Source organism: Lytechinus pictus, unplaced genomic scaffold (genome assembly GCF_037042905.1).
Source record: "Lytechinus pictus isolate F3 Inbred unplaced genomic scaffold, Lp3.0 scaffold_19, whole genome shotgun sequence".
In the NCBI taxonomy this organism is placed as follows: domain Eukaryota; kingdom Metazoa; phylum Echinodermata; class Echinoidea; order Temnopleuroida; family Toxopneustidae; genus Lytechinus; species Lytechinus pictus.
In genome coordinates, this window is record NW_026974140.1 from 14,842,418 (window position 1) to 14,907,140 (window position 64,723).

General features: G+C 35.0%; 3 protein-coding genes across 4 annotated transcripts; 1 reads left to right on the forward strand and 2 right to left on the reverse strand.

Moving 5' to 3' along the window:
* Window positions 1–2,847: 2,847 nt before the first annotated feature.
* Window positions 2,848–16,100, forward strand: LOC129260839 (vascular endothelial growth factor D-like). The gene is made up of 9 exons (XM_054898829.2): window positions 2,848–3,254; window positions 8,636–8,720; window positions 9,188–9,322; window positions 9,645–9,704; window positions 11,157–11,353; window positions 11,691–11,825; window positions 12,920–13,029; window positions 13,902–14,015; window positions 14,629–16,100. Exons 1-9 carry the CDS (start codon window positions 3,177–3,179, stop codon window positions 14,687–14,689), a joined length of 975 nt encoding a protein of 324 aa, XP_054754804.2. The 5' UTR covers window positions 2,848–3,176; the 3' UTR covers window positions 14,690–16,100.
* Window positions 16,101–19,619: 3,519 nt separating this feature from the next.
* Window positions 19,620–29,085, reverse strand: LOC129259944 (uncharacterized). 2 transcript variants are annotated; one of them, XM_054898060.2, is made up of 6 exons: window positions 28,779–29,085; window positions 25,737–25,844; window positions 25,189–25,262; window positions 24,001–24,144; window positions 22,768–22,852; window positions 19,620–21,525 (listed from the first exon to the last, which is right to left on the reverse strand). In XM_054898060.2, exons 1-6 carry the CDS (start codon window positions 28,884–28,886, stop codon window positions 21,412–21,414), a joined length of 633 nt encoding a protein of 210 aa, XP_054754035.2. In that variant the 5' UTR covers window positions 28,887–29,085; the 3' UTR covers window positions 19,620–21,411. The 2 variants fall into 2 exon arrangements, with proteins under 2 accessions (XP_054754035.2, XP_063970483.1); XM_064114413.1 differs by having other exon boundaries at window positions 28,466–28,784.
* Window positions 29,086–45,526: 16,441 nt separating this feature from the next.
* Window positions 45,527–60,304, reverse strand: LOC129260838 (membrane-associated progesterone receptor component 1-like). Its single transcript, XM_054898828.2, has 3 exons — window positions 59,668–60,304; window positions 52,874–53,029; window positions 45,527–51,325 (listed from the first exon to the last, which is right to left on the reverse strand). Exons 1-3 carry the CDS (start codon window positions 59,939–59,941, stop codon window positions 51,234–51,236), a joined length of 522 nt encoding a protein of 173 aa, XP_054754803.1. The 5' UTR covers window positions 59,942–60,304; the 3' UTR covers window positions 45,527–51,233.
* Window positions 60,305–64,723: the final 4,419 nt, after the last annotated feature.

A 64,723-nucleotide genomic window follows, 5' to 3' on the forward strand; every position in this document is an offset into this window, starting at 1 on the left:
GTATACACGACATTCTCCACTATCTTTCTATAGCTCTTAAAGGGGAAGGGGGGTCACGGGTCGGATATTCCCCTACATGGATCGGCCATTGTCTGACAACATGAATAAATGGAATTCAATTCGATTTGATTAAATGTAATTGACTTGAATTGAATTGAATTAACTAAAGTTGAATTAAATTGAATTGAATTTGATTTAATTGAATTGAACTGAATTAAATTGAATTGAACTGAACTAAAATGAACTGAATTGAATTGAATTGAATTGAACTGAACTGAATTGAACTAAGTTGAATTGAATTAAATTTAATTTGATTGAATTGAATTGAATTGAACTGAACTGAATTGAATTGAATTGAATTGAACTGAACTGAATTAAGTTGAATTGAATTTAATTGAATTTGATTGAATTGATTTGAATTGAATTGAACTGAACTGAATTGAATTGAATTGAACTGAATTAAGTTGAATTGAATCGAATTGAATTGAATTGAAATGAATTGAATTAAATGTATTAGCATTCGCAATGCGAAAATTGTTTTCCATAGTATATTAAACATTTACAGACAAAACATATACACAAAGTGACATTTGAGTACACAAACAATAACAGATACAACTCATGGCCTCTGCATTTTTTATGGAACTAATTTAGGCCTATACAAATGGATAATAGTAATAATAATGATACATAACATTTGCTAGGCGCTTACTTTTGGTGTTTCTAAGCGGATGTTTGGAACAAAAGAGATCTGAACCCTCAAAGACGTGTGTTACTGTAAAATAAAATTCAACTCATTTATTAGTCTAAATGATTAGAGCAAAATCAATAAGAAATAATTGTTGCTATTATTTTGTATGTGGTTAAAGACAAGAGTAATATCATTTTTAAGGTTTGTTGTGTCCCTTTTTGTCTAAGGGAACACCGGGATTTTTTTTGGCTTTGGTGGTCGCGTAAGTGGTTTATCCCCAGCATGCTCAGGTTCAAGTGATGTGTATGACCCAAATGGAAATCCGTTATTAATTTCAAACAGGTATTAAATAATCTACGGAATTAACAGGGTGTATAAAGTCCCCAAACTTTGAGAAGGCCAGACATGGCGTATGGGGCAAGATTTTTAAAAAGCTGCGAGAAAGCGAAGCAAACGATCGAGCAAAATATTTTGACCATTTTTTTGTGATAGATTTTGACCTATTAAATACACAGAAAAGACTACTGTATCATGTGGGGAGTCCAAATGCCCATAAGCCCCGATTTGTACGTCAGTGTGATAAGAATGATTTTTTTTCTTTTATTAATTGAAACATAAGTAATACCCTCTCTATCAAACCTTATTTTGATATTCAACTAGCCTGTCATAAATTATAGTTTATACGAAGTAATATATATCAAACTCCATCATGTCTACTAGAACAGAGTAAAAAACATGTAAAACAATAAAGATAAAAACAAACAAAATAGAACATAAACAAAAATGAAAAGATAGGCATATACGATTTGAAAAAAAAGAAAAAAGTAGATTTATCCCCTATAGGGGATGAATCAAGACATGATCAATAATTAATTTTAATCAATTTTTCTAGCAAATATTTGAAAATTCCTTCCATTCCCGCACCCCAGGATCGCAACCCATGATAGACGACGAGACAAACGCCTTAAAATAATGTTTTCAATGAATTGCGGTAAATTGATATATTCCCTTAGACCAACACAAATCAATTAATACTTTCCTCTCGGGGGTTCACTCCACAGAGCAGAATTATGCTGTGATTATTCGTCACATCACTTTGAATAACCAATTATATTAGAATGATAAAAAATACATGTATAATGCAACAAGAGTTCAACAATGGTACCAATGTTCAATAATGTGTGTCTAATTAGAGGAGGGAGTCGGGTACACTCAGAATTGGTTTGTCTGGGTTATGCTACTAAAACGTTCATGATATACCCGGACCCATTTTTGAAAGAAAATAAATACACAATTCTAAAGGATTCCATAAAAAGGGATGACCCTCTGATGTTCATCATTTTGACAGTATCGGAGATAATAGATCATTCCTAATATCTATATAGCTGAATTGAGCGAAGCCATTTATCTTTTCCAGAAGTTTCCTGTATACAGATCCATATACCCTTACACCAAGGGGTCCCTATAGGGAAATGGCGACCTATTGCCAAATAATTTCTATATGAAGGGAATATCCCAATACCGTCGGGGAAGTATCTTTTAATGAATAAATGATGCTGATACCCATATAATTGTTATACTTTCTTATGCGTTTCCCTTTCCTCGTTTTCCTTGAGACGAATCTATACCACAAAATACATATTGATTGCTTGGTTTAGCAAAGAGACGTGACGTCAAAATGCCCTGGGAGAGCTCGAGAGATGTTAAACTTTACAAAGTTGAGCCAATCGCATCTATGAACTCTATTACTTAGTAAACAAAACATTTGTATAATTAACTTTTTAGTCGCATGGCCCCGGGAAGCGGGGCTGCTCGGAGAGCTGAAGCATCCCTAAGATTTTTATGGGGGTGCTGGGTATGTTATACACCACTGCTGAAATCGTCCTGTGATTTCTATTCCATTTTCTGATTTTAGGGATGAAAGAGATGACTGGTAGGCTTAATGGGTGAGTTACAAAAAAAACACAAGAGTAACTGCCCTGTTCAGAACGAGAGAATGGGTTAATTTCGTTTGGACGGGTTTGTGAACACTATAGCTTCTGTTTAAAAAGAACTGGCGCGCGGTGCAGATCGTCACCACTTGTTGAAATGACGTTCAGGACATTCCCTCTCAAAACTAGGAAGTGATGAGGAAATATAGAACAAACACAATTCGATACAACTACTAAATTGTTAGTCAAGGCACACATTCATTGGTCGTAATGCAATCATCACACTGAAGTTGTTAAAAGTTGAAAGTGATACCGCGGAATATTCGACCCCGAAGTGCATGCGTGGGCGCGAACTCTAAGTGGGATAAATTAATATCAACCTCTTGATAACTCAAATCCGATCGAATTGTTTTTGATATTGTCTGCACTGTCTCTGGCAGAGGGTAGAAAGTGTTCTTTCGGGTTCCTGTGAGAACCTTTGCTTTTGTGGGTCCTTCAGAGAGAAATATCTCAGTTCAAAAGAACATCGAGCAGTTTACAGATAGACAGAAGTCATGAATTGGAACTTTTTTAGTTTGTTGGGCTGGATCTTCTTGCAGCTAATTACTGAGAATTCATGTGTTAAAAATGAGGTAAGATAAAGAGTCAATACATTTTCTTTCATTTTGTCGAAATATGATTATGCATCAATATGTCATTTTCCTTTATCATTTCACCATGTATTACTATCAAAGTTAAACTCTTATTATTACTTATTATGTACTTATAAGTATTTTAAGCAAAAATAATAAGTTTAGTAATGTTTCTCAACACAGCACCCTTATTTTTCATTTTCAGACGAATATTTACAGGCAGCGTTATTGCAAGTCCTAATTATCTTTATTGAAGATCAACAAGTTTGTTTTGAATTTTTCAGGTACATCTACTTTCCTCTAGAGTTTCATTTAAAATGTCATTATTTCTTATTATGATTGACCTTGTGTTATTTACAATTTCATGATATCCTAAACATAATTTTGAAGACTCGATAAAATGTTTTTTGATGTTCATATTCGTCTAATTCTTTCGTGTTTTTTTTAGTGTAAATATATCCCTTTACTTTGAGCATCCCCCCCCCCCCCCAAATAGTCAGATTTAAGTAAATGAGTGCATATTATTCACGGACCCGTACTATTATTTTTTATGTAGTGTGTTATAAAAAATTACTTTACTTTTCTTTTTGAAAATCGAAAAAAAACACGAAACATACACGAAGTTGCGGGTTGGTTTTAATCAGTTAAGGTTTCGAGTCTAAGGAATTTTTATAGAACAATATAAAGAAACATTAAATGAACTTTTGGGATTTCGACAGGTTAAAACTGACAACATTCCAAGAATTTGTAATTAAATAAATTGCAAACTAAAACCATTGTGGTATATATTCCCTATATAGATTATGCCCTACTGCGTGCCATGTTTCGCTTTCCTTTCAACAAAAATATGATATTCGTATTATTGTGACGAATTTCAATGGGGTAGCTTATCATATTTTGATTCAATTAAAAAAAACAATTGTGTTGAAAGATAATTGTTGATGAAAGGTTCATTTCATGCGCATTGCTAGGCCTATTCATACTCAAGAATTTTTCGTGAGTGCTTATTATACTTATCAAACTGCCCAACGAAACTGCAATAACTATTACAAAAACAACAACCAATACACAAACAAACCAACATTGCTTCATTTAGCAAACTTCACTTGTTCGATCCAAACTCAGATATCATACGGCATCAAGATAAGTCTAAACAAAACATTTAACTTGATAAATGAACAAAAGCTTTTTCCAATTCCATAGCCTTGGAAAGCATGATCTGCTGAGAGCCGAGTTCAAATTTACGAACTAATCAGTTGGACTCGTTTTTATCTGCCTTATATCTATTCGGATCACGGTTCCCATAGCAACTTGAATCATCGACTAACCTTCAAGAAACGATGTCAACTTGACAGCCAAAAGCAATGTATATTTTGCAGATATTTCTATAAAGAAAAAAAAATGATGACCCGATATCATGTAGACATATACCTTTACCTATAAGAGAAAGATGGAAGAAATTATCAAAAGAAAGAAAGAAAGAAAGGAAGGGCAAAGAAAGAAAGAAAAAAGAAAGAAAGAAAGAAAGAAAGAAATAAAGAAAGAAAGAAAGATAAGATAAGAAGGAAAGAAGGAAAGAAAGATAAGAAGAAAAGAAGGAAAGAAAGATAAGATAAGATAAGATAAGAAGGAAAGAAAGAAAGAAAGAAAGAAAGATAGAAAGATAGATAGATAAGATATAAGAAGGAAAGAAAGAATGAAAGAAAGAAAGATAAGATAAGAAGGAAAGAAAGAAAGAAAGAATGAACAAGAGGATGCACGAAAAAGTGTGCATGAGAGAAACACAAAATGAAGATAACAGGAAAGAAATTTCTTATATTTTCTAACTTCAACTGCAATAACTTAATTAATCCTTACACAAAATTTGATTGCAAAGAAATTATTTGCTTGTATACAGTAGAAAAAAATATGGACTTGCACTTTATGCGAAGGGGATAAAACAAACTTAAACCTTCAAAGTTCTTTATCCCTCCAAATCTATTCGAGTAATCTTATCTTAAGAATGTCACTCATCTCTTTTGGACAGATGGTTCAATTATGTACGTGTCTCCACGCTATTTGACAACCACTTGGGGAACATGAAAGTTTACGTTAAGAAAAGGAAGGGGAAACCCTTGAATTTTACGATTTTTTATTTAGCATGTTTTGATTTGCTTGATGGTATTGTTTATAGATTAAGTTTTTCTTGCTCTTTCACCTGTTGTTTCTTTCTTTAATATATATTTAATCATACCATGTGTATTATGAAATATGCTTTACCAAAATAAAATAAAAGTATAGTGCTTTTTTTTTAATACTAGTCCGATTGTTTGGTTTACTTTATACAGTATTTGAGATGCTTTTTTTTTAGAAAACCCTTTCTACGAAATAAAGATATTTTACGAACATTATTTGTGACAACCTTCTTGTTTTAAAAATGTTATATCATTGAGCGAATATGTAGCCTATATGTTTTTTGGGCATGTAATGATAATCTAGACTGAACTTTTAAGGCGTGCAGGTTCCCACAATTAAATGTATACATGTTATCACTGCATAACTATACATTCCTATTTAAAAATCTCTTGATTGTGGCTGACTAGCAATATTAATTTGACGATGCATAAATAATCATATTTATCACACTGAAAGTTTAATTGGCCTCACTGAAAGTTTTGTAATACTGGTAGCAAATTGTAATTGTACAACAATAATAGTTGGGATTTTATTTTTCAATTCAAATTATCCTTAATTGTTCCTGTATTATTTCAGGTTGATTTCAGTTTGAATATTTCTTTTTGAAAATATCAGGACTTTGAATTAAGTTTCGAATGCACACAAATGATGCCAAATTATTTAGGAAGAATATTCTATCAAAGTCGTGGATACATCTTTCTCGCGCCTGTAACACATTGAAATAAGTACTCGGGCATGAAATAATTTGATTACCGTGATCATTATGGGGGAAAAGAGATCACTTTTAAAGCAGCTAAACAATGGAAATGTCATCTAAATGTATTGAGAATTGTTAATCATAAATTTAGTTACAATTTTCAATTGTTTTTGTTACGTTGAATGCAGGCATCTTTGATGGCATTGCATGAGATATTGTGATGTCATATCCCCATCTCCCGTTTTGTATATCTTGATATTATATTTTCATAAATGTGTACAAACATATGCCCCTTATTTTGTAACACAATCACTTAATAGGCATTTAACGAAGCAAAAATTGTATTCTATATAACATTGATTACATTTAGATACAAATTAAAAGACATATTCTTCGCATGATGATATACACTGTTGTTTAACCTAAATTTGAAATTACCTATACATCAACTTGTTGTTTTTTACATCAGATTTCGATGGAATTTCACTGTTTCGTTTGTTATGATTATCTTAACTCTATTTTAGCGTGTTTAGTTCATATAATTTCAGGCCGGGGCACCTCTTTAATAATGCACAGTCATGGACCGACATTTGAACAAATATATAAAGTGAATAACTTAAAAGGGACAATTATACATATTTAATGAAAAATGAAACAATTAATGAATAGAGTAGTAATAATAATAATAATGATAACGTCATATTTACCCCGGGTAGCCACTTCAATTCCGAAAATTGTTCCCCCAGCGGGCCCTACCTGATACTGATCTAGATCTTTTGTATTTAATGATGACATTCGCTGAAATTCTTAAACCCGTTCTGGTTGGCAACTAAACGTTTACGTACACGTTTAAAATTGTTTTAAAATACCATCAATAATAATCTTTAGAATATTATATGAAAGATGATTGAAAAGGAAACAAAAAGGGAAAGAAAGAACATTAAGTCAATACGAAATAATTCCTGAAATTGGATTGAAGCAAAGAACCACCAGCTACTATAATTTTTAGTTGGCATATATTATTAATATGTTCATGACCTAAATTTCCCTCAGTCAATTTTCTGTCAGATGAAAGATGTTTTGGAGAAACGAAAAATGATTGTGTTTAAATCATTGTTATTCAGTTACCTAAGAAGAAAAGTGGGCCAAATGTTGGGTTTTATGCCGAAGTTTGAGTTCTATAAGAACTAAAAAAGTAAACTTTCTCGAATTATTAACAATGAAAATTATTCTTCTTTTCAATTCCATCGACCATGAATTTGTTCATTCGTAATCGTTTTTTTTTTTCATTAAATTTCACATTTTTATTATAAAAATACAAATACTGATTCTTATCAAATCAGTAACGAATGTATCGTAGAAAACGCTCCTTATTTGTGTATTTGGTCTTATTATACCTACATAATCTTGCTGTCGATTCCTTTTCCCCCCTTTTAGTATTTTCGGTATGACTTTTATATTTGCCCCATCAGTCAGTGGAAAATCAATTTAGTCTTAAACTTCGAGCTATTTTGTAAAAAAAAAAGATATGATTGTGTAAAAGAATTCATTTTTCATTCTACAATACAAATAAGTTTTTAGAATCTGATTAAGAAATATTTATTCATCTGCAATTCAACTGGCACATTTGCTGGATCCTCAACCCTTTCATTTGAAAAAAAACATAAAGAAATAGTCCCCCCCCCAAAAAAAAAAAAAATCATGGATCAGCCCCAATGCACAAGCTGTTCCGATCACACGTGACCTTGAATTTCTTCACGTTATTCCTCGAAATTGATTCAAAAGAAATGTAATTCCTGTAATTACTCGTGAGTGTAAAGTGCAAACTTGATTCCATATGCTAGTAATAACATATTGCTGCTGTCAAGTTCGAATGTCAATTCTATATCCGGCAGGTTTTCCAGTTAAGAAGATCAGGAAGTACGCTTATTATTTCTTACTTTCTGCAAATAATTTAAGAGTTGGACGTTGTTGTTTTCTCAGTACCACAAACGAGAAACGAAATAGACTGTTTCTCAAATTTGCTGAAACGTTCATTCTGGAATTATTTTAGCATAAACTTCCGGATTTATCGACAAACTAAATTGCTCGGATATTAAGTAAATCCAGGTGAACCGTAGTCATAGACCAATCGAATTATGGATTTAGTTTTCATCCTGAAGATTCATTTTAAGATCTCAAATTGTCATTTTCAAATTCCTTGAGATTTGATTTTTTTTTAAGGATTCAAACTGAATACAGGAATCAATTTGGTTCCTAACGAGAGTCCACCAGGATTTAATTTTAAATATATGCAATTCTTTTGTAGAGTATTTAAATATTGATAATTTATCTTGTTGTTTTTATTACAAATAAATATACTTTACTACTTTTTTTTTATATGACAGAAGGTAATTTCGTAAAAATTTCACCTCCCATGCATACAGGGACACGTGACCCTAATCTTAGCGAAATGTTTTCTTCATACTTAACTTTTTTAAACCTCATTTCTGTTTTTTTCCTGTAACAGATCCCAGCCTCATTGCTGTATGAACTAAAGGATGTACACACAATTGATGATCTCATGAAGGTTATATACATACAACCAAACCAAGGTATTACCCCCATCCATCCATTCAGCACCCTGTCCTTCTGTAATCCCTTCCTCTACCCCGACACCCCCCCCCCCTCTATCTCATACACACATAAGAGTATACCTTTGTATACCTTTCGAGTTTTCCATAGCCTTGAAAGTGACCATGAATAGTTGATTCAAAGTATCTCAGTTGTTTTGCTTTGGGTTTTTTTTTTCAACTAAACAATGAATTTACGGGTTTACTCGTTCAACGGCAGTTAGTCAAACTTAGGAAAATACAATTCTCATAAAAACACATCAGGTTCAAATCAATCATAATATATTTTGCCTTCTTGGTCATGTTGGTGTGAATATTGAATAAAAATAGCAAAATCATTGGGAAATTAAAAAAAATAACAGTTAAGTGACAAATGTAATTATTTATGCCATTAGTTTGACACTGGCTCCATCTTCACTAATGCGAATCAGATATTTCCTTTATATCAGCCAAGGAATTTATGGGGAGCTCACCGATTGATAGACGAATACCACCGAAGATGTTACCTATCATCCCTCGACAATCTTCGGAAGAGTCCGAAGAGGACACTGCCCCAGCATCCGTCACTTCATACAAAGCACCGTGTAAGTAAATAGAAAAGTTGAAGAAAAGGTTTAACAGAATAAAGCCTGTTTTAAATTATCGAATGAATCATTGAATAAAATTAAACGGCTAAAATCTATAATGACATTACGTGACGTGCAAGGGGTCCAATTTTCGGCACGATCGGGGGATTGGAGGCAGAGAGCCAGACCCTCAAAATAATTATCTTGGGTTAATTTATGAACAAATATAGAGTAACCTATTCAAATTTTGTTTGTAAAAAATTTTAAAGACTGTCATGGCAGGAATATTTGTATATGTGATGATTAAATATGAAATAATATATTTTTTCATACGAAACAGCTGTGATGGAATTAAATTTCCAGAGCATGGATGGTCCAGCGAGTCTGCAAATGACATCTAGTAAGTTACCTTACAAAATAAAAGAAGTTTATTGTATAAAGATTAATCCTAATGACATTATACTATATACTATATTAAATCGGCCCAACAAAATTTAACACAACATTGCATATCAAAGTTAAATTGTTTTGAATTACAAAATGTAATGTTTTGGTCATAAGCCATGGTGACACATTTTCATACATCTTATGAAAGTTTTAGCAGAGGTTAATTTCTTTCCATTTTTTTTCCTTTCATCAATTCCAAATTTCCTTAAGATAACATATAGCAAAAAATTTTGAACCCCTCCCTCCCCCTCATTTAAAAAAGGAAGAGAAATATAAAGGGAAAATGTAGAAATGTAAAATGAAAAAGAAATCCTTAAGCAATGAATTATTCCCCTGCTTGAATGAAACGCAAAAACGAAATGCATTCATGCAGTTTGAAAAAAAAATTCATGACGTCAAAACAACATTGGTCATGGTAGGATGAAGGAGGTGATACATTATCTTGACGTAGGCCTATTCTAAATGTTATTGTGACAAAGGTGTTAAAATGAGTGGGATAGTGGTGAGAGGAAGCAAAAAAAAAATAGATGGTGGATAGGGGGTGCCCAGGGCAGAGATGAATTTAAAGGATTACTCATAGACAGAGTCAGATCATGAACAAATGAAATATGACTTGACGATGGAGTCTCTTCAATCTAGAAGTCATTCATTTGGTCTAAATTCCATTTAATTATTCAATAGCCAAGGGATGATATCATATTTATTCTGTACAGATGAATGTGATCTATTTTTACCCCTCCCACAAATTCCCCATTCGGGTCTAGCTCATGAACTATTCATGTAAGTCTCGCAGTATGACTGTCTCGTCATTCATTATTAATATGTGGCAAAACAAAACGAACAAAAAGCAATAAAATAGTGATATTTGGTCAGATATGATTCCATATAAGAGTATGTCTCTTTAATGGTCCCCGATTCAAAAGGACTGAAAATCCTTTTTGTAATATGTTTAATTGCTCTTATTATTATTATTAATATTGTTTTTTCCCAAGCTCCGATATGTTTGTTTATTTGTTGGTTGGGTTTTTTTTTTTGGGGGGGTGGGGTCATTGAAATTTGATTCACAGTTGCGCTTTTACTAAAAAATGCTGATAGGGGATGAAGGTTCGGAAATTATGCACCATTCCTGAATTTAAAAAAATGCAAGAGAGAGAAGCTATATCGAGTAAGCCATCCTTTTTTTCTAAGCTATGATTATGATTTCTATTGAGATAGTTACTAGATCATGTAGATTGTAGGCCTAATATTCTATCACATTATATATAAATAGAAATGGGTCATTAAAGTCAATGGAATTCGATGACGATTATGATCATTGTATTGTAGCATTCAACTGACATTTATCGAACTTTCAAATGATTTTCTTTCATCGTTCATTAATTCCTCACCCTTTCCTACTTTACAGTTGCTGAAATGCCGAGGTGTGAACCTCGACCAACAATCCTCACCACATCCGATGTCATAGATGAAGGGATAGTTGGAAACGAGGTTGAGTATGCTATCTACTGGCCTCCATGTATTACAATTAACCGGTGTGGAGGTTGCTGCTCTACAGAAATCTTGCAGTGTGTTGCTAATAATACGAGAACTAGAGAAATGCAGGTGCGATTCTCGTTTGAACGGTGTTACATTGCAGGTGAAGAGGGGGGGGGGGGGATGTCGATGATCGAATCGGCATTCCCCACTAGAAAATTAGGCGTCTCTACAATTTTCAAGTTTATACATGCAATATATCTAAGTAAAAAGAATTACAAATATATTTGCGTATTGTCTTTCTCCGCTCTTTATAGCCACATCCCCATCCTTTATGCAAAAGCCCCTTGTTATGTATTCATTCAGTTTCATTTTTGTAGGAGTAGGAAAACATGTTTCGTTACGTCCCTTTTGTATACTTCTTCTCTCAAAGCATTTCTTGGATTATATTCTTTCCTTTCTATAGGTTCTACGACTGACAGCCCATCAACGATCACCTCAAATTCAATTGAGCGGTCTTGTATCAGTCTCTGTGCAAGAAGATGAATCGTGTTCCTGTGAATGTAAGGTTAAACCTCGGGACTGTCATCCAACTAGAGAGGTAATGTATTAAGTAGGTTATAAACGGTTATAAACGGTTTAGTTAAAGTAGGATACTTATTAAAGGACAAGTCCACCCCAACAAAATGTTGATTTGAATAAAAAGAGAAAAATCCAATAAGCATAACACTGAAAATTTGATCAAAATCGGATGTAAAATAAGAAAGTTATGACATTTTAAAGTTTCGCTTAATTTCACAAAACAGTCATATGCACATCCTTGTGGGTATGCAAATGAGGAGACTATGACGTCATCCACTCACTATTTTCTTTTGTATTTTATTATATGAAATATTCTAATTTTCTCCTCATTGTCAAGTGATACAACGATTAATTCCTCCCTGAACATGTGGAATTAGCATTGTTTAATACTATATGGTTCAGTCAAGTTGGTCCTTATTGTCAAATCTATAAAAAAATTAAATATTGTATAATTCAAACAATAAAATACAAAAGAAATAGTGAGTGATGGACATCATCGACTGACTCACCTAGTTGTGCATATCACTGTTTTGTGAAAAATAAGCGAAACTGCGATTTTGATGAAATTTTCGGCACTATGCTAGTTTGATTTTTTTTTATTTTTTCAATAAAGTCTTATTGCTATTTTATTGACAATATTGATAGTTAATTAGTTACCATAATTTTTGTAATACATAACTTTTTACTTTCCTGGATTCATTCATTCATCCTAATTGAATAAATGAATATGTTCTCTAAAATAGTCACCTACGTCATTATACTTAAGAAGAGCATTTAAATACAGTCATTAGAGTGCATATATTTAATCATTACTGTATTCACTAAGAGAGCAAGACACGAACACAACCCCAAAAAACATGAATTCATGCTCTGTAACTTCCCCTTTGAAAGTGGAGTGAAGAGGGGGGGGGGGGCTGTGTTGAATGTGAAGGCGGGTTGAGCAGCCAATAATCACGTTTACTGAAAATGGGGGCAGCTGAAGCCCCCGGTACCCAGCACCTTAGAAGCCCTTTTTTTAATTACATAAGGTGAAAATAAATCATCATATCTCTTATTCCTGTATCATTTAAATCCCGTAGAAAACATATTTTTTATATACTTTATTTTTAACAGATCTATAGGAACTGCCAATGTGAATGTAATGTGGAATACGAGTGCCCGGACGGTATGATATGGGATGCTACACGATGTGATTGTATCTGTAATACTCCTATTCACGAAAGGTATTTTTTTCACTTCGTAAATATCACATTTTAATTTGAACACCTGCCCCCCTTGCCACCACCGACCAACGCTAAAAATAAACCATGTACGCGGAACCTCTGCCTCTCTCTCTCTTTCATCCCCTCTCGATCACCCCTCCCTTTTTCTCTCTGTCATTGTCTCTGTACCTCACACACACACACCCACCCACACCCACGCAATCATAAATAAATTCAGGTGGACTTTAATTAGGGACCAATCAAACTCTGGATTTCCATCAATTTTTATTTTTTATTTTGAGGGATTTAAATTTAATCCTTTGAAATTTAAAAATGAATCTTTACGATTAAATTTAAATCCAGAATTCGATTTGTCCCAAACTATATACATTTTATCTTGATTCATTTTAAATCCCTGCAATTTAGAGTGCACACATGCACACTATGGCCCGTATTTTGAAGTCGGGTTTAACTTAAACTCAGTTTTAAAGTTGTGGTTTAAGTATGGATAGCCAATGGTTACATAAATCACTAACAGTAGAGATATCATATTTCAGCTCATTTGGCTCTTAAATCATTAATAATTGTTTAGTAAGTATAAATAGATGATTGTCTCCACCATTGAAGAATCAGGAAAGAGCACAGTAAATATAAGAAACAGACAACTTAATAACAATTTTGACACTTTTGGCTTCCCATAATTTTAGCACAGAGTTAAACCTGACTTCAGAATACGGGCCACTAACTCTCTCCTCTCTATAATTTTCTTCTCCCTCCTCCACTCCCCTCTCCTATCCTATCACCAGTATTCACTTTTATTTAATATGTATAACTGATAAAATTCATGATTTCAACAATTATATATCTTTTTTATTTGATTTCTCATTTACCAGGACTTGTAGAAGAAGAAAGCATTATTTTAACGAGGATAGTTGTGGTTGCCAATGTTTAGAACGACTGCAAAGGGGCTGCCAATCTCCTTATGTGTTTAACCCACAGACATGCAAGTATGTATCATGATTATTATTATTTATTATAGACCTATACCATTTTCCATTTTTAGAAAGTTTGAAGAATGGAAATTGTATTTTTATCATCTAATAATTTGATATATACTATCATCGATTCTATTCTATCGATATGAAAATGAGTGCCTTTTAAAGTATTCCTTTTTTTACCGTTTCTCCCTAGACTTATTCAGTCATGGATGTCAATACGTTTTAAAGTTTTGTATGTACAGAAACAGTATTCGGCCATTACACTACCCAAATGTTAATGATAATCGGCACAGAGAGTAGCCGAAACCATCTAAAATTTTGATCTTACGAGCACTTAAAGCGAGTGACCAAAATGTAAATTTTACGAAAAATCAGTTATTGTAATCAGTTTTGCAAAGTGAAGTCTTTTCTACGGACGGCAAAACTTCCGATTTTTTTTTTATTGAACATTCTTCTCTTTTTTTTGGGGGGGGGGCACGTCCTCAATCTTTCAAGGAAAAAATGTGTTTAGTGAACGTGCCCCTCTGTCCTCCGATGAATGACGCACATGAGATTTTTTTTTCTTTTAATTAGGATTCTTCATTTGTTCTAAAATATAATCCTGCTAATTGTTTTTTTTCAGATGCCAGTTCACATCGAGATCAAAAAGGCGACCATTTTCACCCTCATCGAACTTACCATGATCTACACAATCATCTAAGAACACTTCGTTTGGAAATAATTATGGATTTAGATGAAATAACATAATTATCGTCACTTCTCGTGGAGGAATTTAGAAGAAGTATGGGTGTTCATGAAATAAAATCGAAGGAAGATTGAATGCCCAACCCTGCAAGCTATCCAGACCAGAAATCACACATCATAAAATCAAATTTTCACTTTAAAAAGGCTCGCGGCTTTTTTAGAAATGTTTACCGATCCGATGTGTTGTGTCCCTCAATTTTTTTTGGTTTGCACGCTATACAGTGCGTATAAAAAAAAACGGGACAGATTTGAAAAGTCTAAAAAAAATTTGTTTCAAATAATGTTGTCTATATTTTGGTGTTAATAGATGCTCTAAGGTCTTATCTTTGAAATGCAATTTAAAAAAATAAATTTCATTCATGCTTGAGCGAACACGGGACGTTTTTGTTGGGGGTTCAAAAAGAGGCTTGCGCCAGAATTGCAGAATATGTGTAATACAATGATCAGACTTCTTGCTAATCAGGAGACTTCCTCTTGACCTTTTCATTATCTGTGCCACAATTTTCGAATTATGCTGTCAAATTTCATTTACTAAGTTATTTATTTAATTGAATTATTTTGTTTTTTCATTTAAACTTCTCTTACCTTTTAATTTTCCTTCATAAGTAGCTGAGAAAAGAAGATTTTTTTTTGTCAACCCAAGCAAGAAGATTTGAATTATTAATTGGGAAAACTTGTGATTATTCAAATCGTTTTTTTATGTGAAACAAATTATGTTATGTACCTTTAAAAGACATGAATCTATTTTTCAATGGGTCATTAATTCCTTGACCAAGTTTAATTGCTTGACAGGAAACACAGGAAGGGATTCATGTCTTTCAATGACAATGGTGTATTGAGTCAATTTTGAAGGAGCTAGATATGGCAGATCGGGTAAAATGTATTTAAAAAGTTGTGAGCGAGCGAAGTGAGCACGCAAATATTCCCACTTTTTTTAATTACAATATCAAATTTTGTGATAGATTTTGACATAACATTTAGAAAATAATATCATATTTTACTTTCTATCTTTCCTTTTATTTCCTGTCCACTTTTTTTCTTGGTCATGATTTTTTTTTTAATTGAGGGGGGGGGGGAGCAACCTGAGCGCCCGCCCATCTGTGTGGCTTTGTTCAAAAGGCACCATAACCTTTGTAGCACATAATGAAAGGATTTGAATTAAAAATCCATGCTCTCCCATAATTAGGTTGAAAAAAAATAATTTTAGCTTGAAGAAGGAATATTCAAAGCTAACAGAGAGCATATTAAAAAGAAATAACAGAATAATTCAAGCAAATAAATAGATCTGATAATGAATTTTGACCGAATGATTTGAAAATTATGGCAAAGATAATGAAAAGGTTAAGAGGAAGTCTGCAAATTAGCAAGAAGTCTGATCATCATACTACTCATATTCTGCAATTCTGGCGCAAGCCTCTTTTTGAACCCCCAACAAAAACGTCCCGTGTTCGCTCAAGCATGGACAAAACTAAATTTTTTTAATAACATTTGAAAGAAAAGACCTTAGAGCACCTATTAACACCAAAATATAGACATAATAATTTGAAACTAAAATTTTATAGACTTTTCAAATCTGTCCCGTTTTTTTTTTTTTGATACGCACTGTATACTGTGAACAACCGTCGTTAACCATATGAGCATGGACAGACATTCACAGAGTTTTTATCTATATCAAATTGTTGTTTGTACAAAACTTAAAACAAGTTGTAAATTATCTATACCAAATCGTCATTATCATAGCGAGTGCGGTACTAGTAAGAAATTATATGTTGTACTATATTGGGTAAATTTCATCATTATTTCAATATAATTGTAAACATAAAATATATACCTCTGTTTGGACATTACTTGAATAAGTTTGGCTCATCATTTGGATTTCAGAATAATGGGCCTAAATATGCCCAGAATTTATTTTAAAGTTTATTTTTTGTCTCGCCTGCATAGCAGAGCGAGACTATAGGCGCCGCTTTTCCGACGGCGACGGCGGCGGCGGCGTCAACATCAAATCTTAACCTAAGGTTAAGTTTTTGAAATTACATCATAACTTAGAAAGTATATGGACCTAGTTCATGAAACTTAGACATAAGCTTAATCAAGTATTACTGAATATCTTGCCTGAGTTTCAGGTCACATGACTAAGGTCAAAGGTCATTTAGGGTCAATGAACTTAGACCATGTTGGGAGAATTATTTTCAAAATCTTAACCGAAGGTTAAGTTTTTGAAATGACATCATAACTTAGAAAGTATGTGGACCTAGTTCATGAAACTTGGGCATAAGATTAATCAAGTATTAGTGAACATCCTGCCTGATTTTCAGGTCACGTGACCAAGGTCAAAGGTCATTTAGGGTCAATGAACTTTGGCTAAGTTGGGGGTATTTGTTGAATTACCATCATAACTTTGAAAATTTATGGATCTAGTTCATGAAACTTAGACATTAGGTTAATCAATACCACTGAATATCCTGTGCGAGTTTCAGGTCACATGACCATGGTCAATGGTCATTTAAGGTCAATGAACTTTGGCCGTGTTGAGGATATTTGTTAAATTACCATCCTAACTCTGAAAGTTTATGGATCTAGTTCATAAAACTTGGACATAAGAGTAATCAAGTATCACTGAGCATCCTGTACGAGTTTCAGGTCACATGACCATGGTCAAAGGTCATTAAAGGTCAATGAACTTTGGCCGTGTTAGGGGTATTTGTTGAATTACCATCCTAACTCTGAAAGTTTATGGATCTAGTTCATACAACTTGGGATATAAGAGTAATCAAGTATCACTGAACATCCCCTGTGAGTTTCAGGTCACAAAACCAAAGGTCAAAGGTCAGTTAAGGTCAATAAACTTAGGCCATGTTGGGGTAATTGTTGAATTGCCATCATAACTTTGAAAGTTTATGGATAGAGTGAATGAAATGTGGACATGGGTGTAGTTGACAAGTCTTAAGTCAACGTTCAAATGTCATTTATGGTCAATGAACGTGGTATTATGTCATTATATGAATGGTGTTTTTGTGAATGATTATTTAATAGTAGTTTTCAAAGTTAGCACTGCTGCTATATTAAATCGCGTAATGCAGGCGAGACTGCCAGAGGCGTTCCACTTGTTTATATTTATGTGCGCTCTGTTTTTTTTATTTCACTTATCCGATATTACCTGATATGTTTTAACTTTTGATTGCTTTCACGAGAGAGAGAGAGAGGGGGGGGGGGGGGGACAGCGGCTCACAACAGCCAGTGAGGCCGAGGGAGGGGGCAGCAGACTACCGGCAGTGGAGTTTTTCAGTGATAAATCTATAACAAATCACAATGAAAGTGAAAGGAAATATAGGAAGAGAGAAAGAATGACTGAATGAGAAGAAAAGGAGAATGAAAACAAACTAAGAGAAATTGAAGAAAAAATAGATAATTAGGAAAGACGAAGAAAAGGGAAATATGATAGAGGTAAGGAAAAGAAAAGAGGGAGAGGAAAAGGGAGATAAAAGGAGAGAGCAAAATAAAATATGAGGAAAAGAGAAGGAAAGAGAAAAATCACAAGGCAAAGACGAGGAAAAAGAAAAGAAGAAATTTGGAACCACACGGAAGCAAAGGGGAAAATAGGGAACGAACAAAGAGAAGGAAGAGAAATTGGAGAAGAAAACTACAGATAGGAGAATGATTACACCTATTTCGTTCAAACCAAAGGTGTTAATCACAACTGCGTACAGTTGGAGGAGGGGCTTGGTGGTGCTTTGCCCCCACCCCAAAAAAGTTTCACGGCCAAGAAAGAAAAAAAAGACAAAGAGAAAGAAAAAGGAGAAGAGGTAAATTATGATATCATTTTAAAAATATTATGTCAAAATTAGACTTTCATTTCCAAAAGGAATTTTGGGGCCTCATTTTACGCCACTGCAAGTCCGCATCAGAAAAATGTTGATTTGGATTCATAGAGAAAAATCAGACAAGCATAATGCTGAAAATTTCATCAAAATCGAATGTAAAATAGGAAAGTTATATGACATTTTAAAGTTTCGCTTATTTTTCACAAAATAGTTATATGGACAATTTAGTCATATGCAAATGAGAGAATCGATAATGTCCTCCACTCACTATATCTTTTGTTTTCTATTGTTTGAATTATACAATATTTCTATTTTTACAGATTTGACAATAAGGACCAACTTGACTGAACCATAAATTGTTAAACAATGGTCATTCCACAAGTTCAGGGAGAAATAAAACTTTGTTTCGCAGGACAATGAGGAGAAAATTAGAATATTTCATATTTCATATAATGAAATACAAAAGAAATAGTGAGTGAATGATGTCATTAGTTCCCTCATTTGCATACGGACCGGGATGTGCATAAATTATGACTGTTTTGTGAAATTAAGCAAAAATTAAAAATGTCATAACTTTCTTATTTTACATCCGATTTTGATCAAATTTTTAGTGTTATGTTTGTTGGATTTTTCTTCCTTTATTCAAATCAACTTATTGTGGGGTGGAATTGTCCTTTAATAATCGATAGCTGTAAAAAGGCCGTGACATCAGGCTTAAGTCAAACTGTATCGTTTATGACAACATGAAGAGTGGATGTAATAATATGGACATAAATGCACCGGTATCCATCAATGAAAAAATGATATAAATGGAAGTTTTTGAAAAATAAAAAATATTAAAAAAACAGTGGATATTTTCAAATTAAAAAAATCCGGTGACAAATAAAATCTTTCTAGATATGGACCTGTGACACTTCTGTTGTGAGCAAAACAATGGAATCTTTAGTTTAAAAATCGACATAGATCTCGTCGTCGACATGATCGTCACCATAAGGCGATCAGCTTTTACATTTCATATAGATAAAAAAAAAAAAACACGTAGATATATCATGCATTACTGCTTTATTTCTTTTAATTCAAATAATAACACATTATATCATAATAAATCAAAATACACAAATAATTCTGGAAATGTAACGTAGTACGAGAACGATGACCGTCTAGAAAACTTAAAACCTAATCCAGCATTAGCTGGACTATTCTTTAACATGTCTAGCACGTTAGTCAAGGCTGCTGTACTAGCAGGTAAATCTAGTCCATCCGGATGGACTAGATTTCGGCCTACTGGACTTCTTAATAGGCAGTTTTTGCTTCCAGGACGCAAGACAGATTTAAGAACATAGAAAATGTATTGTAAAATGACCTTCATGACAATGCACAACCAAGAAGTCTTTGTCGAAAATTGGTGAATCAAACCAGCGGTTTCGTCCTTGAATCAGGACAAACGACATATTTGCAATTTTTCATCAGCTCCAAAACTTAGGACGATATATGCTGTTCCGGTTCACCAATATGATTTCGACAAAGACCTCCCAGCTGCACTTTGTCATCTTACGGGTATTTTCAATTTACTGAGTTCTTGAATCAGTCTCCGTTGCAGTTGCGAAAACTCTCTAATGATTGATTGGTTAACAAGAGTGAGTTTAGGCGCTAGACTTGTCAAGAGATAGTCTAGCTGGGACTGATTCACGTTAATCACAGTCTATACAGTCACACCAACGGAACCGACTCCAACCGAACAATGGTATGGCATTGGAATTATCGCAGTGGTTTTGTCGGTTGGGAGTTGATGTTAGAGAGTCCACGTACCAACATTCGACAAAAGTCTCTTAGCTCTCCTTATTTTTGTGCATTTTCAAAGGATTGGTGCTTTGTAGAGAGCAGCTCCATAGTAAATGCGAAAACTCTCTTCTGACGGTGTGACCGTGCATGGTATAAAATATGAAGAGATTGCGTAAGATGAAATATATACAACCATATTATTCGCAATCAGTTTATCGCTATCTTTAGATGATTCATAACAAAATATATTACTCGATTCAAAGTGAATTCCAATAACTGGAGTATTTATATTGCGAATAAAAACACAGGTCCTGGGGATTCTTGATCGAAAGAGATGTTCTATTCTTTCCCCAGCCTATAACGACATACTAATTAGCATTTTAGTATGAATACACATAAACACAAACTAAACAAGAAAAATGCTAGCAGAATATCATCTCAATCAATTATATTTGATTCAATAATGCCTTTTCAATATTGATTAAAAACAAATCCAAAGGCTGAATCGAGCATTAATAATACTGTTGATTATAATGTAGAACTAAGCAATACATTTTAAGATGAGACAAAAAAATATTACTTTACTTAAACTTGTATAGCTAAGAAATTGAAATTTTAGCTCTTTAATATTTTTTATGCTTTTCTCTATTGGGATGATAATCTAATCGGCCTTCACTCTTCCCAGTCAACTGCAACCCCTTCATAGATAAGTATATCAAGTAAAAGTAACATGCGTATGTTCAGGCGTGGCACCACAGGAGATAGGGGCGGGAGTCTCCTATGATATTTCAAGTAGGATATCGATACCCTAATTGGTCAACTAAAAATGACGTCACATTCATAATCTTGGCTTTATCAAAATACCCTGACTCCGCCCCTGCCTGTGGTCGTGGCCGTAACAAATTACCACCTCTACCCGACCTCCACTGCCACGACCCCTGCATAAGCTAGAATTTGACTTGTGATTTCCAATGATTCGGTTTCAACACCCTCTCTCAAATTCTAAGGTGTTTTATAAGACATTAACACCAATTTTCTGTCAGATATCGTGTAATTTATAGGATGAGCGTTTCGTCATCCTCAGCAGAGCGACTGGTATAACAGACCAGTGCGATGAATGATATAATCAACATGGCGACCCAGATGCCAGCACTGATACCTGTTGCGATCTGTTGAAAGAAAAGGCAACATGGTGAGAGACGTTAATGAGTAAATGATGAATAATTGATTCAATCAATAATTTGTTTTATTGCATTGTTTTATTTCAATTTGATCAGAATATGCTCAACATAAAGAATGTGACGTCATATACTGGCTGGACATTTTATCTGAAAATACACAATCGATGACTATCAAAGTGACAACACCATTAATCAACAATAACAAATATAAAAACAAAACAATGTATAGGATAACATTGATATAAAACATATTAATGCTCTGATTAGCAATGGTCTATAACTTTATGAATCAACATATTTATTTTGTTGGAGTATAACCATGATAACAAAAAAATGAAGAAAAAACAACATTTGTCTATGATAATGAAGGCGCTTATATTGAAATCATGTACCATTCAAAATAACACTAAAAATACACAAAAAACAACAACAACAACTAAGGGGTGGTACCGTGGTGACGATTATGCATGCTAAAAATATAACAAGAACTAGGAAGGGAACATGTGCGGTGATCCGGGGTATCATGACGTGAAATCTCAAGACTTTGCTGCCATTGAAAAAGTTACGGCTACGGTATACTGCCCTCTCGCGTCGGGTACACAAATACTGACGGTGCCATGAGCCTAATTACATCAGGAGGGCTAAAGATATTCGTTCGACCCAACCCATTCGAAATTTTTCAATTTGATATTGCTGATTGACAAAAATGTATGAATATGATTCAAAATCTAACACTGATTCTAGAAATGGTAACTACTGAACTTCCTTTGCCCAAATTGGGAAGATATATCAATGATTTGGCACTATTTTTTGACTGGCGGAAGAATTGGGGCTATTTTACTGTTTCAGTTGATGAATTTGATCCCATCATAGTTATCTTCATAAATGGCGATTTATTTTTAAAATGAGCTGGCTACGATACCCTTCTCTGGTCAGATATGGAATGTCAGATATATATCCTATCCAAAGGTAGTAAACATTCGACCCTCTAATTTCACATTTATTTTTTATGAATTTTTGTTAAGTGCCATTTTAACACACAAGTCTATGGGGAATGTTTTACGCGCGTGAGACCTGACGAAAAATCGCGCCAGGGGAGGGAGAGATACGAGGGTGATTACTACAAAATTATTGAAAACATATTTATTTTCATTTTATTATCACTCTAAATTTACACTTTCAAGATAAAAAAATCGGTTTGTATCGATAATTATCAAAATTAAACTATACCTGGGCGGAGAATAGATAGAAGTAAAAATGTGATCCGTCATAGTCATAGATATCCCAGTAATCATCATCCTGCCACTCTTTACAACTTAAGGAAATATAAACAAACAAAGATAGAAATTATTCAAGAGAATTGATCATTCTCTAATTTATTTAGATATGCAATGATAAACCAATCCAATCTTCATCTAATTGATTTAGAAATAAATCTTTTTCACATCCTAATTTTGATTTTTCTCCGACCACACTTTCAAAGATTTCTTTCCAATCTAAGGAATTCAGAGACATCCATTCATTATCTATTTTGTGTTGCATTTATTTTGTTTACACATTTTTTTAATTATTATTCTACCTTCAATGCACGCCATCAATAATCTTTTGGATTTTAAAAACTTGGATGTGTTTTTTTTAAAAGAGACTCATCGAGGGTGGGGTCACTCCGCACATGAGGACATTACCTTCAAGCGCAAGTGTGCCAACGAAAGTCTCTGTTTTCAGCAGTTATCATTAACCCCCCCCCCTCCCCCTTTCAGGTTCGATGAGGGAAATTAATCTTCGAAATTCGGCATAAAGTCTTATTAATTCAGAATATATTTGTGTTGTGACCCAAATAATGGGTGATGTGATGTGGTCATCTATTATGGTATCTTATCATGGCCCTGGGGTGCAGGTGGTGCTGAAGCATGCAACCCAGTAAGATTTTCCTGAGGGTGTTGCATGTCTCCATAGGCAGCACCCCCTGGAATTCTGGTAGGTGTGAAAGAAATCATTGCTTGTCCAATTTCTCGGGACCAAAATGACATCCATCTGTAGTAAAACCCCTTCCCCCCCCCTAGCTTGTCCGATTCCTCGTGACCAAAATAACTTTCATTTTGTAGTCAAAACTTTCGTTCATAGGGCCCTAAATCTTATGGTTTTTCAAGTGTGACGTCAATGTAAGAGGAAAATTGACTTTGTGTTTTACGTTATTTCTGATAAATTGTGACTGAAGGTGTTGCGTAATTATTATACACAAAAGAAATGAAATAAGTATAATATAAGGTTAGGGGATGTAGTTGGACGCCCTTGTGACTATTGTTTGGACGTCTGGAAGAGGCTGTGACCCCACCCCCTAACCCAGTGGAGGGGAATTCATTATCTTGCTGTAAATTATTTTTCTAAATTTATCGCAAAGCAAAGACATGGGAGAGGAAATATTAAAGCATTAATGTACCTGAATCTGAAACTGATACTCACGTATTATAGTCGTGCCATAAATCAACCAACAATTCTAGTCCGCTGCAAAGTTTGTTGAATCCCACCGTTATAACGCCTGCCGCTGTGCCGACTATAATCATCAAAATAGCAGAGATTATCGTCTGCAGGATTGGAACGAAGGAACTAAAGAAGAAGAATAAAACAAAGATACAGATAAAGAATAAAGGTTAGAAATTAAGAAAGAAAGAAAGAAAATACAGACACACGAGGGAAGGAAGGAGTAATGGAATGAAACAAAATGTAAATAAAGATTGAATATGCAGGAATGATATTCAAGGGAAGAATCATTATTTCTTTCTAGAAATGTCACAATATAATTATTTAGGGCGATTCCATGCTGTGTCTTACGGGACATTTTGACAATATTTTTCATCTTTTTGACATGAAAATAAAAGGATATTTTCTGTATTAATGGTGATCCTAAAGTAGTACCAGAAGAGGAACAAGCACTAATGGGGTGTTGCAAGAAACTTGCGATCAATTGCAAGTCTATTTTTGGTCCCTAAATCAATCATATGTCTTGCAGTTAATTGCAAATTGGTGAGTAATTGCCAATCTGCTCCTTGAAACAAGAAGTTTAATCTTATTTGCTAACGTTGATCTATCAGTTGTAAAATTGCAACAGAATATTTGCAATTGATCGCAAATATTTTCTTGCAACACCCCCTAAGACTTTTCAGTTGGCTCTTTTACACGTATTCTTTACAATTATTGAAAAGGGAAAAAATACCAAACCGTGCACAAAATGGCAAAGAAAGAAAAAACAACAAAAGCACGGAATCACCCTTTACTTAAAATTCAAATTTTACATAACGACTTATATACGATAACACTGCTTCGTATTATACCTAGCTTATATGAGATGATTAAATCTATATATGTTTTTTAATAAAATCTTGGTTTTGAAGTGTTTAAGTCGGTCGGAATAAGACACATTTATTTAAAGATTTTTTTTTATGAAGAAGTATGATTTGAATTGATAACGAAAGAAAAGTACATAAGAGCAAGATTTCAAATCTATTTCCACATCTAAACCAAATTTTAAAAAAGGGAAACGTCTGCATGAAAGTGAAAGAAAAAATAATATAAAGCAAAAACAAAATAAGATTTCATGACCTGATATCGCACTCCTGATTAATTAAAGAGAAGAATTGTTACTCTACTCACAGTAGTCTTTTCTTCATTGTCAGTTCGATGCCTACGTAGATCATCATTATTACAGAAATCCCGGCAGATACAGCCTTTTTTTATAAAGAAATAAAAAGAAATTTGTTGGTAATATTATAAGAAACATAAATATCTCTAAACTTTTAGTGGCAACTGAAGAAGTATTGTTATAAAAGTATATACAACCACTCCTAAATCTCTAAATCTATTTAAAAGAATCAAAGTACAGTATGTTTGGTTTGCCAAATTTTTAGAGTTTCTCACCCACTTGTGAGCGAAATCTATGCATGAAAGAAAGAAAGATCATGTAGATATGAATGATAGAAATGATAGAAAACACTTCATAGCGCCATCTATGTTGCTTATGGGAAGTACGATTGTCTGATACTTCGACTTTGCCTTGGCTAATAAAAAGATGATCTCCACTAAAATTGCATCCGAGTTCTTATTGACTTTCACAAGATAACCTCGAAGATAAAGAAATGTTCAGTATATTTCAATCCAAACGAAATCTGAATTAAATATTCTTACTATTTTAAGATACTTACATTAGCACCTATGATGTAATTGCAGTTGATGACGTCATTTGTTTCAATGTTGAAGTATCCGACATCTTCAATGGTTGGGTACAAAGGACAATCGCCATTGAAGTCATTCTGAAAATATTCGATTTTGTTCACATTTACAGAAATAATACAATTTTTCATCTTATCAGACTTAAAACCCATCTCCTCAATCCAATGTGGGTTGAACACTTATATTTTGTGGAAGCAGCGAGCGAGGAACATTAGTAGTTTCTTTCGGAAGTGTTTTATTGAAATATGATCGAAATGCACAAATCATGCATACTTTTAACACTCTTGAATAGCATCTCAAGCAATATTACCGTACACTAATAGAATGAGCGCGCGACTCCCGGGGGCAGCGCTTTAGCATGTCTACTGAGATCTATTCATATTTAAGGTTCAAATAATGTGAATCCCATTAAAAAAAAATATCAGAGACGTGTTGCCCCCCCCCCCCCCTACTGCCGCCCCGCACCCCTGTCTGTAATTTCCCTTACATGACTAAAATGTAGTTTGGATGTATGAATTGTCTACTGTCATTTGTCATCAATAGTTGTCTGTGTTTGGTGGCATTGCCTTTGTTTTTTGATGTGGCAGGAGGCCAATTAGGCCTATACAATTTGAGAAATACATCTATGTATAACCTTTACTGTTTGAACTCTTGATGTACAAGTAAAATCGGGCTCAGTTCTACGAGAAGGGTGGCTTTAGAAGCTCACCCCCCTTCCCACAATAACATATAATGATCATGTATTATGTGCACTATAATCTGACTTAAAAAAATTGTGAAAATGTGAAATTTGTCTCAACTGTATATAGCGAATCAACATGTTTCCAAAGTGTTAAGGGATCATAATCATGGTGATCCAAGATACAGACACAAAAAATATATAATGAAATCTATACAGTGGCGTACCGTGGGTCACGACATTGGGGGGGGGGCACACCAGCAAAAAATTTGAGTCACTTAGTGGGCGCGCGAAGCACGCTAAATTACCAGGACTGTGCCATTAAACGGATAAGTATCTCACTGAATAAATAATGCGAGCGCTAAGCGCGAGCTAAAAAATTTTGATATTCACACCAATCACACCAAAAAAGGGACATTATAAGCAATTTTTTGTAATTATGATACGTACCTGTCTCGCTAAACAAACAATGCGAGCGTGAAGCATGAACTGAAATTTTTGTATATATTGACCCCAAACAGAGACATTTCTCATCATATCTCACCATAGTCATCTAATGCGAGTGCCAAGCGCTTGCATATTTTGTTAGAATTACATCTTAACACAATCAAATATTGCGAGCGCGAAGCGCGAGCTGAAAATTGAGGAAATTCAGACCTGAAAAGGGGCATTTTAAGGCTTGTTTGTAGGAATTCACGAAGATCATATGTATTTCACAAACCAACAAATGCGAGCGCGAAGCGCAGGCTGAAAAATTTTCATATTCAGCTCAGAAAAAGGGACATTTTAAGAACTGATATAGGAATTCGTGAAGAGCAGACATATCTCACCAATCCACTGACAATTTAGGAAATTCATGCAGACCTGAAGACATTCTAAGGCTTGTTTGTAGGAATTCACTAAGACCATACTTATTTCACCAACCAAATGATGCCAGCGCAAAGCGCGAGCTGAAATATTTTCATAATCAGAAAAAGGGACATTTTAAGGACTGATTTTAGGAATTCATGAAGAGCAGACAAATCTCACCAATCCACTAATGCGAACGTAAACACGTACTGGAAATTCGTTATATTCAGACCTTAAAAGGGCCTTTTCACACGTGAATCTTGAATCATCATTGTAATGATGATTGCTGTTGTAATCGTGACTGTGATTAGCGTTCATGATTCTAATCATGTTCTAGTTTGGTTTCATACGTGCTAAATATTCGTCATTAGCCTTATTTTTAACTGGAATCATGATTCAAATTACGATTTTTTTTAACAGTGTGAAAGGGCGGAGAAACGAGTTCATGACAATAAAATCATTGAAGCATTAAAGCATTACTCCCCTTTGGCAAAAAGCCTGTATGTGTGTGAGAGGTCTTTGAAACAAATATTGATACCATTTTACCAACTGTCACGTCGCTCGTTTTGATAATGTGGAATCACAATTGACATTAACATTTTGCTTTCGCGAAGTCAACGTGACTGTTTTATAAGTGTTAGTGTTAGCCAATATTTCAGGTTCAACTACTAGTACTGCGATACATGCACTACTGCCATCATCTGCTTTTCTTTCCTTTCATGACTGTCAGTGAAATTTACATGCATTATCTCAAATCAAAGTTATGACGAGATAACGTACTATTATGCATACTATTGAGAAGAAATGGGATCAAGTTTGCACCCTATACACAGGTAGCATTCTTCTGGTGAAATCGTCCACTTTAGTTTAAAAGAAAAAGTGTAAAATGATGCACCTTCTTGTTCCTGTTTGCATGCACAAAAAGCACCATTACATTATATGTAAAAAACAAAGACATAAGGTGCACAGCTGCACCCTCAAATGAGTTCCCAGCTAGTACGTGTTAGTGCTCATGGCATGAAAGTAACATAATTCTTGCTCCTTATTCATAAATAATTATCCTTGTTTATACAGGCCTATAATACCGTTGATTTTATAGTTAATATTGATTCTTACTACTGATAAACAAAGAGAGAAGGAAGCCAAGATTAAAATAGTAATGTCTGGATGTACCTTGTCAATTATATTCATATTCGGCACCGGGCATGATCGATTTCGGGTATCCCGTGTGTTATGGCCTGGGCATCTTGTCCATTGAAAATCTCTATTTTGATTAATAAAGTACTCGACGATTCGTCTTTCCAGAAAAATGAAAATACAACAAAATCACGAATAAAACTGGTTACACACACAGTTTGAGTTTTTTAATGGGTCTACTCCTCGATCAGCAACGAGCTGCAAGAGTACAGCTACTTCATAAAACTTGATCGCATTACCACACGTTATACAGCTATACAAAAAGAAATATCGTACAAGTTTCATTTACCTTTATGAGTACTATAGTGGCCACTGCAGTTAAAGACAAGCAAAGAACCGCAAATAACAGAAGTAACTCCACGAGAGCAACCAAACATCGGCAGTGACCGAACGCCATGTCGATAGGCCACTCACAGCATAATGGTTTTCAATTTCCACAAGGATCAAGAGATCTCGACTATATAGTTTCCTCCTGTTCAGGGTCAAATGAAAATGAATCAAGCAGAGGGCGGAGTAGAAAATTGAGTGATCATGAGTTTAAGGGGGGGGGGGGGAGGTATACTGCTGTGCAGCCCGCTCTGCAGTCATCGATCATTGTTTGTATTAGGCTCATTAATAGACAGAGCAGTACTCAACCCGAGTGTTCAGATGTGCCAGATTAATGGCGCTAACGATATAAAAATAAATCAATAATTACAAAAAATATATCATTTGATGAATCAATATGATCAATGTGAGGTGTGTTTGGGCCGGATGTTAAAATACCACTTCACCTGCGACCCTCATTTTCCCGAACTTTTGCAAATTAAGCCCTCTTCAAATCCACTTTTAATTTATCAGCATTAATAAAGGGGAATCCAACCCAAATAAAAACTTGTTTTTATAAGGAAAAGAAAAATCAGACAAGTTGATAGGTGAAAGTTTGAACAATATTGGACAAAAAACAAGAAAGTTATGAATTTTTTAATGTTGTAAATATTGGTAATCACTATACCCATAGAGACTTCAAATTGGCCGCATATGGGATGTCATAGTGATGTAAGGCAAGGACTACTCTTCCATGTACTCCAATACATATTATGGCTAAAATGTCATTTTCCCCAAAAGTTTTATTTCAAATTATATTTTTCTTTCATGAGGACATAAAACAATATACTACCTGGGTTATATTTAGATTACTGCCCCAGGGGAATGGGTACTTAAGAGAAAACCACAAATCCCTGATAATAAAGTACATGGCCTATGGGAAAGTTGTCCTTGCCCCTTGTCATAATTTACTTACTCAGTTGCCAATTTGAAATCTACAAAGTATTAGTGATCTCAATTTTAAAGCAGCTATAACTTTCTTATTGCTTGTCCGATTTCTTTCAAACTTTCACCATTCTGTTTAATTTATTTTTCTCCTTCCCAACGCAACATTTTATGGCCAAGGTTGGATTCCCCTTTAAAGATCAATGTGAACTTTGGTCTATACGGTATACGTTGGCTGAGGAAACTGGGGATTATTATTGTGCTTGTCTTCTGCACATTATCAATATTGACTGAGAAAATGTAATGCATTCATGTTCTTTTAAAAAATCACGTAGTCTGTATCTCGCCAAACTGAAGGATGCACCCACGCCCCAACACCCCACAGTCCCCCTAACCCCCCTAACCCCCCCCCCTCCCGGGGGGGGGGGGCAGTCAAATGTATTGCTGTACACATGGGTGACCCCCTAAACAAGTTTTTCGCGGGCTTTATTTACACATTTTGGCTCCTAAACAAGTTGTCGCCAGAATATGACCCCGGGGAAAAAGCTTACGGGGAAAAACTTACTCTAAACACGTTTGGCCAGTCTTTGAAATAAAGCTTTGGAAAAAACATACCCTAAATACGTTTGACCCCGCGATTATTGACCATTGACCAGTCTTTCAAAACCACCCCTTTTCTTTCGGTGTTTTTGATACGCGCGGCCCTCGTCCAAAACTGAATAAACACCCCTTTAAACGCGTTTGTACTGCAATATATTTGACTGCCCCCCTCCCCCCCCCCCCCCCCGGGCCGCGAAATTATTTTTCCCACCGAGTTCTGGACCGACATATGAATATTCATGACTTGCGTCTTCGGATTGAGAGTACGCATGCGCGTGGACTTGGCCTCGACCAGTGCCGATCGTAAGCATTCACGTTGCTCAGAATGAATTAGCATCGTCAAATTACCGGTAGGGGGCCTACCCTTACATAGTTACATAGGCCTTATAGGCTTAGATCTATATATACATCCAATTCTTAAACACTTATCAAACTAGCTGCCATTAATGGCAAGACATGTGCTAGGGTAGGGCTAGCTTAGGCTAGCGCATTAACTTAAACTCAAATCTGGACCTGTCTAATGCCTAATACTAATAGGAATAGCCGACTAATGCCATGGTTAACTTCGAACTTGTTAATTCCGAACTTTACGTTTGATTAGGTTTGGACCAATATTAGCTTATTTACCATGGTTTAATATGTCTAGTCCGTATACAGAACCAGTCCTAGATCTAAAATAAATATCTTAGTTCTAGTCTAGTCTCTAGATCTAGACTCTGATCTACGCGCTATCAGCATGGAACCACTACTAGTGTACCAAGGGGAGGGGGGGGGCAGACTGCCCCCTGACGAGTCACAACTGATCCAGGGGACGTGCCCCCCCCCCCTTGAGAAGCCAAATCAATAATTTGTAATGTCAAAATGCAACGAAAAAAGACGTTTGTCCCCTCTTTTGAACTTGAAGATCTTTTTTTTTTTCTTGTCAAATTTTTTTCAGCAACGAAATCCTTAATTTTGGGTGAAGACGGGGATCAAGATCACTGACGTTAATTTGTGCCTGACGTTAGAATACGTTCCATGCACGCACTGGTGTACCTAGAATTTTCCAAAAGGGGGGCAAATTTTTTAGAGGATATTTCGTCCGCGAAAAAATGTGACAAGCCCCCCCCCCCAAAAAAAAAAAGGGTCTTCACCCCAAATTATGGATTTCTTAGCTGAAAAAAATTGACAAGCAAAAAAAAAAAAAGGATCTTCACGTTCAAAAAAGGGGACATACGTCTTTTTCATTGCATTTTTACATTACAAATTATTAATTTGGCTTCTCAAAGGGGGCACGTTCCCTGAATCAGTAGTGACTCGTCAGAGGGACAGTCTTCCCCCCCCCCCCTTGGTACACTAGTGGTTCCATGCTGATACAGCGTAGATCAGAGTCTAGATAGAGAGACTAGACTAGAACTAAGATAATTTTTTTTTAGATCTAGGACTGGTTTTGTATACGGACTAGACATATTAAACCATGGCAAATAAGCTAATATTTGTCTAAACCTAATTAAACGTGAAGTTCGGAATTAACCAGTTCGAAGTTAACCATGGCATTAGTCGGCTATTCAGTGTTGTAGTCAATGTTCAAACCTCCAAGGCCAAGGCTTTAATACCCAAGGCAAAGGCTTCAATACCAAAGGCCAAGGCATGGAAACCCAAGGCCAAGGCCTGAAAACCTCAAGGCCAAGGCATTTCAAACTTACGATATACAGAACAATGAACTAACAATACTCAGGCGGCAGACATCACACATGGTAAAATTTATGTGAGCGAGGGGACTAAGCGAGAAAAAAAAATAACCTTTGTACATTTAAAACAAAAATAATTTCATGATAGAGACATATTAAAATAATGATATATTTACCTGTGTACACATAATCCATAATTTGTCTATAGGCGATTTACATTGCAATAATTATTATTACCACGGTCATCTGATCCTGGCATTCTCAACGTATGTTTTTCTCCACTCCCTGGGACAGGGGCAGCAGAAAATTATTATGGGGGGGGGGGTCAACGCCAAAAAGGCACCCATTTATCAAAATTAGTTTTTTTGTGTGCAAACAGATACATGTATTTTCAAAATGAGATTATGAACTGCGTGAAGTAATTGTGTGTTTTATAGAAATTAAGTTGAGCAAAGGCTTTCTAAAGTGATTTTTAATTAAAAGATAGATATTTTGCTTTAGGTTTTACTTCTCAGCGAGAAAGCATAGCGAGCAAGCGGTTTTGAAAAAAAAAATCAATTCTGATGTTATAAAACTTGATTTATGGTCAATTATGGGGCTAATCATTGTTGAAATTTCCTTGCGCGATGTTGCCAGCGCGAATCACCAGCTCAAACTTCTTGACATGTCGTGTAATAAGACATGGAAATTATTTTATTCTGAGCTGGTTTTGTAATCATGAAAAAGATGTGTATCTAACTAAAAAAATAACTTTGCGCTCGCTAATTCTTTTTATATACTGACCAGTAAAGGAAGCAGTTAATGAAGCAGTTAATTACTGCATTTTAAATAAGATACATAACTCGCCAATAAAAAATAATGCGAGCGCAAAGCGCGAGCTCAAAAACTTGTGATATTCCAACCTGAAAACTGGACATTCTAAGCATTTTTTTTTTTGTGAACGGGAAGAGAACGAGTACAATAATTGATGCGAGTGCAGGAAGCGAGCCAAATATTTGTGATATTTCAACCATAAAGCAACATTCTATACTTTTTGTAACCATTAGCAGTACTGTACTAAACAATAATTGATGCAAGCACGATTCAAAATCTGTGATTTTCGAACCTAAAATGTATTATGTTTTATTATTAAAGAAGGTATTTCTTTTTTTTTAAAGGGCATATTTCATTGGGAAAAAAAAAATCCTACAGGGATTTTTTTTGTTGGGGGGGGGGGGGGGGCAAGAGAGCACAAAGCGCAAGCTAAAATTTTCAAATGCTTAAACTGAAAATTAGTCATTTTTAGGACTCTTGTCAGTTTTCATATTTTTTTCTGCTTACAACCACTTTTATTTAACAGTTAATTAATCATTAATTATTAATACTTATTGATAATATTAATAATTATTAATTATTAAATTATTTTTTTTTATTATTATTTCTTTAAACCATATTGACACAAAAACAAATACGTTGTTTATTTCCTTGAAACTGTAGAGAAATGAGATTCAATGTTGAACGATATATGATTAAAAAGAAGTGAACATTTTTTCCCCTTTGTTTTGTCAATCTGACCCAAAACAAATATAAAATTTAGAAGAGAGAAGCTGGAAGCTAGTTTATTAAGTGTTTAAGAATTGGATATATATATATATATATATCTAAGCCTATAAGACCTATGTAACTATGTAAGGGTACCGGTAATTTGACGATGCTAATTCATTCTGAGCAACGTGAATGCTTACGCGCATGCGTACTCTCAATCCGAAGACGCAAGTCATGAATATTCATATGTTGGTCCAGAACTCGGTGGGAAAAATAATTTCGCCCCCGGGTCTAAGACTTAGTTACAAAGTGACAAGTTGGGCCATTCCCGCTGACTTTTCCCCAACGCTCCACATCAAAAGTTTTATAAATAGGGTCATTCTCGAACCATTTCTACAAACTGTCCATCAAAATAGGCCAGCCTCTTCTGTATGCTCACTTTACCTTCTTGGTAAACTGATATAGTTCGGGGGAGCGTTTCATGAAAGGACGTTTTATCCGACAAGTCCCATTTTATCCGACAGTTACCATAGTAACATTGCTTCTCAGCCAATTAGAATCAAAGAAAGATGTCAGATCTGACAACTTGTCGGACAAAAATGTTGATGAAACGCTCCCCAGGTCTTTGCTTCATTAGTTATGCTTGTTTCTTTCGTAAATTGGAAACTTAAGTCCCCTTTGAATAAAAGGCTGGGTCCGCCATTTACCAATGAATATACACAATCGGTAATTTTCGGAATGACATGCTTCAATGATGAAATTATAATTATTGCCATATTCTGTCAGAGATTCGAAATCGTTTAGTGCTATATTTCTACTGAGTTGCAAAAGCATACAATCCATCCAGTGAGGGGCATATGAGCTATTATTGGGAGAGGGGCGATAAAGAAAAAAAATGTACGTATCTCTTGTCATTTTATTTCTTCAAAAGATAATATTTTTCTTCAAAAAAGAAAAAGAAACCCATTGAGTATGACTTATGCATTATAATTGTTTAAAACAGTTCTGTTTCATAAAAAAATGTTAAAATAACAAATTCACCGTCATTTCTATCAAGTTTGCTATCAGCCAATTAAATTTGATGATTTCAGTAGCTTCATTGAAATTGTAATTGCAAATTTGTTATCATATCAAGTTTTACGAAACGGGCCCCAAATCAAAATCATGCAGAGTTACGCAAAATCAGAGTTACGATATACCAACGTTATTTTTCAGTTTCTTGTTTCAACTCTGTATACGCGTGATACACCAGTTTCATTGATGCACTAAAATCACAAATAGTAACTAAAAATCCTCAAAAATTATCAACATTGATAAAATAATCTCTGCCTTTGTAACCCGACCCTATAAACAATTGTAATATAATTATACAGATGCGGGTAGCTTGCTGGCACTACATGTTGTATACTGTCCAAGGTCAACATCCAATGAATATCTAATGCTGAAGAAGATTAGTCCATAACGAGATTAAGAATATATCGCTTGGCTCTAGTTTGCTCTGTCCTTATGTTAATTTCGTTAGATATGCCATACAAATAATATAAAAACAAAATGGTTTTAAACACTATAGCTAGTTCTTTCGCGACACTGAACAAACGTGTGCTCATGTATTCACTTATAAGGGAAAGTCCACCCCCAAAGAGGTTTTTCTCAGTTGAGAGAGCGATAATGAGATAATAACGCTGATTTATTTTCAAAGAGAAATTCGTTGTAAAATAAGTCAATGCTTTACACTCTACACATGTTCTAAAAGTTTGATTATTTTCCATATAGAGCAGTTATATTCACAACACAGTTATATAAGAATGAGAGAGTTAGTGATGTTACTTAGGCCTATATCTGTCTTTTGTATTTATCAAATGAATCATATTATATTTGACTTGTTCAGGGGGGGGGGGACACTTACATTGACGAGTGGATACCATGCGCGACCAAAAAACACGTAAAAAGGATGTCTTTTTCAAGATAGGGTACGTTATACGTACGTAACGTAATAAGGGTGTCAAAAACACTAAAATAATAAAAAAAGGTATCAATTTTTGATAGGAAAGCTACGTGTTTAGGGTCAAATTTGCGAGGGTATAAAAAATCAAGACTAAATTTTTTTTATAAAGGATGTACTTTTTGCCCCAATTTAGAGTCAACACTATACTACGTGTTTTGGGTACGATTTGCGCGAGTGGGGCTGCACTAAACCCAATGATGTACTAGGTAAAGGTAAAACCAACGACCGACGTCCGTCACGTCCGTGACATAGCAATTAAAATATCGCTGTATTTGTTTAGGGGTTCGATTCAGGGAATACTTGCCAATAGAATCGTTTCCAATACTTGTTAAGGGTAGGGTTTCACACGCAGTGGCGTAGCTAGGATTTTTTTCCTGGGGGGGGGGGGGCACTGGGGGGTCCTTGCTTTTTCAGGGGGGCACCATTTTTTCCGGTGTGTGTATGTGTCACAAGGGCGGATCCCACTTTCGCCAATAGGGGACGGGGCCCGAATTTATCTTCACCTATATTTTCCCCAATCAGTCACTTCTTAGTTTTATTCTTATAAAACAACATAAACATGAAATAATCTCATAAGCCTTATAAAAAGTGCGAGCGCAAAGCGCGAGCGATTTTTTTCTTTACTTTCATGTATTTTGTCCTGAAAATTTAATATTCTGGGCAATGTTATGTGTGATCCTGAACAAGATTCGTATGTAACTAGATGGTTACTGCGAACGCCAAGCGCGAGCAGACATTTCTATTAACTGTTCTAGCATTATCGAAAAGGGACCTGTTAAGGACTGCTTACAGTTACCCACGAAGACGGTATATATTTCAATAATGCGAGCGCGAAGCGCGAGCAATTTTTTTTACATTCCGACCTAAAAAATTGTCATTCTAAGCACTTTTTGTATCAATAAATGATATAGGTATGTAACTAAACAATTGATGCAAGCGCGAAGCGCGAGGGGAAGAAAATTGAGATTTTAGACCTAAAAGTGGGACACTCTATTCATATTTTGATAATAAATAGGATATAGTTAATTGGGTATCATTAATAATGCGATCGTGAAGCGTGAACAGACAATTATTGATATTCTGATGTGAAACTGGATAATCTAATTACATTTTAAATAAAGAACATGCAGGCTATCGCGCATGTTTTAGATTTAGACCTGGGCATTCTGAATACATTTGTTTAATGGAACATTATGGAATACACGTAGACAATATGAACTTGGCATTCAAACAATGTGACCAAGCAGCGTGAGCTTAAAATGCTGATATGTAGACCATAAAGCGGACATTTTACGGAGCACTTAAATCTGTAAATGAAAAAAAAATAATGAAAGCTCGAAGTCCGAGCGAAAATATGGTTTGTATATTGACTTCAAAACTAGCTCCATATCAGCCTATTGGGCAAGATATGAATCTCATCGAACAGGCAATTCTGGCGCGAAGTGCAAGCAAACAATTTATATAGTAACATGAAAGATTTTTTTTTGCAAGTCTTCCCCTCACATTATTTCATTCACTCGTCTTCCGCCTCTTATTTTCCTCTTCTTTTTTTCTTCTGTCTTTCTTCTTCTTTTCCTTTTTTCTTTTCTTCTTTCTCCCTTGTTTTTTTTTTTTGCTCTGCCAATTTTTTCAGGGGGGCACACCAAATCTCAGGGGGGCACGTGCCCCCCCCCCCCAGGCCCCCCCCCCCCGTAGCTACGCCACTGTAATCACACGCCAATACTTGCTAAGGGGTGAATTTTTAGAATATGGAAAATACGTATTTAGGGTGCTTTTGAGATCCATGCATGGTCGCGCATGGTATCCACTCGTCAATGGAAGTGCCCCCCCCCCACCTCGGGGGACTTGTTGCATATTGCAAATACAAAAGGAAGACTCTCCATCGAATCACAATAACAGCTACAATTCCACATGTTCAGGAAGAATTTCGTTTTACATCATAATTAGGAGAAATTAAAATATTTCATAATTCATATTAAAAATATCATTTAAAAAAAATTGTGAGTTGGTTCCTTCATTTCTGGGTGCGTGGTGGTATAGTGGTTATGACTCTCGTCCTTTAATCTGAGGGACACGTCTGAGTCAGGAGACCCCCTCCCCCCTGATGGGATATCCACCTTGCTCTTAGCTGTTTAACTATATGGTTCCATACACGAATGGCTAGAAAGCCGTACGATAAAAAGTGGAAAAATCTACTAGTAATTCATCTAATTATACAAAACAGCCCAACGATCAGATGATATCATCTGATCGTGGAAAAGTGGAAAAAGTCTACTAGTAATTCATCTAATTAAAAAAACAGCCCAACGATCAGATGATATCATCTGATAGTTGGGCTGTTTTGTATAATTAGATGAATTACTAGTTTATTTTCAAGCTTGCGGCAAGCTTGCGGCAGGCTAGTAACTAGCATGCGGCCAGCTTAATAAGCGTGTTGAATATGCGTGCAGAGCAGGGGCGTCGATCCATTTTTCAGATTGGGGGGGGGGGGCAAAATCATTAACGTTCCAAAGGCGCTCGATCGTACAAAACACCCACCCACCCACACACACACACACACACATATATATATATATATATTATATACACACACACACACACACACACACACACATATATATATATATATATACTGTATATATATATATATATATATATATATGACTCATGAGACACAGACACGTATCTCACCAATAAATTAATGTGAGCGCGAAGTGCGAGCTGATTTTTTTAGTATACTGACAGGAAAAGCGTGCCTGTTTAGGACTGTTTGTAGTAACTCATGAGGAGGATACATATCTCACTACACAGATAGTACGAGTGCCGAGAGTGATCTCAAATTTCTTTATATTCTGAGCTTAAAACTTGATATTCTACGCATTTTTGGTACCAATGATTAAGATTTGTATCTAAAAGAAGAATAGATGCGAGCGCGAAGCGCGAGCTGAAAATTTTGATATTTCGATCTGAAAAAATGACAATTTACTGGACGTTTTTGATAAAGAACAAGATATATATCCAAGAAAAGATCATTGCAAATTGAAGCAGTTCTTTTGAGGCTTAGAACTGAAAACGGGACATTTACATTCACCAATTTAATCATGAAAAGTATGGGTTTTTGCTACAGAAATGATGCGAGCGCGAAGCGCGAGCTGAAAATGTTTATATTCCAATCTGAAAAGCGGACATTTTGAGCACGATTTTAAATAAAGAACGAGTTGTGTATCTCAATCTCGCTTGCTGAACATTACAATCTTATTTTTTTAATGCATATCCGGAATTATTGGGGGGGGGGGCAAAATGATATGTTTGCCCCCCACTATTTTCATTGGTGGGGCGATCGCCCCCCCTGCCCCCCCCCCAGGATCGACGCCTCTGGTGCAGAGTGATCGTTATGATTGGTTAACATTGGTTTGACTTTTAAAAAATCTGAGCTAGAAGGTCATACTTGTCACCTGTGTCTGTGATATGTTACAAAAATGAAGCCCAGAAAAAACTGCGTTCGAACATAATTATTTAGTGCTTCAAAAATTTATTTTTTTATCGAGCAGGAACTAGTTACTAGCATGCAGCACGCTTAAATTTCTGTAGGGGTATAGCTATTTGCAGTCTTTTGAACAGATCTCACTGTGTTATAATATTGAGGGTAGAAGGTTTCGGTTTCAGATATCACACGATACCCAGTGGCGGATCCAGGGGGGTGGCGCAGGGGGCGCGCGCCCCCCCCTAATATTTGAGCAGCGCCGAAGGCGCCGCTCAAAAAAAAATAAAAGTAAAGTAAAAGAAAGAAAAGGCACTGCTTGAAAAAATAAAAGTAAAGGAAAGAAAAGAAAAGGCGCCGCTTAAAAAAATTATACACTGATATAATATTAGCAACAGTAAGGAAAGACTATCCCCCAGCAAAGCACAATCATATCATCTTATCTTTTCTTTTAACTACCCTTTTCCCAACAACTTCTCCGGTTAAAAATAATCAGCAGTGCGCTGCCTGCATATAACTGGCGCCAATCAAGAATAATCAGCGCCATTTGGTTATAAATCGGCGCCAGTCGAGAAAAATCGGCACTGCCAGAGTCTTAACCGGCGCCGATCAAGGATAATCAGCGCAACCTAAATCTAAATCGGGGCCGGACAAGAATAATCAGCACCATCTGGTTATAAATCGGCGCTGCCAGAGTCTTAACCGGCGCCAATCAAGAATAATCAGCTCCACCTAAATCTAAATCGGCGCCGGGCAAGAATAAACGGCGCCAGCATCTGGTTATAAAATCGGCGCCGGTAGAGAAAAATTGGCGCTGCCTGAGTTCGTAACCGGCGCTGATCAAGGATAATCAGCGCCACCTATATCTAAATCGGGGCTGGTCAAGAATAATCAGCGCCATCTGGTTATAAATCGGCGCTGCCTGAGTCTTAACCGGCGCCGATCAAGAATAATCAGCTCCACCTAAATCTAAATCGGCGCCGGACAAGAATAATCAGCACCACCTGGTTAAAAATCGGCGCCAGTCAAGAATAATCGGCGCCTCCTGGTTTTAAATCGGCGTCAGTCAATTATGAATTGCCGCTGCCTGAATCTTACGTGACGTCGGTAAAAATAATCAGCACTATACTTGTTCTAAATCGGCGCCGGTCAAGAATAATCAGCGTCCCCTGGTTCCAATAAATAGGCGCCGGTAGAATAATGAAGAAGGGCCTATTGCCAACCAAATCTAGATCGGCGCCGGTCAAGAATGATCAGCGGCACCTGGTTATACATTTTATTGTTGAATGGTCATAACAAAGCTTATCGCATGCCCTTACAGAGTGGACTGGGGCGGGGCAGTTACCCACAGAATGACAGATGTCATGAAATCTTTAATTTATTTAAAAAATCCCAGAATCATACAAAAGCGTAGAGCAAATCCTTTAATTTTGATCTTACTTTCCAATGCTTTAATAAAAAGAAGGTCAGTCACTTTTCTTCTTTACACGTTCCACATTGTGCCACCTCTATGGCCTTTAGTTTAAGACAGCTACTATAGTGTTTTATGAAGATGATTCGATATTTTAGCCCAAAACTTTGCTAAAACCCGTTGCTAGTACCGGGAGTGTATAATTACGCAACCAGTCGTATATTGAGATTGAGCTACACAACTCGTTCTTTATTTAAAATCGTGCTTAAATCATCCGCTTCTCAGATTGGAATATAAAAATTGTCAGCTCGCGCTTCGCGCTCGCATCATTTCTGTAGCAAAACCCCATACTTTTCATGATTGAATAGGTGAATAGAATGTCCCTTTTTCAGGACTAAACGTCAAAAGAACTCCCGCTTCGATTTGCAATAATCTTTTGCTGGATATAATCTTGTTCTTTATTACAAACGTCCATTAAACTGTCATTTTTTTTCAGATCGAAATATCAAAATTTTAAGCTCGCGCTTCGCGCTCGCATCTATTGTTTTTTTAGATACCCATCTTAATCATTGGTACAAAAAATGCATAGAATATCAAGCTTCTGGACAGAATATAAAGAAATTTCAGCTCGCCCTCGGCACTCGCATTATCTGTGTAGTGAGATATGTATCCTCCTCATGAGTTACTACAAACAGTCCTAAACAGGCACCTTTTTCCTGTTTTCAGGTCAGTATACTAAAAAATTTCAGCTCGCGCTTCGCGCTCGCATTAATTTGTTGGTGAGATATGTGTTTCTATCTCATGAGTCATATAAATATATATATATATATATATATGCATATGTGTGTGTGTGTTCGTGTGAGTTTGTTTGTTTTTTGTGATATCGAGCGCCTTTGGAAAGTTGATTCATGATTTTGCCCCCCAAATCTTAAAAAAAGGATCGACGCCCCTGTGTATATATGTATATACATATAGTAAAAAAAAACTTGTATCTCTATTAATATACAAAAGTATTGGCCTCATCGCAATAAAAGGGTTAATACACGATATTTTGAAATCGCACATAACATGCATAATTTGTGTTACTTTTTGCTTGTTTCTTTCTTTAATAAGTTTTTCAATCTCTCTCTATATATGTTTTAGAAAGATTATATGTTTAAATTGATGTATATTTCTGTTATAATGAGATATGTTTGAGTGGACTTCAGGGAATGGTCGTACGCAGCAAGGGGGAAGGGTGCACATTCGCGATCTGCTGTTGTGAAAAACATTTTTTTTCCTTAACATTTCATGAAAACTATGAAAAATGTGCAAATGTGAGATGTGCACCAAATTTTCGAGTCTTGCCCCCCCCCCCCGGAAATATTATCTGCGTGTGGTCATGCAAAATGGCATGACTGGAAATCCTACATTTTGAAAAGAGCATTTGACAGGGTCAGACTTTACCCCTTTTTCAACATTTTTTTTTATGGCGCCGGTGAAGTGCAAAAATATGTGCGCCGCTCGGCAGTGCGCCCCCCCTTTCGCCAAAAGCTGGATCCGCCTATGATACCTGTATACACTTGACCTCCTTATACCATAGATGTTATTGATAACTACGGGGAATACCAGCTGATAACATAACTCATATTAATGAGCTGCATTGAGTTAGATAACAGTTCCCGTTTTTAAAGATGAGATAGGCACAGGGGCGGCACCGTGCAGGTCATTGAAAAGTAAAACCATCACTCGAAAATATATAACCCTCTCGTGGCCTTACGCAGAAGTATTTTTTCCCCTCAGGGGGCACAAATATAATTCTTCAAAGAAACTTGTAAGCGAGGGAGCAAAGCAAACGAGCTAGCAAAGCAAACGAGCTTTCCTTTTGGTCAATTTGCATTTTTAAAGCGAAAAAAAAAAATTACAAAAAATGTAAGTTTTCTAAATTTCTTGGGGGAGGGGGCTGCCCCCATGTTTCTTCTCTTTATTACCTCTCGTTATTGTTTCTTTTCTTTCCATCTCTCCTTCTTACCCCTATGTTTCCAATCTTTCTCTTCAAAAGTCGAAGGGGTGGTGGTGGTTGTCCCCTTGCCCCCTGTCCTAACTCATTAACAATCATTATTAATTCCAAACAATCGAATGGTTAATCCGATACTGATTGTGTTGTTTGTATAACAATGTGTCATTCCTTCCTTCATTTACAATTATGATGACATTTAAAAAAAAGGCAAAAAAGAAAAAAAGTTTAGCAATTTTATTTTTTTTACCTTATCCTGAGATTGCAATTTATGAAATCGAAATCAGGCAAAGTAATAATTTTCAAAGTTCTGATTATCGTTGGTGCAAAAATAAGTTTGTATTCTTCTTGCCTGCTCTTCCAAAGTAGAGATTTCCGGTCTTCCAGCAGTTTAATGTGCATACGGACGATTCTTCATCTCTGTAACTCATCTGATATTTGCGCTCGGATATTTTCTGACGCAAAATATTTTATGGTGACTTTGTGTTAGCTTGTGTTAGCTGATCAACAAATCCAACATTATAATATAGTACATCATCAAAAGATGACGTATTTTCAAATCTAAATTTATCGTCGAATATAATCAAACAGTATAACGTAATACAGTTTAATAGTGTGATCGCAACTGAAATATTCATGGGACAATAAAAATGTCAACAACTTATCAAACATGGAATTGGGGAGCTCTTACTATATATATATATATATATATATATATATAATCGAAATAGTCTGCTTCGGCATAATTGAATAAAGTAATCACAAAAGATTTAGTAAATGCCGTGGAAATAAAATCGTAGATTTTAAAAGGAGCATAGCTCTCACATATATATATATATATATAATTTTGTAAGCACGAAGCATAGGCGGATCCAGTGGGCCTAGGCCCCCCTTTTAGCGGAGCAAAAAAAGGGGGGAGGGAAAAAGAAGTAAAAAGAGAGGAGAAAAAAAAAGAAACAAGGACTGATTATGTAACCTAATGACTATTTCTTTTGTATTTTATTATTTGAAATATAAAACATTTTCCCCAATTTCCTGTGAAACAAAGTCTTATTCATTAATGTGGTACTACCATTGTTTTAACATTAATGGTTCAGTCAAGTTGGTCCCTATGTCAAATGTGCAAAAATCAAAATGTTGTATGATTAAAAAAAAATCATGTCATTGAGTGATGCATAACTGTTTTGTAAAAAATAAGCGAAACTTATGTCATAACTTTTTCTTTTTACATCTGATTTTGATGAAACTTTCAGCGTTATACGTACTTGGTTTTTTTTTTCTCTTTATTCAAATCAACATTTTCTGTGGTGGTCTTGACCTTTAATCAAAATTGAATGTTACCCAAAAAGTTCGGTAGAGCTTAGACAAGTTTGGAGGATGGACAATAACAAAATACTATGACTTTAAAACAATAAAAACGATTTCAAAACTCATATTATTTGTGTTCTGATTCTTCATTAAATATACATGTACATTATGTCGGGCCTGTACTGTCACCGACTGTAAATTTTGGTAGAACGAGAGTAGATCAGATGAAAGCAATCAAGTGTCAATTTTATCCGAAATGGCGCCAGCTTTTGGTAATAGTTTCATATGTTATAACAATCCACGATTATGGATCATATTTCTACGATGAATGAAGAAAAATATAGTAATGTTTTAATTTCATAATTTAAATATTCGAACTAACTCCTCTGCTACCATCCCTCCCCCTCCAACATGGATAAGTATATACCCAAAAATGAGAAAATGTCTACCGCAAGTCAGATGTTTTTTTGTTTTTTTAATGAATAGGGACCCTCTTCTCGAACAGGAATAATGACCCTTAATGGGGAAAATATTATGAATGACTCTTTGACCATAGACCAATAGAGGCGCTTGTAATCACTTTCAACCAGTACAGCTGTTCTGTGTTGACTCTAATTCAATTATGGTGCCCACTTCAGGTAGATAAATTTTTACTAAATGTTATCATCTCATAAAATGCCCCACTCCTCTGATAAATTGCCAATCTTGCTGAATCTCTTCTAAAAGGTCAAGTCCACCTCAGAAAATTGTTGATTTGAATCAATAGAGACATATCAGACAAGCACAATGCTGAAAATTTCATCAAAATCGGATGTAAAATACGAAAGTTATGACATTTCAAAGTTACGCTTATTTTTCACAAAATAGTTATATGAACGAGTCAGTTACATCCAAATGAGAGTCGATGATGTCACTCACTCACTCACTATTTCTTTTGTTTTTTGTTTGAATTATACAATATTTTATTTTTTACGAGTTTGAAAATTAGGACCTCCTTGCCTGAACCACAAAATGTTAAAATAATGGAATATTCCACGCGTTCAGGGAGGAATGAAACTTTATTTCACATGACAATGACGAGAAAATCAAAATATTTCATGTAATAAAATACAAAAGAAATAGTGAGTGATGTCATCAGTTCCCTCATTTGCATACCGACCGAGATGTGCATATAACTGTTTTGTGAAATGAAGCGAAACTTTAAAATGTCATAACTTTCTTATTTTACATTCGATTTTGATGAAATTTTCAGCGTTATGCTTGTTGGATTTTTCTCTTTTTAATCAAATCAAGTTTATGTTTGGGTGGACTTGTCCTTAAAATCATAACGATCCCATTCATATCATATCATATCATAATATACCTCCTATTCTCCAAGGGAGCAATATCCATTCTAATTCTTACAGGTATCAGATTTTTTTTCAATTCGCAATAGCTCCTTCCCATTTAAAACGTGCCCCTACTCAAATATGAGAGGTGCCCATATTCTATTTCATTTTCCTAACATCTCATCCCTTCTAATAATTCCATGTTATCTCTGACTAATGCACTTTTTTACTTCAAGGTGTCCCTTTCTTTTCATGTACATCCTCACTAGCAAACGCACCACTGATAGATGAAGAAAAAAATAATGGATTTTTTTTTAAAGAAAAATAAAAGAAAAGGAAGGAAAGAAAGAAGATTCATGTTCTGAAACAGAAATACAAAGAGAATCACCATCTGTAAAAAAATATATATAAAAGTTAAACAAATAAAGAAACAAATTAATGAAAGGCAAAATGATATGCAAAATTGTGATAGTGATTCCAAATCCTTTAATGATCTTTACTTCAAACAGTTCACAATCCATAGTATCATGTTTTCTTTTTTTTTTCCTTTATTTACATTTCTTAAAACACAAAAAACATTGAAAATACAAATTACACTAAATCTTCTTCAATAGAATATACAGTATGTGTTTAGATGAAGATTGTATACACCAATATTACTTGGAAGCATTTTAGTTTCATATACATCCAATTACAAACACAATTACAGATTTTCAAGCGATATAATGATCACAACATTCAAGTCATATACACCATTGGTCTTACACAGCTTATCAAAGGCTACAACAAACCACCCCTTTGCTGCCCAAGGAGGAAGGATTAGATAACATCAGGGAGTTGGGAGGAGACTCCTCCAAACTCCTTGGTAACACTGACTCCTACATGTAATCCTAATTCCAGCCCTAAATAGATCTCTTTTCGATCATAAGATATATTACCAATGATGCATAAGACTATTGAAACACGTCCACATCAAAGAAATAATTTGCCATATATTTACCTCCCGCTCTTGTGACTTCGTTTCTAAGGGGGGGGGGGGTGTTGTGTATAAGAATCAAATATATAATTTTAATTTAACACGATCTTGCAAATTTAATGAAAATGACAAATCTTTCGCACCATCCCTCCACAAAATTAAATATAAATTGCTTTAGAAACATGGCATTAAAAAAGAAGACAAAAGCGCAATGAAAACAAAGAGCCATAACTAATACAATTATGAAGCTGCCATTCAAATTCACAATTATACTTCATTAAACATTAGACTGATTAAAACATAAAATTGACAACAGAGGCTTCTAGCTAGCACATAGCAAGCAAGCATTTACTGTTTTTAAAGACTGTAAAATTTAACTTTTCTTTATTACAATTGGCAAGGTAAAATTCTGAATTCATAACATTACACTAAGCAAACATATAAAGTACGTATCACATCCCAGTATTCCAAATCATACTTGAAAATAATAAATGTAGAGATTTTTTTTCTTTCTTTTTGGTACTGTGCTTACTTTATCAAATATATATCAGCAGTCTTAGAGTAGAGGATAATATCTAGCTGGGCATCTTTCGTGCAAAAATAAAATTTCTAAACAATATAATTTCATTTCATTTCAAACATATCAAAAGCATGCATGAATAAATGCTCCCAGGCACCATCATTCTTAGAAATTCAATTGTGATCCATTGCTCAAATTTGTATTTAATAATAATGAAAAACAAATATGAATGCTGCCCATACAGTATTGTTAATGTAATAAGAACACAATTACAAACAAGTTTAGAAATCTCAACTCATTTATATAAAACCTCTAGATTTTATATGTAGCTTACCAGGTTTGTAAAGCAGTGATTAAAAGCCAACAACTGCATCTCACTATGGATTTCTCTTAAATACAATTACTTGCATTGATGATGAGTCACATGAAAAATAGTTCATGCAGTGAAAAAAATCGTATCAGGACATCACAAATCATCAAACGATATTTAGTATACATTTCAATAACAAAGAGATACAACAGGGACTATACTGTAGCCTACATGTAGGTTTATGTTCGATGGAACATTGTTGAGAATCCACCTAAGAATTGAAAGGCCTACATGTAATTTTATTCTGCCTAGTACAATGCTATTCTGGTTGTTTACCATGATTAAATGGATCATACTGACTTAAAGACAACCACCAGAAGATGCAGTATATTCATTTCTATTTACAATACTATCATAAGCATAAATCACAAAACTTATTGTGCAGCAATCGTTGACGACAACAACCTTGTAGTGCAGTATACAGGTGATACAACAAATAAACTACAGTGAACAGGTATGTGTACCTTTATAAAGTTGATGACAAGCATTATTTAGAATTGTGAAAATATGGTGAATGTGGAAAATTGAGATGGGATTGAGGAATTACAAATAAAAGTCATGTTGATAAATTTTAGTTTGATGATGTACATTGTAAAAGAGAAAAGATTAATTGTAAGGTAATATTCCTTGAGAGTAATTAACCCATCCCCCTCCCAAAAGGGAAGATGAATTCTACTAATACATCTGACATCAACATGAATGGGGGATTGGCAAGGAGTTTAAACACAAAAGTACACCAATAATTAACACAAATAATGAAAAATTAGAAACATTTTGACAGGTGTCCTGAACAAAGGGGGAAATTACCAATAAGCATGCGCCTATCCTCCTTTAATAAACCATGATTCATCGTTCTATTAATAAGTCGGCACCCCTCCCCCTATACAATAGCTGTATTTCATTAGGAAGACCTCTATAGTTTTATCAATCATAACACATAATACTGAGGAGTATTACTCATGAATTAAAAAATAGAACATGAATAAATCTTTAGGATATAAAGTTAAAGTAATACATGAAGTATTTTGTGCCAATGCTTTGAAGATTTACTCACTTACAAAAATAGTTTTTAATTTTATGAAAAAAAAATATTAGATACAAAATATGAATGAATTTCCCAAAATGTCATGCTATAATAAAATATACAAGCCCAATGATTGAAATGTCTAGAAAGCTTCTAGGAATATTCTAGAATGAGTGGTATAACCTTGCTCAATGCACTACCAGGATAAAAACAATTATCTAATAATTTATCGATAAATGAGCCACATTGAAGTTCATAAACAATGGCTCAGATCAACAAGGGTGGTTCAGTTCATGACATATTTAAATTTTAAAAATATCTATAAAATAATATACTTATGTAATTCCCTATGTGTACAGTTTTATGCTCAAATTTGGATTTGATTCCATGCAAAAATAAGGACAAAAAAACCATACATGTATACACCTCCTATGTAACTCCAAGCAATTAAGTTTACAACCAAACTGAAACCAAATTACAACTTCACAAGCATATGGCAGAATAAGTACAAAGACATAATTCATGACTTATGATTCATACCCTAGTTATGATGCTTATTCCACTGTGAAATATTGATCCATCTCCTTACAGCGAAGTACATGTTAATGATTGCGAGAAATATGTGCACAATGAGAACATTAATCAATGACGGTAAAGTTTACGGTTGTGTATTTGAGGCAAATCAATTTATCTACTTTGTTCTCTCTATTAAAGGTTGTAAGTTGTACACAGTATGTATATACACTAAGGGGGTGTTACAAGAAAATATTTGCGATCAACTGCAAACGTCTGTTGCCAATTTACAATTGATATATAAGATGTAACTATAGAAAATTGCTTTTTCTTGCAAGCAAACCAGCAATCAAGTGCAAATTTGCAATCAATTGCCAGACTTATGATTGATATTTTGACTCCAAATTGACTTGCAAAATTCCTTGCAACATTCCAATAAACATAGCTCATGTCTGCAACGTGTTTCAGGCACTTTTTAACTATATATTATCCAAAATACTTTTTTTCTCATTGATTTCACCTGCTATCGAACATGCAACAAAAATATGATCCAGGGAATAATTTACTTCACATATTTGAATAGCATTTTTGGTCATAAGAGAAAAGCTCTCAACTAAGTAATGTACAGTCCTATGTACAAATATGCTTTACAAAAGACTTTATGCAAAGCAGTCTTTCAGAAATGTGGAGCAAATTGCGATGCGATACCAGGAAAATTATTCCCTGTGATCTAATGAGTCTGTACTTGAAACCAACCACCTAACTTCCCTTTTCATATTGTTTCAATACAATCAGTTAAACTTCAAACACAGAGCTGCATCTATGCTGTACAATAAATTGGTCAGTATATGGACCTCATGTCTCCATAACCGATTAAAGCCTTGGATGCCAGGGCCTGTCATACAAAGTGTTGCGATTGGTCCAATCAATCTCAAATGTATGGAAATCCATCCATACCATAATTTTTTCTTCAGGAAATTCACACAATTTCCTTAGTAAACAAAGAGAATAACACTGAATCTTCAAGAGAACTATAAATGTATGAATATACATCATATCTAGAAAATATTTTGAACAAAATTTGCATTTGAGATATTCACGTACCTGGCCGTCCATAACTGTGGTTGATTGGATCAATCGCAATTCTTTGTAAGACGGGGCCCTGAAGGATCTTTGCCATTTACAGTCTGAGTAATGTTAGTCACACCAATGGAAACCAACTCTAAATCGACAAATGGGTACGTCACTGAAAATAAACTAATAGAGTATCTTTGGTCAGCCTAGAGTCTGTAAATAATGCAGATGTGCCTGTGGTATCAAAAGTATTATAATGACCGACTGAAAGAGGGAAGATTTCACAAATAGTAACCATCTCTCTCAAGCACCTGTTTCTTTACTAACAGTTTTGATAACAAAGCATGAGATTTTACCTAGACTGTACATTTCATTGAAGAAACTGCCAGAAATCTTTCTGATGAAATTATAAATGGTGGTTTTGAGTGACACTTTCTCCAAATGTTCATCTCTATAGATTATCCTCTCCAAAAAAAAAAGAGCTCTATTTCTGAATTATTACAGAAGTGGCAACATCATTTTGCCTGGAAATAGTTTTTAACAGGAATTATGAAACTATTTTCAGGCCTTGTATGGATGTCATAATTGCCATATATTTATAAAATACAGATTTTTCATAGATGACCTCATTGAAAAAATAATAATTCTGAGATACAAGGGTTTAATAGCCAACATAAGATATACAGCATAATGCTCATTAAGAATCTGCAGATGCAGATTACTGATTACAAAATATACATGTATTTATCGGTTTTAACCATTGAAAAATACACGTTGGCTTGCAGTGAATTAGCTTTGTCTGTGTCATAGAACAAAGGTCATACCATGGATGTATTTTAAACCACCCTGGTCACACCATGTGGACAACAATGTCTTCTATAGCATAGATAATTGAACAAGCTTAGTCAATATTCATAATCTACTGTACCAGGGTATGAGTTGATCATGAGTGGTTTTAAACATAAGCCAACATAGAATACATATGTACATGAGTAGACATTACAAACATTTATTTCTGAATGGTACAAGCTCAATGTTCTTTTGCAGTACAAAATACAGTATATTTTCACATAATGTAATCTTATATTCATTTCAACTTTTATACAACACTGTTCACATCAATTTCTTTCTTTAAAAAAAAAGTTGAGTCAATACCTGACCGTCCAATAAAGAATAAGCCATATATTCATTTGAAAATCCAGGGGGGTGTTTCACAAAGATTTAAGCATATAAAAGGGATGACCGCGTTGGTCAGATCATGCAAAGAAGATGCGCACTACTGCGTATAGATCAATAAGATTGCGCATTGCATATCATGTATGCATCGGCATTTAAGTGCGACTCTTAAGTCATACTTAAATCTATGTGAAACATCCCCTGTGTCTTGTATAAAAAATAGACTGAAGACAGATTGGATATGACAGCCACGTGCATGCCATAAAGCAAGCTAAGCTGATTCTCTTTTTAATGATATCTCAAAATCATAAAACAAACAAGCAACTACTCGTTTTCTTCATCATTTGTGAATATCATGAGAAAAAATGTCCAAGTTCACGATCAATAAAGCAGTGGGGAAAAAAGCCATCGAGGAAATGGGGAGGACGTGAAAGTTGTACAACTTCGGCACTCTTTGATTTGAAGATTATGAAGAACAATAGCAGGTGAATTACTTGAATCCAAACAGATGAGAATGTTAATTGTCCTTTTTATCTGATTCTTCCTCATCAGAATAGTCTGTCGGCTCTTCCCCTGGCTTCAGAAGCTTTCCAATGTAGTCATACTTTTCTGTTGAAGATGAACATATATGTAATAAATCAGTATTAGAAACTGTACCAAGAAAAGGAAAATATCTATAAAGTAGGTCCTACATGTACTACAAAGAAATACAATAAACCTAAAATCAAAGTAATTATAAACATTTTTCCACCCCAAAATATTTCTAGCAATATTCCTGTGTATGTAGATAAACTTTTAATACATGAAATCAATACATGCAATTACATCATCGTGACATTATGTTCACAATGTTTGAAAATCAAAGTTATTATTGAGTGTGTGATGTGTCAAGTTCATATATCAAATTGAAATATGGATGCTGGTCCCCATAAAGCCCAGACTTTAACAATTAAGCATGGGACTCATCTTTATGATTAATCATAAATAACCAATTTAATCAAGACAAAAAATTGGTCCCATGAATCAATTGCTTTAATAGCTTCAATAGCAAAGTTACAGGGCCTACTCAATAACCTGGAAAACACATTTGGGTGATTACTCGGTCAGTCACATTACACTTTTATTGGTATCTGTCTTTTTTATTACTTGGTGCTGTCAGTTTTAGAGGGATGAGTCTTTCTGTCAAGTTTATACTGCCAATTTATCTTGACAACTTAGGCTTTAAAACAATACATACAGAATGGTTGTAGACTGTATATTGTGGACGCCATGGCGCTCCAAATATCCGTCAGTTGCATTACACAAAAAAGACATGGAAAAATGTGACTGACTGCTTTTGTATACTTCTTTCAAATCAAAACACTTTTGCCAATTCCAATACCTGCAAGACATTATTTACATATAAGTCTCAAATAAAACATTTGAATTTGGGAAGCAACTTCAAATTTCTTTTGTGGATAGAAAAACTCCGGTCAGTTGCATTACACTTTGTCTGGCACCACAAAATTGAATTTTTTTAACCTTTCCTGCAATTTATATTTGAAATTTTTTTTTAATTTGATGTAAAATGATGACCTTCAGATTATCCAACTGAAAATTTAATAAAAACAACCAATAGTTGAAATTAGGTAAAAAAGATGTCAGTGGTCCCAAGTATATATTTTTTTTGTATGGTTCGGATTCTCATATAAGAAAATGGGTACGAAAAAAAATTTGAGGCTGATTATGATCTCCCTTTGTATTCATGAACTTCCGTAAGAGTTTTTAATAGAAAATTGTGATCCAGATTTAAAATAGAGCCAACATTTTTTTTGGGAAAATGTCTGCTTTTGCTTGGAATCGCCCATTTATTTGACAGATGAATCCCTGCCGGAGTCTCTGTGCTGGAAAGTGTCACACACTTTGTTCACATAGTGGACAGTGGATAGTTCATATACTTAAATTGCACAAATGCTATTAAAAGAGTGAAGATAACTTCACACTGTGGAAAACCTTACTGTGTGAATGTTCAGTTTGTTTACATAGTGGACTACATGTATCTGAAGATGTGATTCACACTGTTTGAATGGCTCAAATTCAACAGTGTGCAGATGATTGAACATGGTGTTCAAAACATGTGAAAACATGTACTATGTTTAGGGCTTGTCACATACTTACCCATAAACTGCATCTCCCATTCTCTCACACTGTCCATCTGTTCAGAGGTGAGGTCTGTGAGATCATCAAACTCATCTTTCAACGTTTCTTTTTCCAATGAGAATGTTGCTAATGCTCTTGATGCATCGTGTCCAGCAAAAACACCATAAGGACCCTCTGTGATATGAAAACATAACAAAATTATTAATCTTTAAAAGGCAAACTGTTTTTAATGAGCACTTTTAATTTAACTGAAAAATCCTTGAAAAGCAAAAGCTAGCTTTAAGAAGATCTAAGGATAAAAAATAATGGTATTGCATTAAAGTACAATGAGACCAGAGCATTTACTTGTAGATTTAAAGAAAATTAAGTATGAAACAATAATGGACGTTCTCAATTGAATTTTTATATTTTTTCTATTACTGGTAATGTTCACTCCAGGCTGAAAATAATTATTCCTAAAGAAATTGAATAAAATTCACTAAGCAAAAATGCTGAAAATTTCATTGAAATCTGAAAACAAAGAACAAAGTTATAAATATTTTGCGAAAACAGCTACATGTACGGTATCTAATGCACTGTCATGAATATTCATTGGTAGGCTGATGTCAAGTCCCAACTTTCCTTTTTTTTAATGATATTACATGAAATCACTGATATTTTCAGAGAGGTGTGTATGATATGTCTCCCTTATAACAAAATCAGTTGAAGAAATGAACATCTTATGCATTAAACCAGTTGTCAAATCCATTTTTTTTTTCATTTTCGGTGGACAAAATTTCAATAAATGTAATTTCATATAATAAAATATAAAAGAATAAGTGGGGATATGACATCATCAGATTGTTCATATATTCAGGAAGACTTGCAACTGTTTCTTCAACAATAATGCAAAGCTTTAAAATTTCATAACTATGTTATAATTCCTTGTGCAATTTTGATGAAATATTCAGTGTTTTGATTGTCTGAATTTACTCTCTGTTCAAATCACAATATTTCAGCCCGGTTTTCCCCTTTAAAAATCAATATAAAAACAGAGATATACTTCAATTGACAAACCATTTTGAAAGTAATGGTCATGTTCAACTACCTGTGAAATTAGTTTAAAATAACTTAGTCCTATCTAAAGGACACTGTGCTTTGATTCATTGAAGTGCAAAGTACACTGTACAGTTCTGTAGTATGTACATGCATGCCCCTTATCAGTATCACCATGATTATCACATGGTACGATAATACTCATTAGAATAATGCAAATTCACTCAGACTAAAAGTACACGTCTCTTTTCTCCTGTGTCAATAACCAGGGCAGACTGCGTGATACAAAAAAAAATCATCCCATTTCTATTTACAATCGAGTGCTATTCTAGTAGAATATAAAAGTGTAGTGCATGACTACACAAATTATGGGTTGATCTACAGGTAGTAGATACACAAAGCCTCAAGATTGTCAGTCAACTCCACTCCCCCCCCCAAAAAAAAAAACATTTAGGGCCTAGGTCTACTTTATGATATTAATAGCTGGTTCTTGCATATTGCTCTAATCTATTTTTTTTTTTTCAATATTTAATACCCTGGCTTGAATCTGTGCCACCAAATCAGCAAGACAGGCTAGAAATTCTTTCCCAATATCCACCTCACAACATGAAGTGCTTGCTTGCCTCCCCCCATAACAAAAATTAAAACACACAATGCATCATATAAGCCTATACATGTATGTACTTTGAATTTATTTCATTTCATTATTTTTTCTTCAATCACTTAAAAAAACCACATAGTTAAACTATCAAATTGTGCATTCCTAGACAGCATAGCCTTTTTTGTATCCATACATACACTCACAAGCAACTCACGTTCAAGAATACAGGTGAAATTCACCTTGTCCAAAACTAAAAATTACTATCAAACCTAACATACCTGTACAAGCAGGCCTACAAACAGGCCTCAATATCAGGTTTAATACAGCAAACCCACAGAACATTAAACAAAGAATGAGTACAAACATGTTATGGGTCTATTGAATGACAGCAAATACACTCACAAATAACATCACCACCACAAGTAAATCTTTATTAAATGATCTGGTGAAAATAGATCAACAAAAATGTATATGTAGCTCCCTCTTTACATATTGGTGTGAAGATACAGGATAAGTTTTCATTAAACCTTTGCTGCATGTTCATTTTGGAGGTTTACCTGACAATACAAACAAGAGCTTCAGTATTTTGTACATTTGTATTTGAAATACAGATAAGAGACCAACACTAGTTGGCTTTTCTTATTGTGACTAGAATTTAGATTATTATTCTGAGCACATCTAAGGCTTGAAATAGCCCACAATCTGGTCAATTATTTACTTTAAGTTTATCTTGACTATGTCACTATAGAGTGCATGAGAAGGATATTAAAACAAGCATTCTGTTCTCTGCAGAGATGGTACAGAAAATACCAACCAAAGTTAGTGATGAATCCTGTACAAATCATATAAACAACACTAGACACTATATGAGCTTTACATGCATGAACATTTACATACATGTGTACATGTCAGCTAATGAAAACAAGCTTTTCGAATGTAAGGTTGAAAACACATGTTCCCTTGAAAGTTGGTACTTGGTATGATTGCTTTTCACAGACAAACATTCATATTGATAATTGATACCATTATGTGCAAGGTGTCAGTAGATGTGTGTTGAAAATGAATAATATTCAGGTTTTTGCAGCTTTTTTCAACAATTAATCAGTGGATGTATTGTAGGCCTACTTATTCAAGATTTACATGCACATGTATGGAATGCACATTAAATAACACTCAATATTTTCATGTTAAGCATGTACTTCCTTTTAAACCTAAACCAAAATCTACACATGAACAATGTTATTATCAAACTATATATTGCTAAACAAATTATGAGCTTATTATCATACTGTACATTGTATAGGCCTACATGTACATATACAGTACTACACTTGTACCTCTTGAGAAATGTTCTACTTGTAGGGAATACAAGCTGTGCATGATACATTTGAATTTGCATATATGTTGGTGTTCAATGTTCATCCCAAATTCTAGACAAAGCTTGAGAATACATTTATGTTTATTTTTTATACAAAAAAACCCCCAAAACTAAACAAAAAACATGAGGGAGGGTGAAGGAGAGGTGCAGTACTGCAGTTGTTATCTATTTGGGCCACAATCCCAATATATTTTTTAAAACAAGTAGAACGCCTCTGGCAGTCTAGCCTGCATTAAGCGATTATAGCAGCAGTGCTGACTTTGTAAAAACAGCTATAGAATAATCATTTACAAAAGAAAACACTCATATGATAATAAAATACTACGTCCAACACGATCTTTGACCATGATTATGTGACCTGAGACGTGTGCAAAACATACTTAATTACCACTATGTCTATGTTTCATGAACTACAAACTTTTGAAGTTATGCTGCCAATTCAACAAATACCCCCAACATGGCCAAAGTTCATTGAGCTTAAATGACCTTTGATCTTGGTCATGTGACCTGAAAAATGAACAGGCTATTCAGGGATACGTGGTTACTCTTATTTCCAAGTTTCATGAACTAGATCCATAAACTTTTAAAGTCATGATTACAATTCCACAAATACATACATCCAACATGGTCAGTTTGTTGACCCTAGATGACCTTTGACCTTGGTCAAGTGAGCTGAAATGCGCAAAAGGCATTCAGGGATACATGGTTGTCTAAGTTTCATGAACTAGATCCATTAACTTTTTAAGTTATGATGAGAATTCCACAAATACCCCAACATGGTCAAAGTTTGTTGACCCCAAGTGACCTTTGAACTTGGTCATGTGTCCTGAAACTCAGGCAGGATGTTCAGTAATACTTGTTCACGCTTATGTCCTACACTTATGTCCAAGTTTCATGAACTAGGTCCATACACTTTCTAACTTATGACGACATTTCAAAAACTTAAAATTGATTAAAGATTTCAATGTTAACGCCGCCGCCGTCAGTAAAGTGGCGCCTATAGTCTCACTCTTTTCAGAACATGGGAAATGCATGTACATGGTACTTGTTTATGGTGCTTTTCGAAACCCCATGGTCACGCATGGTATCCACTCATCAATAGCACTGCCCCCCCCCCCCCCCCCCGGGGAACAGTAAATCATATTAGCTGGTTCAGCCAGGATTTAGGAATGTGCATCAAAACAGATTTACATGTCAGATCATGCCAATAAGCCTAAATATGGATCAAATAGGATTAAGCTGGATTGTCAGCCTACATGTGTAATAATGTACATAAGATAAAGTACATAACATTAAATTTCCATGCTGGTAAACTACTGATGAAAAGTTCATGTATACATCACATACAAAGTCAAGTAAACTCTGAAGTGCATTGTTGAACTCTATGATGCCTACATGTAGCCTATGTCAAAGGATTTTCTGACAATCTGATAAATGTCTTGTCTATATTATTATTACACTGACAATACATTGCCTCTAATGTGGACCGCAGACTTACAAATGCTTAGATGCAGTGAAAAGCAGAATTGAAAAATACCAAGGTCGGGAAAAGGGGGTCCAATTTCAATGAAATTTTCCAATTGCAAAGCCAAAGCCCTATATTTCACCGCTTTATTTTCATTTGGTCCAATGCCAATTCTCCCAAAATTTGCCAACTCATCTACTATTTGGTCTACCATCAATTACCAATATCCACATGGTGTATTTGCCATTTCGTCCACTCACCATTTCGTCTAATAACCAGTTGGTCCAATGGCCATCTAGTCCATATACCATTTGGTCTAATTAGACAAAATGTTAATTGGGCAAAATGAATAAAATTAAAACGAATATTAGACCAACTGGTTATGAGACGAACTGGTCATAGACAAACTGGTGATTAGATGAAATGATGATTGGACCTTATGGTTATTGGACAAAATATTGATGGATGGAATGGCAATAGACTAAATGAAGGTAGACCATGTGGTGAGTGGAGGAGTTGGTAATTTACCATTTCACCCTCTCATGTTTAATTTTGCACATGATTCTTGCGGCATTTAATAATCCGGGCAGGAAAACATGAGGGCCACAGAGTACTATGCGACTGAAGGATGGATGCATCATGTGCATGGCCTCTAAAATAATCTAGATGTAATCTAGCAATATTTAAATTTACAACTTATTATTAAAGTATAATCTAGGTACTTACTCTTACAGATGCAAATTATTTTTCATGAGTAACTTGGGAAAAATTTTTGTATTCACCAGAGCGCTCAAAAACTTGATTTTTGGGCATATTTTTGTGTATGCCCTCTATTGATGGAAAATAATATGGCAAGAAAATTTTCATTTTTCAATCTCTATTTTTAATTTTTAAAATTAATCAAAAGAATCAAATTTACTTAAGAGCCAAGTTATATGATGATTAGCTGTAATGGAATCTGACAGTGTCAAACAATAAAACATTTGTCCCAAAGAAAAAGAGAAAAAAAGAAAAACATTGCCAACCTTATTTTGCCACATATGGAGTACTAACAGAGAACAAGGTTAGATCTGTATCATAACCTTGTTCAATGAATGAGTGGAACCAGTCTTTGAATCTCAATAAGAATGTGCATGTAGCCTAGGCCTAGATTACAGTTTTAAACAGTAATTGGTGAGTGGAGCCAAAGGAGTTCAGCGGAACAACGAATATAACAGAGACCAAAGATTTTGGTCTAGTAGTATGATGGGGGGACCTAAAGCTACGCACTTTGTTTACAAATGATAAAAACTATGCCAATTTTAATATTTGAACAAATGATCTTTCACTAATTTGTGGCAAACATTCCAAAGATCATTAACCAAGAAGAAAATATCACAAAACTCACTGATACGAAAATCCCGCCGTGTTTTCTGAACACCTCTTGATTTCGCCGCCCGATGTAGGGGTCCTAAAGGAGTAAAGCTACGCACTCGATTTATCATGCAAAAAAATAGTATTTCCTGTGCATCAATTTCTAAAATATTTTCCCATTATTATAGGATAATATGAAATTAAAGCAAATATAACTCCAAAATTCCTAACAGTTGTGGGTTTCTGTGTATTTAGAGATTTAGTGTAGCCTCTGAAGAAAAAATTGAATAGGAATCGTTCGTCACTCTGCAGTCACAATTCCACACACAGAGTGCGCATTTGCCATTAAAAACTGCATGCACGATGAGTGGTGCGTAGCTTTAGGACCCCATACCATACATGTAGTACGTAACGTGCCCTATCTTGAAAAAGACATCCTTTTTACATGATTTTTCGGTCGCACATGGTATCCACTCGTTAATGCAAGTGCCACCCCCCCCCCCGGTACTTTTTTGGGCTTTTTTTCTAGATCCAGACCAGGCCCTAGATCATGTAGTAAATTAGTATCATGCCTATTAATTTTGTTATCACACCCATTTCTAGACCAAATATGTTTATGTACTAAGTTTAGATCAACCAGGGAAGTGAAACTGAAAGTTGCTCGACAGCCGAAGTCACTCTCACTGTTTTGCCCCCTTTTAAGTTTATTTTTTCCTGTTTTGGTGCATTTCAGGCCAAAATGGATTAATAATCTTTATTTTGCTTGGTACAGTTTTTTTTAAATATTTTTATGAAATAAAGACAAAAATTGATGAGCCCCGTGGGGGGATTTCGCATTGTTATTTTTGTTAACCCCTAATGGTGGCTGCACGATAGCGAGCCATCTGTGTACGAGGAGAAAAAAATAAAATAAAAATGTTTAAAAAAAGCTCCTCGAAACAGACAGCTGCCTGCTGCTGTCTAACCCATTTTATACGAACCTGGGCCATAAAACTTTCTCCCTCTTGAGACATCAAAAACTTTTCCATTCACAGCAACCAAGATGCGCCCTTCATTTTTTATGCCATCGTATTCTGTTAGTTCTGACACCTTGAAATCTCTCCTCTTCATCTTCGGCAGGCTGGGCGGCTGTGGAGGCTCCGGTGGTGTTCTGTTACCTCGGACGATCTTATAAAGCAAATAGCCACATACCGACAAGAGCCCAAGGTTGATTGGATTCAGAAAGAGTTCACGCATCAGCTCTTCAAGCGCCATGTTCAGTCTTTAATTTGTAGATCTTTGGCTAATCCTGATAATTGCTAAATTGTATAAGCTGCTGCTACCTGTCTTGGGCAATCTGCATGCTTAACACCGCTTAATTTACCATAGACTCACACATGCAGCTCGCAGCGTGTACTGTACTATGCTGCATACATATATACCGTTTATATGCATAATGATTCGGCGTCTGCTAGAATCCGTTTACACGTAAACATACGGTACCGGTACGTACGTGGCCGGCCTCGGAGGATCGTACGATTTGTATGGTCTTTATGCGATATACGTTACAAACCAAACTGATACAGCGCGCGCGGAACAAATTACGAGATTTTTATTTCAGCAGTACTTTGGGGATGCGGCAGGCCTAGGGCCCTCGCAGCCAGTACCGATCCTCTACAGCAGTGCTTCTCAACCTTTTTTTCCTCGAGGGCCACTTTGACTCGATTTTTTCGAGGCCCACCTACCCATGTGACTTCTCGATCGACTCAAAGATTGTCTCGACAACTATAAGGAGCATATTAGTGCATAACTTTATGATCTTCTGCTGCAGTGGCGTAATAAGCCAAAACAAAATTGAGGGGGCTTGATATGGCGTATTGCGTACAATTGATAAAATGTTGCGAGAGAGCATGGCGAGCAAGCAAACATTTCGACATTTTTATTACAAAAATCTAAGTTTGTGATAGATTTTTGACACAATATTAAAAAAAAAAAACATATTATTTCACCCTCATGATACTCATCCCTTTTTCTTTTCTTTCCTTTTCTCTTTTTTTACTGGTCATATAGGAAATATCTGGGGCCAAGAGCCCCCCCCCCCCCTATCTGTAAGCAAGTGTTCTGCTGTGAATTAAATCCAGCCTTTTTCCTCTCGAAACACTCTTTTGGCTTTCCTGCGCACACTCTTCGGATGTTTTATGTTTGCATGGTAATAGATGTCTCTGAACTCTGACGATTTAAGCGCCTTGATAACTTCAGCACATTCGACACACATTGCTTTTGGTTTTGCATCACTGCGCGCAGTTATGATAAATCCTATTCAGGGTCATATTTTCTTATATAGTTACCTCCTTGGACTTTTCAACAGTAGATTTGTTTCCTCCCTCACCATTTCGCTTTAAAACACGGTCCATTTTGATGAAATTATGTTTCGTGAAATTTGAACATAAAGCTCTTATTAAGCACATTCGAAGCAATCAGTTTGAGAAATAAATGCATTTGCAAAGGTCCGGTGAATGTGCGATAATTCCCCGGGATAATTCACTACATATGCAAATGAGGCCTGAGGATAATATCAAAGTAAGATCGAAACCATCATACAATGTGTATGTATATCACAACGCAGGGGCCGCGGAACCGGGGGGGGGGGGCTGGGGGGCTTCAGCCCCCCCCCCCCCCCACTTTTTTCCAAAACCGTGTACAAAAACGTAAAAATGACCATATGATTGTGATTTTTAGCATGGTCAGCCCCCCCCCCACTTTTGGCTCAGCCCCCCACTTTGAAAACCGTTCCGCGGCCCCTGACCATGCAGGCTACCTTTAGGCGTGCCTTTGGCTTTGTTTGACCCACGGAGCCCGATCAAACATACCATTTTCGGACATTAAATAGAACATGTTAATATACTATAATTTTCCCCCTATTTTTTCTTCACTGGAGCTTCTCGCGGCCCACCTGGGAGAGCTTTGCGCGCGGCCCACCGGTTGAGAAGCGCTGCTCTACAACGCCGGCGCTAACATCAAACTGTTTTACGAGCGCGAAGCGCGAGCTGAAATTCCTGATATAATAGGCCTACTGACCTGATAGTGGGACATTCCGAGCACAATTTATAATTGTAAACAAGATTAAAATGTGTGTGATGTCTCATCAAACAAATTATACATGCGGGAGCTGATTATATTAATTCACTTGAAAATTTATGGGTAAAGTAACAAATGCACTGCAAATTGTAAGACCCGGTGGCCAGGGATAGCAAAAATGACAATGGTTACTATAAAATGTTCTCCCATCACCGGTATATGCTTTACCAACATATAATCTTTAATACAAATAGGGCCTTTATTCAAATGTCATCAAAACACTAGATATACAGGTGTTCATAAAAAGAAACATACATTTAAGTAATGGAAGCAAGGAGGAGCATGTGAGAACGGTGTGAAACAAATTAAAACAAACTAAGAGGTATTTAAAAGGCATGATTATAATCATAGTTCTCTGCAATCTGTATTACAATGTGTACATGCGAGAAATAGAGTTGCGTCGCAAAAGGAAATCAGAAAGTTAAGTGTGTCATCAATTGTATATATTATTTGCAAACACAATGTTATTTGTCCAACAGAAAACAATTTGTTGAAATATATAAATGCAAATCACAGCTTTAGATTATCTCATTTGGGTTCCTTGCCCATACGAATCATGTATTAGTTTCATCAGGCAGTTTCATGATATTTACGCATTTCAAATTCTAGTGCGTATAAAAAAAAACGGGACAGATTTGAAAAGTCTATAAAATTTTAGTTTCAAATAATGATGTCTATATTTTGGTGTTAATAGATGCTCTAAGGTCTTATCTTTGAAATGCAATTTAAAAAAATAAATTTTATTCATGCTTGACCGAACACGGGACGTTTTTGTTGGGGGTTCAAAAAGAGGCTTGCGCCAGAATTGCAGAATATGTGTAATACAATGATCAGACTTCTTGCTAATCAGGAGACTTCCTCTTGACCTTTTCATTATCTGTGCCACAATTTTCGAATTATGTTGTCAAATTTCATTTACAAAGTTATTTATTTAATTGAATTATTTTGTTTTTTCATTTAAACTTCTCTTACCTTTTAATTTTCCTTCATAAGTAACTGAGAAAAGAAGATTTTTTTTTGTTAACCCAAGCAAGAAGATTTGAATTATTAATTGGGAAAACTTGTGATTATTCAAATCATTTTATTATGTGAAACAAATTATGTTATGTACCTTTAAAAGACATGAATCTATTTTTCAATGGGTCATTAATTCGTTGACCAAGTTTAATTGCTTGACAGGAAACACAGGAAGGGATTCATGTCTTTCAATGACAATGGTGTATTGAGTCAATTTTGAAGGAGCTAGATATGGCAGATCGGGTAAAATGTATTAAAAAGTTGTGAGCGAGCGAAGTGAGCACGCAAATATTCCCAATTTTTTTAATTACAATATCAAATTTTGTGATAGATTTTGACATAATATTCAGCAAATAATATCATATTTTACTTTCTATCTTTCCTTTTATTTCCTGTCCACTTTTTTTCTTGGTCATGATTTTTTTTAATTGAGGGGGGGGGGGGGAGCAACCCCCGAGCGCCCGCCCATCTGTGTGGCTTTGTTCAAAAGGCACCATAACCTTTGTAGCACATAATGAAAGGATTTGAATAAAAAATCCATGCTCTCCCATAATTCGGTTGAAAAAAATAATTTTAGCTTGAAGAAGGAATATTCAAAGCTAACAGAGAGCATATTAAAAAGAAATAACAGAATAATTCAATCAAATAAATAGATCTGAAAATGAATTTTGACCGCATGATTTGAAAATTATGGCAAAGATAATGAAAAGTTTAAGAGGAAGTCTGCTAATTAGCAAGAAGTCCGATCATCATATTACTCATATTCTGCAATTCTGGCGCAAGCCTCTTTTTGAACCCCCAACAAAAACGTCCCGTGTTCGCTCAAGCATGAACAAAACTAAATTTTTTTGATAGCATTTGAAAGACAAGACCTTAGAGCACCGATTAACACCAAAATATAGACATAATAATTTGAAACTAAAATTTTATAGACTTTTCAAATCTGTCCCGTTTTTTTTTATACGCACTGTATATGTACTTGTGTAACAATAACCTCTTGCCAGATTATATCACAACATTTTTTAAAGTTCAATAGTGATTTTCATGGATACAATACAAGAAATGCAAAGGATTTTCATTTACCTAAGGCTAGACTCTCATCTTTTAAAAACTCAATTTTATTTTTAAGGACCACATCTTTAGGTTTCTGTAGATATTAAAGGGGAATCCAACCCAAATAAAAACTTGTTTTTATAAGAAAAAGAAAAATCAGACAAGTTGATAGGTGAAAGTTTGAACAATATTGGACAAACAACAAGAAAGTTATAAATTTTTAAAAGTTGTAAATATTGGTAATCACTATACCCATGGAGACTTCAAATTGGCCGCAAATGGGATGTCATAGTGATGTAAGGCAAGGACTACTCTTCCATGTACCCCAATACATATTATGGCTAAAATGTCATTTTTTTTCCCAAAAGTTTTATTTCAAATTACATTTTTCTTTCATGAGGACATAAAACAATATACTACCTGGGTTATATTTAGATTACTGCCCCAGGGGAATGGGTACTTAGGAGAAAACCACAAATCCCTGATAATAAAGTACATGGCCTATGGGAAAGTTGTCCTTGCCTCTTGTCATAATTTACTTACCCAGTTGCCAATTTGAAATCTACATACTATAAATGATCTCAATTTTAAAGCAGCTATAACTTTCTTATTGCTTGTCCGATTTCTTTCAAACTTTCACCATTCTGTTTAATTGATTTTTCTCCTTCCCAACACAACACGTTATGGCCAAGGCTGGATTCCCCTTTAAGCAATCAGTTTCAGTAAAAAATTAGGAAATTCATTGTAAACAGTTATTCATGAAGTTTGTTTGAAAAAATTATTTAGGCATTAAAGGCACCCCCTTTATGTTATAGTTTAGTGATTTCCTTTTTTTTTCTATCGTTGCTA

What these genes read in the sequence shown, in the direction of transcription:
- LOC129260839 (XM_054898829.2), top strand. Translation starts at nt 3,177, where the DNA reads ATGAATTGGAACTTTTTTAGTTTGTTGGGCTGGATCTTCTTGCAGCTA. An exon ending in ATTCATGTGTTAAAAATGAG is followed by an intron (nt 3,255 to 8,635) that starts GTAAGATAAAGA and finishes TTCCTGTAACAG; the next exon opens with ATCCCAGCCTCATTGCTGTA. An exon ending in ATACATACAACCAAACCAAG is followed by an intron (nt 8,721 to 9,187) that starts GTATTACCCCCA and finishes CCTTTATATCAG; the next exon opens with CCAAGGAATTTATGGGGAGC.
- LOC129259944 (XM_054898060.2), bottom strand. Translation starts at nt 28,886, where the DNA reads ATGGCGTTCGGTCACTGCCGATGTTTGGTTGCTCTCGTGGAGTTACTT. An exon ending in CCACTATAGTACTCATAAAG is followed by an intron (nt 25,845 to 28,778) that starts GTAAATGAAACT and finishes GAATATTTTCAG; the next exon opens with AATGACTTCAATGGCGATTG. An exon ending in TTATGGCACGACTATAATAC is followed by an intron (nt 22,853 to 24,000) that starts GTGAGTATCAGT and finishes TATTTCCTTAAG; the next exon opens with TTGTAAAGAGTGGCAGGATG.
- LOC129260838 (XM_054898828.2), bottom strand. Translation starts at nt 59,941, where the DNA reads ATGGCGCTTGAAGAGCTGATGCGTGAACTCTTTCTGAATCCAATCAAC. An exon ending in GAGAAAGTTTTATGGCCCAG is followed by an intron (nt 53,030 to 59,667) that starts GTTCGTATAAAA and finishes TTCATATCACAG; the next exon opens with AGGGTCCTTATGGTGTTTTT. An exon ending in ATGGGAGATGCAGTTTATGG is followed by an intron (nt 51,326 to 52,873) that starts GTAAGTATGTGA and finishes CATCTTCAACAG; the next exon opens with AAAAGTATGACTACATTGGA.